General features: G+C 40.1%; 2 protein-coding genes across 2 annotated transcripts; both read left to right on the forward strand.

The window, feature by feature from the left end:
* The first annotated feature begins 18,782 nt into the window (after positions 1–18,782).
* On the forward strand, positions 18,783–23,034 carry MRPL53 (mitochondrial ribosomal protein L53). Its single transcript, XM_062502658.1, has 3 exons — positions 18,783–18,879; positions 19,814–19,926; positions 21,590–23,034. Exons 1-3 carry the CDS (start codon positions 18,791–18,793, stop codon positions 21,712–21,714), a joined length of 327 nt encoding a protein of 108 aa, XP_062358642.1. The 5' UTR covers positions 18,783–18,790; the 3' UTR covers positions 21,715–23,034.
* Positions 23,035–32,247: 9,213 nt separating this feature from the next.
* On the forward strand, positions 32,248–37,687 carry LOC134057702 (fatty acid-binding protein 5-like). The gene is given in 6 exon segments (XM_062514692.1): positions 32,248–32,369; positions 33,198–33,376; positions 33,379–33,525; positions 36,290–36,462; positions 37,397–37,501; positions 37,637–37,687. Coding segments are annotated over 6 exon segments (777 nt in total).
* Positions 37,688–71,169: the final 33,482 nt, after the last annotated feature.

A 71,169-nucleotide genomic window follows, 5' to 3' on the forward strand; every position in this document is an offset into this window, starting at 1 on the left:
ATATAAATATCAAAGCAGTGTGTACACTTGTCATGCAGTGAGGAGGTATATATATATATATATATATATAAATGACAAGCACTTTAAATCAAGACTTCAGTTACAGCGTTTACAACTGACACTTACTTTGAAAAGACTCAAAACTTGGTGTCTTTAATTCTGTCATTTAAAACAAACAAATCCAAAGCAATTTAAGTTATGGGGCATAAACTATCTATATTGTAATATGTAGTGTACTTTTCACTTTGGACTAATGTTATGTTTTACTTTTACAGCTATCTGTTCTTCTTATGCTGAATTTTCCATTAGGCTATCTGGATGTTTCCAAGGCAAATTCCTAGAGTGCCAGTTGAGCAATCATTCATTCTTTCGAAGACTACTCCAGAGGTGATGCATTAACATTTTTGAGTCTTTGTGTAGCATTTATGTGCATTTATGTGCTGGAAGGAAAAAAAAAATCTTAAATCCAATGAAGAGAAATGTGATAGTTTTATAATTTCAGTGAAAGCATTAAAAAGAAATCATATGTTAAGAGGATCTCCGTACTTCAACACTAATGCAGTCTTAAATGACAGGATCTGGTATTGGGAATACAGACTTTTCTCTGTGGGATTAAAGGTGCTGATTTATATTTATGCAAATAAATTAAGTGGCTTAATTTTAGACTGAGATTAACTATTTTTCATGCTAGTAGCTTGACAGTTCCAGTATTTAGATGAGACTGGGATGAAATCATGATGGAAAAAAATTCAATCTGTAATTTATTCTTTAAATCGATGCAAACAGTTAGCACTAGGGTTAGAAATTTAATAAAACATAATGATTATTAAAGTGGCTTAGAGGAAATTAAGTGCCCCAAAAAGGTGCTGCTTTTGCAATGATGACAGTATCTGTGTTTAAAATCTGAAAGAGCTTTTCCTAATCACTATTTCACTTTTATGGATTCAGACTATAAAAGTCTCCCCCTACAGCCACCTGGAGACAGGTGGGCAGGAAGCACCACCAGCAACTGTCCCCAGGCCAGTGAAATCACGTATCTCAAGGGGATTCAGCCTCAGAGAACCAGGCTGGTCCATTTTGTCAGTGGTTGGTGCTTGACTGGTGTTTGTAAGGTGTCTCCTGCCAAAAACTCTTCCCAGCAGATGGTGACAGCAGGGTTATGCCTGACTTTGGAAAACTACAGAAGGAGCCCTTGTGAAGGGCCTATTTGTGATCCCAATGGCTCTTCCTTGTAAGAGGGCTTTTGTTGTACAAGGCATAATTTACTCAGGGTGTTTGGGAGGACATGGGTTGAGTGACCTGCATTGGTACAGCAGAATATTGGTCTGGATCCTGTGATACAGGACACAGCCCAGTGATTCAAATGGAATGTGACTTTTGTGAATGTGAAATATATTCCTTCAAATAAATGAAGTCTCTTCTTACTGCTGATGTAAAAAATGTTTGTGACACTGGATATTTTTAATTGCTGTAAGAGAGGCTACACTGTAAAGATATATAAGGAAAAACAGAGGAGCTTCTGGACTCTCTGTAGTAGTCTTTTTATTAATGTGTGGACCTATGCCACACAATGCTCCATACAACAGATGACTATGTAAATTACTTATCTCACTCCATATGTAGATTGCAAATGATCAGTTTAAGCTAAAATCATACAAAATATGTTTTGGTTACGTGTATAAATAAATCACTTTTTTTTTTAACTTTTCTAGCAGAAATCTTATTTTACTCATATTATACTGTCAATTAATTTTTTAGGGTTCTCTGGAGTAACCAGGAGCCTAATTAGCAGGTCTGTAATGGCTCATCGAGCTGTATTTTCAAGTCCTTGTTGACATCAGTGCTTAAGAATCTAAATTTCATTCAAAGAGTGTTTTCCTGACTGCATCTCGAGCACCAATTAGAGCTGTAACACGTGCTAGTTTCTGCACACTTTAAAAATTTCTAGTTTAAAGGCGTTGACTTCAACTTTTCATCTTTATTCAGAGATAAATTACCACACACTAAATCACAGTTGTCTAAAGAAGATAAGGAAGGAAAATGTTCTGCAGGCACAAAGATTTGTACTCTCTCATGTTAACATCAAAATAGAGAGTCAGATCCTGATTTTTTGGGGCAGTTCTGATGCTTGCATACCACAGTCATAGCACAGTTCTTATGTGACATTTTAAACTCACTTTCATTTAGAAATGAGCTTCTGGTGTTCCTGTTGTTCTTCATGTGGGACCTGTAATCCCCCATCTTTTTATATTGAATGCAGTGCCCAGTTGGAAGCACATGGAGCAGATAAATATTTAAATCCATATGAGTTTAATGGAGATAAGCAGCAGGATGGGAGGTACAAGCTGCTCTTAGCCTTATTACAGGAATGACTTGACCATGAAGAGTGTAACAGTATTGCTAATTTAGAGAGTCCACACAAAGAAATGTTTTATCTGCCTCAAGTGCAAAAAAAACTTGGATAGATACTTTTATATCTTCTTAAACATGAGGAAGTTAATACCATTAGCTGTGCTGCTCAAACAACTATTTGCTTAGTTTTGCTTAATACCAAAGATCCACCAGTCTCACCTAGCAGTGCCTAAGGCAGACAGATGTAAAACACCAGGCAAAGATCTATCTCTAAACCCATGGCCTCCAGGTATCAACGTGAGACCTGATTTTCATGGTTCAGGCCAAGAACAATTCTGTCACATCTTGGAGAAGGACACAGCTTTTCTCCAGCGGTAAGCCTCTTGCTAAAAACCTCATATCAAAATGCACGTAGGTAACTAGAGGGAAAAAATGGATGCAGATTTTGCTGTAGCCTTTATGACTGTAAATCAGGAGAAATGTATTTTGAACACAGTGGGATTAAACTAGATCTACAGTAGTGCTACCAGAAGGATATGGGCTTGGGGTCTTCAGGTGCCCTGACACACTGATTTATTTAGCTGTGGGCATTTTTCTTCAGATAATTGCACAACAGACTAGTGGTGGCTGCACAGAGGAGTAACAAAATAATCTTCAATTTATTACTGCTTCACTCATATTAACAATTAATGCTTTGTTACTGTCCAGATCCCAAACGAGTTCTGCCCAGTACATCCCTGCTGTGATTCCAGCAAGTTCCAAATTCAGCTGTGACCAGGCAGCCACACCAGGCAAAAGACTGGGAAGTCTGTTCCTTATGAGGAAAAGCAGGGTTTGTTCAGCCTTGAGAAAAGACTACATATGGGACACCTTTTCACTATCATCCAGTAATTAAAAGGTGGCTACAAAAAAGATAAACTCCATTCTTTTACAATGAGTCACATGCAAAATATGACTGGTGATGGGTACTAGTTATTACCAGAGAGCTTTTGACTGGAAATAAATCTTTTTCACAATGAGAGCAATAAGTCATTGGCATAATCTCCATGGGGAAGTTATGGATTCCCCAACACTAGACACTTTAAAGATCCAGCTGGGCAGGGTGCTGGGCCATCTTGTCTAGACCATGCTTTTGCCAAGAAAGGCTGGATAAGATGATCCTTGAGGTCCAACATGGTATTCGATGAGTTTATGAAACACAAGAAAGCCACAAATATTGAGGGATCCCTCTTGTGCTCTTGTTCATTCTAGGAGTCAAGGGTTAAGGGAGAAGAATTGAAGTAAAGCTGCTGTACTACACAGCACCTGATAAACCTATTCTTATTTTTTCCTAATCCTGTTTTTAAGTAGTTTATAATTTTGAGGTCACTTTTACGGCTCCTTCCTGGGAAACTTGAACAGCCCCCCACATTTCTACCTGCCTGCAGAGAGATTTGGAGAGTGTATTTCAAAGCTGTTGTTTGACAAGCATCTATGTAATTGAAGTATTACATTCATACCTACATCACCCAGCTGGAAAATACCTTGGGAAAAATCTGATCAATTATAAAAAAATCTTATCACTCAAATTTCAACAGTCCAGCACTAAACAACTTGTCACATAAATTTAAGGAAATGTGAACTATCCATGAAAAGAAAATAGCCAATTACATTCAGCTAGTCACGTGGGTTTCTTTAGATGTGGCCCATCCAAATACAGATCAATCTGTTTAAGTTTTTCTTGCGGGAGCTGGAAAGATTTAAACCATATACTTTTACCTTTGTCTACAGAAACTTCCCCTTCAAGACACTACCGGTACACTGCCACTGTCATTTTGGTTTTAAATACTGACATGGAACAAATAAACACTACTGCTGTTTTGTATGTCCCTTGCAGCACAAATGTCTGTTTTGTATCATCTAAAGTCTTCCAGATTTGTTTCAGTGTTCCACCTTTACCTTTTTTCTGAACCTAGCAGTCTTGTAGTGTGCAGGAAATGATAAATTGCTTTAGTTCCATGTGGAGAACATCTGTGTTTGTTTCCTGGGGGATAGCAAAGCTGATATTATTTCCCTCTCTGTGTGAAGCTGCTATGTGCTTCTTCCAAATGGCTAAAGTAGCCACTGGAGTGATCCACATTTAAGAAGCCTGGGAGTCTAATTATCTAAGGAAAATTCATTTGAGCAAATTAAAGGAAGAAAGAAAAATTATCAGACATAATAATAATAATTTTAGTAATAATAATAATAATAATAACAATAACTATTAGTATTATAATTAAGCACTCTGCAGTGAGAAAAAACCCATACTGTTTCCACCTACAGTGCTTTATCAAATTATCTGATTGTTAAGCTAAATCCAAAGCATACAAAACCCCTTTGTTATAAAAACAACAAAAACCTGCTGGATAAGAGTTGAATGAAGAAGGCTGTGAACCATGAAGCTGTAAAATGTGGATACATAAGACAGGAGCTGCTCCACTCTGGTTAAGGATTGCTATCTCAGGGCAGGGCAGCACTGCCCAGGCACATCAGGACATTTCTGCACCTTTGCCCCAAGATAATTTCTCATTATGGAAATCAACAATACTGAGATCTTTTTGGGAGTAGGCCAGTGAGGAAAGATGTTTTTCTTCTCTCTGTGCCCTTAAAGCCTGTTCACTACTACCATAGCATTGAATCTGTTTTGTTGCTAGATCTGAAAAGGCCAAAGGAGTCTGAAGTGTGTTTCTTATGATGGGGTAGTTACATTCCATTATTCTTTCTTCTGAATCTGTATCATGATTTCTTCTTTCCTAACATCCATGCAACTGCTTCACTATGTTTTCTTGATGCCACATTATAATGAAATATCTTGCAGTTAAAGTTTGCCACTGAAATTTTTTTAAACTGGCTTGAAATGCAATATTCATAGCTTTTAGTCAGCAGAACAAACTCATACCTGACACAGTTAAGCCCTGTAGTGACTCTGGACATGTCACAAGAGAGCCTTTGGCTGGGAGTTGTCTTGCAGGTGAAGCCCACACTGCTCCAGAGCTTCACACAACTCTTACCTTAGTGAGTTATTTGTGCACAGCAGTAGCCACAATGGCCATTTGGACCAGCTCATGGAGAAAAAACACAAACAGGTTAAAGGATGGGGTCCTGTTGGAGCTGGAGAGATCTACATTTTCATAGCAGAGTATGAAATTCACCCAGACAGGCAAGAAAGAATCAATAGCTTTTATGTCTAACTGGGCAGGCATGGCAGGCAAGTGGTAAGCTGAGGTAATTTGACAACAAGTTCAGCCATTCTGCCATCACCTAGCAGCTAAACTCTAGCAATACTGCTAGGATGACTTGTCAGCCACTGACTTGACTAAAATCTGACTCATGGGCTGATGCCGTTTGTTTACTTTTGTTCTGCTCCTTAGGTTGGAGCAGAAGAAAGTAAACCGTACTGCCAGAAAATCCAAGTCTAGTTGCACTCCTCACTTAAAATTATTTATTGCTGATCTTTCTTTCTCCCATACAAGAAAGCAAACTATCAATTTTAAAAGCAAACTATAAATTATTTTCTGATTTTCACAGCAGTAATGGCATTAAAACATATTCTCCCTTTACTATTGAGTATGCTGATCTCAACTCATAAAAATAAAAAGCTACTCCAAAGAAAAGTTGAAAAATACACCAGAAAAAGATAAAATATTCTTTCATTTCCTCTTTTGCAGATCTTGGCAGATAGATGTTTATTTAGACCAAATTCTTTTTGGGTTACTAATACCAGAACCTTGAAAACCTTACTGAAGAGAGCCATGATTTTTGTGATATCAGTCCAAACTAATTTCCACATCCAGTGAATTAAAATATTTGCTATGTTTACAGAATGCAGGGATGTAAGTGCACTTCTCAAGAGGTCCTTTGGACGTGCTTTGGGATATCTAAGTTGTGGGCTGGCAGATATGACATTGGGCTTAGGAGAAAATCCCACAGGGTGGGCAGCTGGAGAACAGGTAGGATGCACCCATTCCCTTAAATAACAGTAAGCACACATGGAAAGACAGCTGAATCCTGTCCAGGAGTGCAGAAATCTATCAGTTTGGATCCTTCTGAAACCCTGGATGAGTTCAGCAGGAAGAAGAAAAATGAGCCCATTCATAAAAATGAAGGCAGACAGAGAGATGTCACTGTGATCAGTGAGTTTTCTCCGGCCATCATTCTTCATCTTTCAATAAAGAAATCCAAAGGCAGCAGCTAGTCAAGAATGATTCCAGGTTGCCTATGTCTGTAAGAAACAGGGAAGTTAGGAGGCAGCAGGAAAGTCCTGTATCCTTTTTACACACAGCACTGGCTGTAGTTTAAGTCATAGAAGACTTTCTGGAGTCCCGCAGGCCAGTGCTCCCCAAAGCAAAACAGCCAGCACACATTAGAAGAAGCAAGCAATATTGCAAAGGAACAGAATGTGGGGTCCTTTTACCTTTCATTTTCTCATCATTGTCACAAATGTTTAGGAGAGCAGGAAAATAAATCAGGGTAGCACAAGTCCTACAAATAGGATGATAATGTAGAAAAAAGCTTGGACAGACAGGACCAATTAAGCAATCTAGATGTGCCAGGAAAAAGATATCCTTACAACTGCAATGATTGCAATAAAAGCACACAAAAGACTGATTCTTTCTTCTTCAAATGCAAATAAGACTTGAAGCACACTGTGGCATGTGGCACACACGTCTGGGAAATGAAAGGCATCTGATATTTGCTTAGCTTCCAACAAGAGAGTAGCATTTTGGCACAGACAATGTGGCATAGAAAAGCAGGTGTGAGGTATGAATCTCACATTACCTGCTTCTATTGCCAACATTACTTGCTCAGTTACTTTAGCTGGAGTCTCACATTTAGAATACCAAAAAATGACATTGTGAAACATCCAAGAGAAGAATTACACAAGCTCTGGTTGTTAAGTTGCGTGCCAGTTTGAGAAAATGCTTTCTGGAAAATCCATTAAAACAAATCTGATATGACTTGCCTATCTGTAACATACAATTGAACTCCACATAATGTTGGCACAATTAGACACAGTCACCATTTCTTCATCACTCAGCTTTTTTGAAGGATTTTGTACTAAATTCACATGAGTTAGAAGGCTATTCTGGCATTAGAGACAGCTTATTTAGTCATAGTCAGAAATTTCAACAAGAATTTTGAACCAATGTCACCTGGATAAATTTAATGGCAACAAACCTCTGATTCTGAGCACAGTTTTTGTAGCTGCTCAGTACAACCCCAGAAACAAGCACAGAGGCAGGTTAATGCACCTAATTTTTTAATATGCAGGGAATATTTTGGGGAAAGTTTTGGATATATCCCTTCTCCCTTATTTACACAGAATTATCACTCTGAACTCTGGAAAGCAGAAGGAGAATGGACCCAATTGCTCTTGCTGAACAAAATGGTGACCCTATGAAGTCAGCTCCCATGGATTCAGAGGCTCATCCAGGGAGTCACTTCTCCATGGGCCTCCTCAAACAGGACTACATTTTGTCACAGAACACCAATGGTTTAAATGGATTCATGCTTGCATAAGCCTGGATCCCTGTTGCCATGAATATTAGCAGTGGAAAGCATCAGATCCTTCTGCACAAGCACTGGTGCAAAATACAGGTACGTGCTTGTAGCCATCTGATGCATTTCCAAAGCACCATCAGCCTCATGTATTTCCAAGCATGTTGTGGTCACTTATTTTTCTTTATCAAAAGGATGAAAATTATAGAACATTATATATTATAACGTTAGTATTATATGGGAGGGGGTGTGGATGGACAGAAGGACTTTTTTTTGTTTTCTACTTTATCATTACTGGTTATGTGACTTCAGTTGTTTCCAGATCACAAATCAATAATTAGGTTGGTATATCCCTTGCTTCTCTTTTCTGCACCAGTACCAACTTGTACAGTTAATCAGCAGTTTTCAAGCAACTTCTTGATTCTCTGACAGATACAACACATAAATGATTTAAAGTGCACTTGTTTAACTGAGACATCTCTTTATTGAACACCACGCAAGTGAGCTGAATTGAATACAATGTGAGTGAGCTGCATCCATTGTTTCTCTAGAGTGGTTACCAAAAAAACCAAAGCATGAGCCTTTTCAGCCAAGGTTTCAAGCACTGGCTGACCAGTGCTGCTCAGACCATACCAAGTTCCTAAAGGGGCAGAGCAACCCCTTTATGGATTGATAGCAACCAAAGGGTTTGATATCCCTTTTCTATTTCATCTAGATGTTATGTATTTTCATGCATACTCTTGTGCTGTGCAAATTCTATGGAAAAGCAGACTAAGACTGCTTCATGTTTGACTACTTTTCCTGATGGAAAATTTTCATAAACACATAGAACATTGTCATTCCCATGGCACTTTGCCTTATGGCGTTTCCTGATTTTTACTTCAAGGTCTTGATCATTCCCAAGTCATGTGGAGCCAGTTATGCATATATTCAAACTGGATGTCAATAGAAAGAGCATTTTTATGCAAGAACGTGCATGTTGGTCAAAGATCAGTATTTTAGTAAAGCTGTTGGTGGCTTCATCAAATTTCTGGTGAGGAACAGAATCCTAATCAGACACTTCTCTCTGTAAAATGAAATTTTAGCAACACAGCGAATGGAGAATGGTTTAGACTTACATTTCTTTGAGTACAGCTTCTTTCTGGCCCCACTTGTCTTTGTGAGGCTCCTTTTACTATAGTTCCCTCCTCTGACTTGCCCTTCCCATATTTCTAAGATGAGAAGGCAGCAGCCTAATTTCTTTAGATGGGGAAAAAGAGGAATGTTTGTAGTTGCTAGCTGCAAGGATTTACAACAAATTTGGAAACTGCTGGCTGCTGTTAGATGGTGGGTGGTTGTTTGGGGACTCTTTAGCCACCTGCAACTCTCAAGCTGTTCAAGTGTAATTTGTTATGCTGGGGCTGCATTCATGAGCAGTGGGAGGCTGTTCTACCATGGGGCCAACTTGAACATTTAGAAGCAGGGGTCCTTGGGAAACTTCTGAAGCCAACACTGCCGGCTTGCAAAGGAGCAATGGGATGCCCTGGGAAATTACTGTCATCACACACCCACAATCCCTGGACATTTTGAAGTATGTGGACTCTGTGTAGGGTTAGGAAAATGAGTAGCTGTTCGCTAACTTGCATTTTTTTTATTTTGTTACTCACTTTAAGCCTCTTGGAGGTGCTTTAACATGGAGAAAGAGACTGAGTCATAACCCAACTTCCAGAAACCTTAGCAACATGAAACACTCAGAACCTCAGGTATGATAAGCATAGAGGGAAAAAAACCCTGACATCTATGATATTCCTAAAGATAATTGGTTTTTACTGAGGAATTGTAGCATTAAGGAGTAAAAAATTGCATTATTGACATAAGTGCAGTGAAAAATCTGGTAGAGAAGCAATATCTGAAAGCAATATAAGTAATTTTCCCAGAACCTGGTCTTCTAGAAGACTGATTTTACCCATTAAGCTATTGCACGATCTATAAACAGATGAGAATACTCTGATAGGGGAGAAGGAAGGTGTATAACATAAAGCAAAACTCCACTAGTAAATCCTGTGACATACTTGAGTACATTCCCTAGGGGCACACATTGTATAAGTAAGACAACACAGATAGTAAAGGTCAGAAATTGTGGACACAAATCACAAAAAGGAATAAAGAAATCTCCTCTCATGGAACACTTTAATGAGTTGAAACCTCCCTTCACATCTTTAGAGTTTATAGGTATTGACTATGTCCTGAACACTGGCAGAGGGGGAGACAGGAGCAGCTTATTTAGACAGTGAGAAGCACAGAGGATTTAAAATTTAAATGTGTCACTACCAAATAGAACAAATCAATAACTGAAATAGATTATGCATATATTTGCCTAAGACTGGGAGAAGAAATCTGCTTGATTACAGCCATGTAGGTGGAAGCCCTACAAAAGGCAGAGCAGTGCTGTTGGCTACTGCGGGCAGCGCAGGGTGCAGCAGCAGAGACCTTTGGCTCATCACCACTGTTCCATGGGAGCTGTCTGCTGTCATAAATGTGTTCTGTGAGAAGCCACAGGCACTTGCCTCTTTGCTGTGTGCTGCTGCCTTTCTCAAATGGTGCACTCCTTTCGTGCAGTCATGGCAAAAGCAACACTCTTATTAACTTGGACAACAGAGCATCTGTGGAGACAAATCAGTCCTGTGCCTGTAGCATGGGAGTGGGCTAAGACATCACCTGAATTTTAGTACTGCTAATAAACTCAGCTGCTGCTATACAAGGCACACAAGGAAAGCCTGTGCCCCCCAAACCTCACATTGTTACTGTACCTGTACAGAGCTGATGTATTTTGCCAGAAAAAGCTGCCTTGGAAATGAATGTTTTATCCTTTCTTTGATGATATGGATTTTCTGGGAGGGACTACAGTAAATGAATATACTGTCTCATTGCAGTCATGATGGAAATTGAATAAAATAGCTAAATTCATAGCTTCTCTTCCTCCCTTTTGAAGTGGTTGTCTCTTAAATGTTTGTCTGTATGTCTACAGAGCTCTAGAGATTGGTATGGTCATACCAGTCACAAATGTTTTATTTCCACTAAGTTTCTCAATGGGGCATTGATAAGAGACAGTTTTTCTTACTGCTAGAAATTATTTTTGGAAAATAAATTATATTTTATATACTTTTCTATATTTCAGATCGTAAATATTATTTTTATCTTATATATTTATTATATTATAGTTATTTATCTCTAATCTCTATACACTGCCCATTCATCAAGAAAAAGGAAAAACAGCATAAATACAAATGTATTGGAAATAATTCTAGTTTAGTAGTTTTGATCCATCAGGATATTTTTTACCCATCAGTACTACAGAGAGAAATGCTACTGACCCTAGTGAAATTTGATCCAGCAATTTCAATAAGTGAACAGTATTATATGCACAAAACTAAACACAAGTGTGTTCTTGTTCAAATCTCTGACTTGCACATTTTCTGTTTAATATGTCACACAAGAAATTGGATAAAAGTAAGAACTGAATTGGTTATCCTAAGGGCCCTGAAATGTTTAAGTTAATTAATATAGTTCAAGAGGGATGAAATGTGGGTATACTGTCAATAATTCAAGACTGGGCAAAAATTGTTATGATTTCTTCTGGTTTGAGTAATACAAAGAAGAATCTTTGATATTTTTAAAACATTAGGAATCTCTGTCTGGAAAATCTGACCCTTTGGAACCAGCCTAGTAACAGATACTCTGCCATCTCTTATCATCAGTGCTGAAAGTGACTACTTACACCTTGGTGATCAACCTTTACTGAACTGTAAAGATTGGTAACACTGTGGATCCTCACAGTATTCAAGGAGAGATTGAGACTCCTTGACCCTGACTGGAACTGTGTCAAGAGTAAGAATTATTATTTTTTAATATAATACTTCATGAACTCATAGGCCATGGAAGACTAAGGGTCCACAGTTTGAAAATCACTGCTTTGAGAAATGACACTTGCTTCATTCCTGTATTAACTGGTAATATATGCCTGAATAAAACTCACCAGTTCTGCAATTTATATGGCATTTCATACTCCTAATTTCATCTGCATAACATAAATTTCCTGGGAATATCTATCTAAATTGTCATCTGCTGCCTACTGTTTCTATAATGTAGCTTCTGTACATATAACAAACAATTCATGCAGTATCTTATTTGTTCTCCTCTATCTTATGACATAATGTTTCAATTAGTACACAATAATGTAATTATTACAGTGCTATTGTAATCACATAAGGAGATATCTGACAAAAACCTCAAAGTGGCTCAGATCTTCATTCTAATAATTTCTGCTGGAAGTCAGTGCATATCACTGACCCCACTGCACCTGGAATTCTTGTGGGACACCACCTGAATCATCCTCTTCCTGTGCTATGCAGGCTTTTAACAAAACTTACCCTTTTATTCTTGTACAAGGTAAGACCAACAGATTTGTGATCCAGTTGCTAGGGGGTCTGGTGTGGTTTTTTTTGTAACTGAGCATAGGACTGCAAATGTAGAATGAGCTTCACATGAAGGATGTGGCTTTTTAAAATTTACAACTTTGAATATGTTTATCATGGCCTCTCAGTAGCTCAAAATGAACCAATTCCAACCTTTATATTGGAAGTACAATACTAAATTTAGTAGCATGTCACTGACATTGATACATGTTTGAGTTTAAAGAAATACAGTATTTTACTGGTATAGATGGCAAGAATTCTTTACAGTGACTCTCTTGAGGAGATACCTTTTACTTATGTTAATACATAGATTAAATTATATGCAACTTGTTACAGCAAATGGTTGCATAAAAACCCCTATTTTGATATCTAGCTCTTTTATGTCTTAATGTCTAGACTCTTTTATGTTTCAACTTTTTTCTGTGCTAAGTAGGTATTCCATGGCTTTCATGTAAGCCATGCCTAGATACATTCTTGAAATCTATAAAATAGAAGTTAAAACTGGTGGATAAATAAACTTGTAGAATATAAAGTGAAATTTCTTGACATGGAAAAAATGAAGGCATACAGAGACTATCTTGGCTGGTCACCACATTCAATTGAGCAGTGTTGTTATGCTTTGCTGACAATACTAATAACTTAAACCATCAATCTATAGGCACAGCTATTCTTAGCAGAACACAGTGAAAACAAACTGCTTTGCTTATGGTATTCACAGCACTGAAATATGCCCTTAGCAAAGTGGTACAAATGTCAATATGCTGCTGAGCTCCTCAAAACCTCTAACAAGTTATTTGAAGTACAGACAAACCTTCAGGAAGTCTTTGAAAGTATAGATCAAATTCTAATACTACTGCTTTCCCCAAATTCTGCACTTGTGAAAAATCTGTTCCCCCTCAAATTATGATAATGACTCTGAGTCAGATCTGTCAAATGGGACTGTGCCTGTGACCTGTGAGCCACTGTGTGCAAGGACCCTTAAAGTAAAAATACATACATTAAATCTACCTGGAGCTTCAAGAAAAGATTCCAGATCTCAAAGATTCAGGTGCTAACCTTAAGTTGTTGCCATTCATTTCAGCTCACCTTTGTGCTTGCTATTTATGAGAATGAGCTTTCTTTGCTGGAAGCAAGTGCATACTTTAAATCAACATAAAAATCCAAAGGATAACTGCAGATATTTAATGTAGTATTTATTAGAGGGGGAATAAAATGTACAAAATAAAGCTTTTGGTATTATCTTCAAATAAAGCTTTTGGTATTATCCTCTAGAAATTAAGTTACAAGTCAGGAAATGCCACAGTATGTTCTCAGCCAGTTAATGCTGCATATTATTTTAGCAAACATTTCTGCTGGCAGTTGTTAACCTCAGGCAATACAAATACATGTTTGCAGAGGAGTAAAGAGCAACTAGGGAATCTGTTTATTCACTCTCATAAGAGTTTTTCTGAACTGATATGCAGAGTGATTATTTCAGAATTAGTTATAAAGCAGGCTCATTGTAAGTGGCACCTTTGCTGGTTGATTTTAATTTTTGTTTTTATTTTTGAAAATCGCATTGACAGCGTGCAACTATTACTTGGTTTATAAATAAAATGCAAAATTTGTTGCACTATTAGTAGAGAACTATGCTTGACTTCCACAATTTTCAGTGAATAAAGGACCTTTACCAGCTCTTGTCTTTGGGAAAATATTTTTAAAATTCTGTAACTGACATATGGTGTAAAATATTCAGTTCAAAGGAAGAAACAAAGCCAGACAGAAAACACAGACTGGTTTATATTTTTATGACTATAAGCAGTGTTCTTCCAGTATGGTAGGGAATTCATTCCAATACGTCCTTCAGTGCAGCACTAGTATTCTATAACAGTCCTTTTATAAAGTCCTTTGTGATTCTGACTGTCTCTGTCCATTGCTCTTTCGAAGATATGCTCCATGATATTGCACCTGTCAGAGTGTTTTTCTGTTTCCAGAAATAATTTGCTTCTCCTGTCAGGCCCAGCACACACTCTTTCTCAAAGAGCCTCTTCTGGGTGGTCACCTGGAAGCATCACCTCAGTATAGAACAGGCAGGCTGCTGGCTTTGTGTTGGTTCACTTCTCCTCAGCACTGCCTACTGCCCTGAAGGCAGCATTAAATTTTATTCCTGGACTACACAGCATTATAACTAGATGTGCAGACATGACATTCTTGATTGCTAAATTCCAGGCCTATTGACGTTTCTGTCAAGGCTCAGAGAAAGACTCAGCAGGAAAAGGATAAAGATGCAGAGGAGGCAATCAGCTGAGGACAGTCAGAGAAAACGATCCAAGTCTCCAGAATTGAATAAACACACTGAAGTGTTACACCACACCTGAAATGTAGCACTGGAAGAACAATCAAAAGCCAGGGCCAAGGTGCTAAAAACAGGTATGCCCAAACCATGGGCATTAGATTTCAATGGTTCTGAACTGTGGACCTTTCTATAGTCAGAAAACAATACAGAAAATGAAAGCAGCTAAGTAAGAAAATTAAGGAAAAGCAGAAGAATCTTCCCAGGATCTATAAGATCTGGAATGATCAGTGAGAAAAGAGGAAAATTTACTTAACATAATTAATACTGCAGACCTTTTTCTGCATAATTTTCTTCTGCATAACTACAGTGTAAAAAGCATGACTGCAGTTTTTCCTTGCTGTATATGGTACTTAGATATAAATCATCTATAGGCTCGTGGCTACACTTCAGTGAAACTAATGACATGAAAGTCTGTAGACTTGGGATGAGGCAGTATTTATAATAAAAAAGATCCACCTAGTGAAAGGAATACTAAAATTGTTTCCATTATAATAATGTATCTTTTGATGCTTCTTCATGTTACTATGCTCTAGGAATGTGTATGATTATCACTAGGTATAAGAATCATGAATCATTCAGACTCTCAAGGATGTCCTTGAAGAACAGTCTTAAATGAAGACACTTGAGAGTTCCCAGATTACCTGCTGGAGCTGGAGAGACTGATTCAAGGTCTTTCATGGATAAATTAACAGTTTTCCTGAAAAGGCAGAGGTCGCTTGGAGTTACTCTGGTATAAACTGAGGGTAGTTCCATGTACTGTGGTTAACCACCACCTGGTTTTAAAGGCAGATGAGGAAATGCTTGGGTATGATTATTTTTTTTTAATAGCTGTGTCACTTTGCTGCTCATTTAACTAAATTTAGTAGCTGTAAAAGTTCACTTTCTCACCAGAATTATCATCACCTAAAACTATTGCATTTAGAGTAAGTGTTGAGAAAGACTTGGTTGTCCATAAGTAGGGGTACCATCCAAAGAAGATATATTCCTACTTGTAGGGATGAGTAGGAATTTCATATCACAGATACAAATTATTTTTAAAGGGAGAAATTGAACACAGAACATTTAACTTAACAGATACGTGTTGTATGGTGTAACTCTCAAATCTCTCAGACTTCAAAAAATTAAAAATTTGAAATATCAGAGTTAGTTTTCAATTTCTCTGACCAGATGGCTTAAGGGGAAAGATGCAAATCTTGCTGCTGACAATAAAAATAAAAAAATTTAACTGATCTGAGTGCAGAAAGGAGTAACAAAATTTTCTCTTCATTTAATTGTGCAATGTAAGGTAAACATTCTTCTTAAATTACCATCAAAATGTAATAAGAGCAAAGACAAAACTCTTTTGGCCATGCATATTTTTAAGTCAGTGAATGCCACAGTACCAGCAGTGTGAAGAATGGAGCCCTTAGAAAAATCAGTGATCATTCTTTCTTCCCCTGGCCTTTACTGGTGTTATTCCTTCCGTGTTACCATAGAAGCCAAGGGAAATTTTGCCACAGATTTTAAATGCAATACATTGAGCTCTTTATGTTATAATGAAGAAAGAGATGCTGAAATTTCATAAGTTACTTTTGCCTTCCAAATGCAAAATACTCTATTTACCCAGCCCTGTGTCTAAGCCCACTATACAGGAAAAAAATCCTATTTAAATCAGCTATTTTTTGGCTACAGAAAAGTCTTTTAAAAAGATATCTAACAATAATGTATTTTTTCCATTTTTTTCCAGAAGGGCAGACCATTATATATGATATATCTATATCTATATCTATATCTATATCTATATCTATATCTATATCATCTATAGCTAGCTAGCTATAGATTTTTTTTTATTCTCTTGAGAGTCAGAATAAAAACTTTAAACATTACAACCATGTTGACTGCATTGTGCATAGTTATGCTTTTAACTTCTTAAAATCTCACTGAGGACAATGGTTTTACCAAATGACTACGTGAGCTTTTTAAGGAAGAGGACTTGGAATAAACAAAGACAAGCTCCTAAAAATAGGTAGTCCATTCCAAGAGATGACAGATATTTAATGCAGTTCCCGTAAGTCGGGACTTTTGCACAGAAATTGTATGGAATTTTGCGCAGAAATTCCCAAGGTGTGCCTGAACGCCGTGCCCAGCCCTGCCCGAGGAAGGTCCCGGCTCTGCGGTGCCACCTGCCAGGGCGCTGTGTGCCATCTAGTGGCACCGGGACACGCGGCGACACCGGCACCCGGCAGGGCCCATCAGGATGGAGAACAACACCTCCTGGCCAAACGCTGCCTTGCCAGCTACAACATTGCCCCGAGAGGCACATCCCGTCTTTCCTTAAACAGGATGGGAACTCCACCACCTCTCTAGGCAACCCTTTCCAATTCAATTTCTTGAACAATTTCTTCCTAATGCCCAACCTGAACCTTCCCTGCTGCAGCTTACGACTGTGCCCTCCTGTCCTGTCGTCCTCCTGTCCTGTCGCTTATTGCCTGGGAGAAGAGGCCAATCCTCACCTGGCTACACTCTCCTTTCAGGGAGTTGGAGTGATCAGGTGTCAGAAGAGCCACCTCTTCTCCAGGCTTGAATTCAAGGGCTGGGAAGCAGCTCCTGGACAGAACCAGTCATGAAAAAAAAATCAAATGTGTTCACGTCCAGCAGCAGTCCCTCTTGCAAATCTCTCTCCACCCTGGTGTATTGCAAAATATTGCCTCTAATTTATGTTCAGCTGTACTGGCAGCTCCTCATTGATCCTTATCTTCCCCCTCTGCTCCACTCTTGTGAAAACTCACCTGGACTGCTGCATCCAGCTCTGGGGTCCTCAGCACACGAAGAACATCGACCTGTTGGAGCAGGTCCAGAGGAGGACCACAAATATGACCAGAGGGATGGAGCACCCCTCCTACAAGGAAAGGCTGAGAGAGTCATGGCTGTTCAGGCTGGAGGAGATAAGTCTCTGGAGGAGGCCTTGTTGTTGCCTTCCAGTAGCAAAGGGAGCCTACAAGAAGGCAGAAGAGGGACTTTTTACAGGAGCATGTAGTGACAGGACAAGGGGGAATGGCTTCAAACTCGCAGAGAGTCAGTTTAGATTAGATTATTACGTGAAATATTACATAGTGATTCATGTCATTGTAGAAATACACCCTGGGATCAATATAAACAAGAACACTGAACTCAAAGTAAAGCATGGACATGAGACACAGGAAAATATAATTATTTCATTGTATTTAAATCACTTTGCTGTGAATTCTTAGCTTTTGTTTTTATGTATTTTTATTATTTTGCCACTATAATTATAAATTGTATCCACCTTTTATGTATAAAGAAAACATGGGCTTGTGCGAACAGGAACAGACTTGTTACTGCTGTTACCTGCTTGCTAGGAGTGTAACCCGAAAACATGTTTGACCCTTGTCCAGACCTGGTGGGAGCTTGTAGCTACTGCTGCTTGAATGCTAGCCAACATGTTCGGGCTTGCTGGGACTCGAACCCCAGCACAGAAGACATGACATGGCCCAACAAGAAACTGCTTATAAAAGGGGCAGTGACCAAAGGTGAGATGGACGTGTTAGTGGAGCGCAGACTCCCCGCATCCCCAGAGCTGCTTGCCTGTTCCTTATCAACGAATTAATAAATTGCCTTAGTAATTGACCTACCCGATTGTGGTGAGTCAATTTGTGACAATTAGAAGAAACTATTTGCTGTGAGGGTGGTGAAGCACTGGAACAGGTTGTCCAGAGAAACTGTGGATGCTTCATCCTTGGAGCTGCTCAAGGGCAGGCTGGAGGGAGCTTTGAGCAACTGGTCTAGGGAAAGGTGCCCCTGTACAGGGAGGGCGGCTGGAACCACATGAAATTTAAACTCCCTTCCAACCCAGAGCAGTCTATGATTCTTTGACACAGGCAGGTCAGCTGTCCCCTCTCCCTCCACAGCCAGGAAGGAGCCTGGCCCCGAGCGCCTCGGGTGGTTAAACCAGGCCCGCGGGGCCGAGAGCCGTCCCAGCCGAGGGAGCGCACCCCCCACGCCTCCCGCCTCCACGGCCGCGCCACGGACTACAGTTCCCAGGTGCCTGCGGGGCGGGCCGGCGCGCCCGCCGCTGCCGAGCGCCCCTGCGCGGGGGCTGCTGGGAGCTGTAGTAGGGGGTGGGGAGAAGATGGCGTCCAAGGTGAGCCTGGTGCTGCGGCCGGTGAAGAGTATCGTGGTCCGGTTCTGCCCCTTCGAGCCTAACGTGGAGAGCACCAGGTGAGGGGGCTGCGGGGTCGGCCCTGGCCCCGGGCCGCTCTGTCCGGGCTCCCTGTCTGTAGCCGCCCCAGCGCCCTCCGTACGCCCTTCCCGCGGCCTCCCGGGCGGCCGGTTCTGCGCGGCTCCTGGCGGGCGCTCGGGCTGGGATTTTGGCACCCAGGGTCATTTCCGTGCTGTGGTCCGAGCGTGTGTGCCCAGCCAGACCCTTTCTGTAGCACTGAGCTTTACCCGAGTACTCCGTGGGTTGATGCCGTAGTGAAGGGATAACCACTGCAGGTGCTGGTAACGGGGGAGCGCGGCAGCAGCGGCTTCTTCATCCCGGTCATTGATTGTTGGAGAAATTTAAGGGATTGTGCTTCTCCGGCACAATGTGGTTCTGCATATGTAGGTTCTGCACCGAACAATTCCCAAACGCCGTTTTGCAATGACTTTACAGGCACATCTACTTTTAAAACGAATTTAGCTGAACTTAGAATATCTTTAAACTGCCAGAGTAGCAGCTTAAGGTGGCTGTCATGCATTTCAGAAATCTACAGGAGACCAAAGATGTCATATAAATAAATGCTGTCTCAAACCCAAACAAGAAAACATTGGCAAGCAAATGATGTATAAAGAAAAATGAAAGTGCCTTTGTTGTTTATTTTTTTAAATTATTGTTAGTAATCTAGCTAAGAGAAACACAGAAGTGTATACACTGAAGTTTTATAAAGTTCTTTCGTGTGCTTTTTAGGTGTTACTATATGAGGAATATCCGTTTGGATTTTTAAGAGTGATTCTCTCATAAGAAGTACCTGTCTGAACTTTAGTACAAATCATGTTTTGTTTATACATTGTTGCCCAGCAATATCGAGATATGCAAATTAGTTTTAGAAATATGCATACTTTAATTTCTGTCTACAACATACCTAATGTATATTTTTTAATACATTTTCAGAAAATTTCTCCAATGTCTTTACCATAAGAAAGTCCAAGCTACTAATACAAACTGTGAAGTGACTGCTGATGTGAGACATGATGGATCTGAACCAGTTGTAGATGTTATGTTTGGTAAGGAACTTGTTTCTAAACACACAAAAAAACCCTGGGTTTGTGTTGCTATGATGTTACTGTGTTCTGTATTTTTTTTTAAACTGTGATTTTTAATTTTTATTTTTTTTTGCTCTGGTCCGTAACTGGATGTTGTACAACTGGGAGGAAAAAAGAAAGAGGGTGTCAGTAACAGCCTGAGGTCTATATAAATGTGTATCTATGTCTCTAAGAGATCTTAGATCCAGCAACTGACAACGCTAGAGCTGACTGTAATTTTGTAGTGATGTACTTACATGACCTTGCAGTCAGGTACAACTCAAGGAAAATAAATGTAGCTCTCTTTTTATATAATAATCTGTTTACTTTCTGTAATTTTTTAATGTTACTTGTGGTGGAGGCATCTCAGTCTTGAGAACAGACGGTTGAATGCCTTCAGTTGCTTATGCAACTGAGTAACAGGATTTTGAAGGAATTGCTCAGATGGGTGAGGCTATACATGTGCAGATGGACATGCAGAATGAGGTCAACTATGTACAACAAATTTCTTGGTTTCCTTTGAGGGTATAGTGAGCGGGCTGGGAATTGGTGGTGGAAATTTCATCAGTTCTGGAAGCATCCCAGATTCTAGGCTGTGAACAGATGGCTCTAATCTGCTTTTGTCCTTTTCTCTGGCTGCATCTTCTTTCCTGCTGTGCTGTAATGGACCAATATGTCACATAGCCCATTAAAGTTTTCATTAATGTTGATTCCTGCTACCCTCTTATCTTTAAACTTCCATATTTTTAGTGAATTGGTGGAAATGTCAAAAGTGTTGAATGGTCTTTGTTTTGCTTAGGAAAGTCTACCTATTACAGTGTTAACATTGCTTGTCTTTCTATTCCCCCATGCCTCTGTCTTTCCCATCCTTGTGATGTATTAAGACTAAAGCAGTGAAGCTCTATGTTTTTTCACAATGCAAACCCAAACCAGTTTATCTCATTAATGCCAAGATACCTCTAAACTCTTCATTTTTTAGGGGCTGATTTTTGTCCAGTGAAGTGTTTGTAATCCTTCTGGTTGGCAAAGATGAGACTGGAATGTGGATGCTAGGCATGGTATTTCACTATATGCATTTGGGTATTGGTTTGGTATTTGCAAATCTTGCAAAACAATTAACTTGGGTAATACTCAGCTTCTACTGTTCCCTGCCTGTTTAAAATAAATTCTTTCAGAATTCTAGAAATCCTAGTGCTTCCTATTTTTTTTTTTTGCATTATAACCACAAGATTTTGTGAACCAATTCTTTGTTTTGTCTGAAGAAGTATATTAAATGAACCACAGACAACAGGCTACTAAAATGCTTAGCCATGTGTGGAAATTGTGCCTTCCAATGCCTTCTTTGCCTTTTGTGAGATTACTTTGGGGGCATAGTATAAGCCATTCTTATCAAATGTGTTCTTTCTATACACATACCTAGACAAATACTTCAGATTTTTCAATAACGCAATGCAGAATTGAAAATTAAATGCATATTGTGTGCAGTTTGGTATGTTTGGTGGTAGTGCATAGTCAGGTTCTTTGGTAGCTGAAGTAGTCTCTGATCAGAAAAGGTGAACTGCATATTTGGATTTATATGTTCAAAACAGCTGCACACCAGAGCAGCTGTCACTTTGTGACTTCTTAAGGTTTTCTTCATTTATAGCTGATGGAGATCGACTGATCATGAAGGGAGCCCACCTGACGACAGGGGAAATGTTATCAGCATTGGAGTCCAGATGTAATGCAAAAGACCTTAAGGAAGAACAGAAAAACAAGAAGAATCCCTGAAGAATGGAAAAACAACTGTGTTTGCATCTACATGTGTTAGAACAGCAGGCGGCACAGAAGGCTATTTCCTATGCAACAAAATCTGAGAGATGGCCAAAAGAGTAGATGTTCCCTGCCTTCCCTTGAAGGAGAACATGTTAGATCAACAGTTCTTCTAACATTAGTGGGTCAGAGTGGCATAAGATGCACACGTGCATCTTTCTAAGCAGCTGCATGTTGGACTAAATCACATGTATTTGCATATCAATATGCATAATGCACATTAGCAATTAAATTAATACTGCATTGAAGCCAGTTCTCTTTGGATATTATTTCCTGCAAAATTTCTATAAGTCAAAATATTTTTAGAGTGGTTATTACTATTATTTGAAAGCTATAGATGTTATTACAAATTTGAAGAAAACTTTAAAAAGTATTCATCATTGACTTAGCTGAGGGACAGCAGGCTGTGAATGTGGAGTGGTTTTTGTACTACTGTGTTTATAATACATCTGTTGCTAAGTCCCTACCACTTTCTTCCTCTTTTTTTGAAGGAAGTAGGAAATTTGCTAAACGTAAATTTAGCTCAGCTATTAAAGTAACTAGGTTATGGGACTTTCAACACACAGTAAAGTTACTCATCCTGCATAACAATAACTAAGTTTAGCTCAAGTTAGTTTTTTTGATAATTAGAGAAAAGGGCTATCTTTGAAGTTCAGTTTTGTAGTGGTTTTTGTCACTCACTTTTGGGTTATTTCATTAACTATTTTATAAACATCAGAGGGAATGCTTTGGTGTTTATAGTCCCATGTACAACCCTATTATTTATTAAAGTAACTGCTTAGATGTCTCATCTGTATTGCAAAGCTCTGTGGGTTTGGAAGGGTCGATCTCCTCGGGCTGTGCAGGTGAAGGTGTCAGCTGCACATGTGTTTCATGTGCATCAGTTTTGTTCATAACAAAAATGTAGTTCCAGTTTTGAGAATTGCAGGTGTGGTACTCTTGAGAGGCTTTACTTCTACCTTTTTATAAGCAGATGCCTGATTTCTCTAAAACTAGTACGTGTATTTCCGAAGTTGGCAGCAGATTTAGGACACAAATCTGAAAGTAGTTTTACCTTACTTTTGCCAAGCTTATTAAATGGACACTGTCCATTCTGAAAGCAATATGGTTTTATATAGCATTGTCAAGGTAATTCTTTGCAAGTTCTTCATTAGAATTTTGAAGTCAAGGTGATGTCTTATGTTGGAGAAGGAGAGCTGTGCTAAAGACATTGTGTGTTTCCCATGTGTTTGCAATAAATAGAAAAGCGTGAGATAAGATGATTCAATAAAATTTGGACATGGGAACAAGGGAAGTGACTACCTGTGTCTGGGGTAAATACCTTCTCTGCACTGGAACCTTTTTTTTTATTAGGGTGCCAGCTCTTCAGAGTGGTTTTGGAGTGCTGAGCTGCTAAACCTGCTACTGAGCTCCCTTATAGCAGAGGGATTATGAGAACTCCTGAAACAGAGAGGATTTTAAATCCTGCCAAGCTAGAGGAGTACTGTAGAAGAGGACCAAATTTAAATATGAATGTTCAAAGGACAGGTTGTTCTATTGTTTTGTTTTTTTCCCACAGTTTAGAGTAACATCATATACCGTGACTTTATCTGAAAAAGCTTTGCAGGAAGAGTGAGAATTGTTCAAGTGGAAAACCTACACAATTATTGTTGGCCTGGTTATCATATATTCATGATATGAATCAAGTACTCATATGTTCAAAAGCCCTCTTACTGTAACATCTCAGTGATTTTTGTGGGTTTTTTTTTCTTTCTTTGACAGTCTGTACATTAGTGTACAAAACTTGTATTTTAATTTGAAGTGCCTACACCCATCTTAATTGATTAGCCATCTATAAGTGCTTAAAGAATTAAACAGAAGTAATTAATAATTAATTATTCATAATAATTAAGTTTAAATAGTATTTATTTTGGCCTGAGATTGGGGCTTATATTTATGAGTAGAAAAGGGAGAAGAATGAAGATCCTAGCTAGTTTTTAATCACCAAAATTAATCCCTTCTGTTGTCAAAGAAAAGTAGTTTATTTTTTTTGCTTTACTAGCATGGATAGGCATCCTGCTCTGTAAAAATACACACTTTTGCTAAGTGCTTTAATTTTAATCCACACATGCCCAATCTTCCTGCTGAGGTTAGGCCAAAGGCCTGCAATGTCACCATTGAGAGATCACCAACAATTCAGGAGATGAGGCATAGGCTGGTCCTGCTTTTGCTGTGGAGCTGCAGTTTGCAGTGATAAAGCCCTGATACGTTTTGTGCATGAAAAAGAAGTAATGACTGTAAGTAATTAAAGCAAAACCTACAGGACACAAAAATCAAGCTAAAAATGTGCATCCTTGAGACCACAAGATACTGGAGTGATATAAACAAGCAAGATGGGCAAGAAGGCACTGATGATTATTATGCTAATATGTAGAAAATTGCTCTCCCTGTACCATGGAGATAAAGGTACAAATGTATTTTTCAAGTATGTTAAAGATAATCTGTAATGACTTTCTTCCCTGAGAATTTAGATAGCTTTGCTGCAAGCTGCTCCTACACTTCCAGCTCCTGCTAATGATTGCCTGAAACAAAGCTCTGACAGCTTCCTGACATGCACAGGCCAGTGCTGGGGATGTACAGGGTATTAAGGTCACTCATGCACAACAAAGCATGTCTGGGTGAGCATTGACTTTGCATGTTATTCTTTAGCCCACTAATCTTGATTATTGTATCCCACCAAAAATGTGGGTGCTTGCCCAACTATAAAAGGAACTGGAATATACCCTAAAAAACTAGGATTGCCTAAATGCAAATACCATGGCCATGTAGGATGTCTGATAGCAGGTGATGACATTAAAATGGCTAAATCTCTAATGCCTGGAGATTTAGCAATTATTAGAATCATCTTAGATCTTTTCATTGTACAAATACCTATTTATTTAGATATTCTTATCAGTGCATAGGGAAAATAGTCTTGAAATGGATGAATAAACCATTCAGATAACACAACCTGGCTGAGGTGCTCCCTTTTTAGGTGTCTGCAGCATTGTATTTAGAAAAAGATAATGGTATTTTTATTAAAGATTTCAACTAGGAGCAGCAGTGTTAGTGAATATTGCAAGTTCTTCACCTCTGCTCATTTGAATTTTAAATGACCAAGGAGTTTATATGGTATAAGGAAGCCAGAAAAACCCCTTGAAAGTGGAAAATCCTGGGACTGTATTTAGCAGTTCTCAAGATGCTTGCTTTCAAATGTATCTCCTACATGTGTATACACTCCTTGCAGTTTTAAGAATTTCTGCTCACTGCTCATCTCACCAACTCCATGTGCAACCAGTTTCCCTGGATGCAGGCCCTACCTTTCCATGGAGTGGCTTGGAGTCACATTGAAACTGATGTGTTGTCTATTTGTGATGCCTCTTCCAGATGCACTTCTCTGCCTTCTCCATCTCTTCGCCTAATAGTCTTTTTCCTTCCTTGTATTGTTTGATCTCATCCAGGCTCCTCTTTTTCCTTTGGAAGGCCTGAGTCACTCTTCCAAGCCCTTTTTAGTGTTTGCCAAGAGCATGCAGTAGCTTCAAGCGGCCAAGATACCTGCTGCTGGTAGACCACTCCATGTTCTTTGCTTCCTGCTCAGCCTTGCTCTGTAAGCTGATGAATGTTGGGATGGAGCATCATGAACAGGTAGAGGCGGTACTTCGCTTCTGATTAATTTAATGAAAAATGGTCTTTACATTGAGCCAGTCTCAGGATTTTACAAAACTAAGGATGTGCCCAGGGAGAAGATGTTAGGGGTGTGAAGGCAAAGGAGCTGCTGAGCTGTTTTGATCATGACTCCTGAAGTTCCAGAGTGGTACTTGAAAGCAGAGTTAAGGCAAGCCTAGAGATTCTGCTTCACTTAAAGAGGTTTCCTACATACCTCGTGCAGGCAGTGTTGATAGCAGAGGTTAATGGCACATCACAGGAGATCTTTGCATTGTGCTTCACTGGAAGAGGTGAATTTGACTTGTTTCCATATGAATGAATATTTCTTTTAAGGCAAAATGGCTGGAAAAGTGGACCAGCCGACATGTTTGTGAAGGGAATGCTCAGTCAATAGGAGCAAAGCTTGGGAAAGACATCCTTCATGGACAGATTTTCACAATTCAGACTGACAATCCCTGCACGAAGTTCAGAGGACAGGTAGGAGGCAAAGCAGCAGGTTCCTTCAGGCACTACTCCTGTTTCTTTTGAACCCTCCACCCTTTTTCAAGAAAGAGTCAAAGCCTAACCTTACTGTAAAAATAACATGGTTGGCATGCAAGGCCGGCAAGTTTGTCCTCTCTAACACAGTTCTTGCATGGATGCACAGAATTGTCTTTTCACTGTTGGGGAATCTCCGTGGTTCAAGTCACTTGCATGAATAAAAGAAATGAGAAATACTTTCATTGAGTTTTTAAAGTATCTTTTTATAGATGAAGATTTATAGAATTTCACTTCAAAATCCACTGCTCAAATGAATTTCAGAGTATTTACTGGAAATGAGAAATTTAAGAATCAGATAATTACTTCTTTCCTTCAAATAACTAGATTGGTATCAAGTTAAACTGCACGTAAAAGAAAAGATGGCAGAGTCAGTCCCAAAAACTTTCTGCAGAAGCATAGGAAAAGATCAGAGAACTGTGGTGTAATTTGTTACTTCCTTACAGATTTTCTCTGGTCTGGTTGTTAGATGTGTAATACCAAGTCTTGAGATTAAATCAAGGATGTGAACCCAAATACTGTGAGACTTTTCAAGTCTAGAAGACCAAGCTGGAAAATACCTGCTTGTCCTGCATGGTGGCTTGAGATGCCAGAGGCAAGAATTTTCTTAGAAGACTTTTGAATGTGAATCATGTAGTTAACCCTCCTGGCAAACAGCATGTTGGCAATGGGGAGGATAATAGCAAAAGCTAGCTTTAGTTTCCAAAGGATTTTTCCCCAGTTTTCATCTACAGTCCATGAAAAATGAGGTCTTGAAAGGTGAGTCAGAACTGGAAGCTAATACATTGAGCAGTAGCCTGGAAAGCCTCTCTCTTCCTGCTGTGTGCAGGTGTGAGAAGGCTTGTGCTGTTCGGTGAACAGAAACCCTCATCAACAGTGCCTCAGGCCTTTTACACCTAAGTCCTTGTCAGCTCAAGATGAAGTTCTTTGTGAGCCCTCCTCAGGTAGACAGCCTACACATATTCCTAGTACCCTACTATATGATTTTAGCCAACGGGAAGAGGAGCAATTGCAGCCTTTCTCCAGCTTTCCTGGGAAAGGCATGGGTATCAACATCACAATGAGAAGACCTTTCCTCTGTAGAGTGTTAGGCTCTGCCCTTCAAATTTCTGTACTATGATGCTCACCATTGTGAGATCCTGAGAATTAAAAGTATGGCTGTAACTATAAATGAAACCTTATTTTTCTCCTGACGTTCCCTTCGCAGTGGTTGGTTGATCAATGTCCTTCGTAATGGAACTGTACTTATGATAAGAAATCAAAGAAAAAAAGCTAAAGCTTTATATACTAAAGCTTTATATACACTTTTAAAATTCAGTGGGTACTTCTGCACTTTATTGATTCCAAATTTCATAATCCAATTATCCATTTTTGGTAGAAATATTTGTTTTATCATTACCTATTCCAAATGATTTTGACATTCCTTGTCCTTGCCCTTATGTCCTCATTGTTCCAGACTACACAGAAAGGACGCAGTTGAGGCTTTATTTGTATTTATTTACAGAGACATCATTTGGGATGATTTTTTGGTACATCTGATATTTCTAAAAGCCATGCCAGAATATTTACTTTTTTAAAGCCTCTTCTGAGAGCAGGTATTCTCTGCTAGAGTGCTTTTTTTCATGTTGACCAAAGGCTTTTTCAGTGCTAAAACTATAGCTATGGAAGATTTGTAATCAGCCCGATCTCTTTTTTAGCATTGTAATGACTATGCTGATTATAAAATTATGAAGATAAATAAAATATATTTTTATTCTAATGTGTGGATGTTTGCTATTCAGGGTAGATACTACTGCTAAATAAAAAAGGCTTTTCAAAGCTTCCAAAGTTAGGCACATAAGCTCACATATCTGCAGTCCCTGTGACCTGGGCTGGATTTGACATCAGATTATTTTTTTTGTCTGGAATGAGGAAAATGACGCCTGGAGTTCTCTTTCAAGTCACTGCAGGCTTCTGGAGCTTTCTCTCTCATCACTGAGGCAGGCTACAATCGGTGACACCATTGCCGCAGTCAACTTTGCCCTAGAAGCGCTTCCCTTTAACCTTGCTTTGAACGTGCTGCTGACAACGTACAGGAGCTGGGCTCAGGCTGCTGGCGTGCTAATTGCATTACAGTAATGCTCTGTGCCATGAGGAGCACCGGGGCGCCGGCACAGGGAGCCTGGCCACCGCGACAGCTGGCTACCAGGGCAGATGCAGCAGACTCCAGATCCACAGCAAGTGTAGAGGAGACGAATCCCTCTGCAGACAGACCTGCGAGGGCCCCCTGGAACCTCCTTTGAGATAAGAAAAACTACTTGCTTAGAGTGACTCATGTTAGAAAAAATGTAAGCTCTTCTTCTTATCTTTTTAGAATATTATTGGTTAGGTTTGATTCTTTATAATTGGTTGTCCCAAACAAAGAAAGATAATGTAGTTGGCCAAAATGTGTTAACCCTGTTTTCCAATTGTTTACTTGTGATTCCCCCTGAACCCTATAAAATTACATGTGTGATCCCCCATCTTTGGATTTGTAGCCTGACCCCTTCACGGATGATAATAAAGCCTGTGCTTTAAAAAAAAAAAAAGTCCGAGCTGCTCACCCGGTCTTTTTATGCCAGCTGGAAACTCCAGGTTTCTGTGCGAAACCATGAAGCCAAGTGCCTGAAAGGCCAGCGCCCACAAACCTTGTAACTTTCCCCTGCCCAACAGCAACTGGGCAGGGGACACAACAAAAAGTTACAAGCAAGGATTCTTTGGACCCATGCTCCGTGCTGGAGAGCAATATGGCTTCGTTTTGACTCAAAAACATTGCACAAAGCTCATGATAAAACACAAGCTATGCCCAGCTCTTCTAGCTCAGAGGTAATGAAATGCTGATAACGCCAGGAGATCTTGTGCATATTGATATATAAAGGAAAACTTGCAGGTTCGTGTGTTGTTGCATCATAATCCCTGGTCTAGTATTGCACAAGCAAACATCTCTTGAGTGGCAAAGCTTCCCTAGGCCAGCTAGGCAACTCTAGCACGTGTTTCATCATGCCTGCCCAGTGATGACATGGCTGGGAAGGGAAAACCACACTTGTACAACAAGGAAACAGAAACAAAACTCTGCTACCTATGCAATTTTTCCCCATCCATGCCTTGGGGGTGAGTAACTATTATTCATGGGCAGCTTTAACTTTTTTTTTACAGCTAGGGATAGGCTGAAGAGTTAAATTTGAGCAGTGAATCCAATTTTCCTGGCAGTTTTTTAAGGCTTTCTCAAGAGGTAATCTTATATAAAAGAAGCCTACCACTTAGAAAAGGTGGTCTATGTACACAATATGTCTGTACACTAGAAGGAAAGCAAGATCCTCCCTTACACAGTAGAGCATAGTGCTATCAGATTGGGTTCCCTCCAAGCTAAACATATGGGCAGTTTAATGAGTAAAGGTCTAGGGAAAGAGTTACACCTCCATGGAACCTGATTAGTGATATGTTGCAGACGGGGAGGTGGTGCTCTGCCCTGCCCAAGCAGCAGGTGTTGTGACTCCAAAAGACAAAATATGGCTTAGCTTGCATGCAGGAGGTGAATCTATGACTACGTGAAGAGAAACCTCGAACACTGCTGGCCACAGCCTCCCAGCTCCCACGTCAGATGAAGCATCACTGCACGACGCACACCTGCCCGAAGGAGTAGCATGAAGGTCTCTGTGCTTGGTAATGCAGAGCTGTAATATTGTCCACTCCTACATGGGTTTGACTACCTCAGGAAAACATTCGCCCTGGTTAGGCTCAAGCTGCCAAGGTGGTGGTTGCTCCTAAATGTGGCTACGTGCTTGCCGTGCAGCTCATTTCCTCAGAAAAATTTACACTTCTCATTGTAGATGTGATTCTCCTTTGCTTGGACAATATATAGTCCAATGTGGAAATGGACAAAACTTCAGAGAATTTATTCTGTCTGCACTGAAACAGTAATATGTGGCATAGTAAATCAATGCCATCCATAGGTATGCATGTATTTGCTGCTTCTCTTCATGTATCTAAAGAGGAGACTACACAAGCACAAAAGGTGTGATTGTGATGTCAGCCTCAAACCAGGCAGGAATTGAGATTTACAGGGATGAATCCCTGTGGCTCAAGCACCTCTGGATATCTGAACATTATAGTTTGCCTCCCAAAGTTGGAGCTGTATTTGGCAAATATATGCTGTACTGTCAAGATAAGAAACAATGTATATTTTTTATCCCAGGCCACCTGTACCTTACCCAGAAGGATACATCTCTGACCCCTACAATTACTTTATTTGCTAAATGGACAGTTTCAGCACTATTCTGTTTCAAAGAAGTTTTGAGATGTGGCATTGATGATATCACAGCCAGTAATATCAATGGAAACCTTAGAACTTTGTAAGAATTGAGTGGGATTTTTTCACTGTATACTAACAATCTGCATTTCAGAAAAGAGAGATAAGAGTCTATTCTTATGTCTTGCATGAATTTACATGCCTAGACCTGAAAATTTTGTAAGGAGAATAAATCAGACCAAATTACTTGTGGGAGGATTCAAAACTGTAGCAATGTTGAGCACAGGTAGGTAACTGGATCTTCAGGTACTTCAGATCCAGGAATATTGTCTCACCACTAGATGGAAATAGTGGATTTTACATCTTCTGCTGCATTATCAGCACTTATACCTGACTACCATTTGCATATCGTAAGCCATCTGCGGGCAGCACTGGAGAAATGTGGATCCAAAAATTTCTAGCGTATGTGGAGTAAAGCCAAGGTTTCTATTTCTAGAAATTGTCCCTGCTTTACAAGATGGACGGCTTCCTAATTCCTGAAGGATGATTCTGTTTGATCCCTAATCTAATGGCTTTTCATTTATCCTTTCTGTAAGCAACAAGAGATGGACAGCATGTTGATTCAACTATTTTAAGTTAGTCAGTAAGCATCACTCTAATTTAACATTTACTCTGAAATCTCTTCCACAAGACACATACAAACAAGATTAAATTTAAAAAAAAGTGGAAGAATGTTGAAAGTCTTGTGTTTCAATGTACCTACTTAATAACACAAAAAAGAAGCAATGTGACTTGCTGTCTTACGAGCAGATGCTATAATGTTGTTTGCATAGTAAAAGCAAGCATATAGTCACAGAAGCAGAAAGAAATTAAAGACGGCTATGTAGGGAAGGATAGTTAGAGGAATTAAAAAAATTGTATCAGTTCAAAAATTATCTGTTTATTCTGTGTGTGACAAATCTGACTTTCTGCAGAGTCTTGAAACTTCCAGCTGCTGTGTGAAGTTGTCTCACAGCAAAGTGTAAAGGAAGAAGTCCTCCTTGTTCCAAAACATTTGGCTTTATGGCACCTTGTCATATTGTGAAATGCTGAAACCAACACAGGACCTGCCTTGTTGTCTTTTCTGGTTTTGATACCTTCATCTCAAACTCCTTCATTAAAGTACTTGCAGAGAAATGTAGTAACTGTTATTCCACAAAAAAAACCCCCTTGAGATACCAGATGTGTCTTCACATTTCTCTTTTTCCAGACAGGAGAAAGTAGCTGTGGGTTTCATCCAGTGTGATACAAGGCCAAAAGAGGCAGAGATTGGCATAATCCTAATGCTGGAAACAAATTCTGAGGGTAGGTTGGAATCAGGATTTTTTTTGTGACTTAAAAATAGCAGCTTCCTCACAGAATATGACAGTAAATATCTCCACTCACCTGACAGAATTTGACCAAAGATTGATTAAAACCTCACAGGGCCTGTTGACAGAGTATATTTTTATGATGCCACTTCTGTGCCAGTGTACAGCAGTGGCAGCTGCAGTATTTTCCTTTAAGAAGTAGGAATTGCAGTTCAATATGTACTAAAACCAAGATACCATATCTCCATTTTTCCAATGCTAGGGCATGAGGTTGCATTCAGGCTTTGATTTTTCCTGAGTTCTGCAAGCATCCACATTAATTCTGTATTTTGATTGATTTTGTTTGCTAAACTGACCACTGTGTGTATGTAGAAGGTCTGTTCCTGGGTCACAGTAACAATGGATTACTGTAGTTCAATAATAGATGATGTACCAGTGGGAGTTAGGGAGCTGTTGGGAAGCCTGGCAATCAAACCTGATAAACTGCTTTGGGATGCTGATGTCTTATTGATCTGTCTCTGTGCCATATGATGATTTTTTTTTTAAATTAGCCTTCAGAAAAACCATGACATGTAATAAACAGTGTAATTTAGCATTCAGAGTTTAGCTAGGAGTGCATGGGTACCAGTACTCACTACGCTGGACTTTTTCACCATGCTGGATGGAGTTGGTGTTCAAAGGAGCGTTGAGGCCACAGCATCCCTGGGAGGGACAGCTCTGGCAGTGTCCCACCACTCCTGGGCGTTCCCGTGCTGGGGTGCAAAGAGGGGTCGCAGGTGTATGTGTATGAGTGTGTGACTGTGCGTTTTCTGTGTGTGTGTCTATGTGTGCATGTGAGTGTGCGTCTGTGTGTGTCTATGTGCATGATTGTGTGCGTCTGTGTGTCTGTCTGTGCGCATGAGTGTGCATGTCTATGTGAGTCTGTGTGAGTGTCTGTGTCTGTGTCTATGTGAGTGTCTGTCTGTGTGCGTCTGCCTGTGTGTGAATGTGTGTCTATATGTCTCTGCGTGAGTGTGTCTGTGTGAGTGTGTCTGTCTGTGTGTGTGATTGTGCGTGTCTATATGTCTGTCTGTGTGTCTGTGAACGTCTGTGTGTGTCCGTGTGAGTGTGTCTGAATCTGTGTGTGTGTCTGTCTGTGTGAGTGTGTCTGAGTCTGTGTCTGTGTGTGTGTGTCTGTGTGAGTGTGTCTGTCTGTGTGTGTCTGTCTGTGTGAGTGTGTCTGTGTGAGTGTGTCTGAGTCTGTGTCTGTCTGTGTGAGTGTGTCTGTGTGAGTGTGTCTGAGTCTGTGTCTGTGTGTGTGAGTGTGTCTGTCTGTGTGAGTGTGTCTGAGTGTGTCTGTGTGAGTGTGTCTGAGTCTGTGTCTGTGTGTGTGAGTGTGTCTGTCTGTGTGAGTGTGTCTGTCTGTGTCTGTCTGTGTGAGTCTGTCTGTGTGAGTGTGTCTGAGTCTGTGTCTGTGTGTGTGTGTGTGTGTGTGTGAGTGTGTCTGTCTGTGTGTGTCTGTCTGTGTGAGTGTGTCTGTGTGAGTGTGTCTGAGTCTGTGTCTGTGTGTGTGAGTGTGTCTGTGTGAGTGTGTCTGTGTGAGTGTGTCTGTCTGTGTGTGTGAGTGTGTCTGTGTGTGTGTGCGGGCGGAGGGCGGGCAGTGCCGCGGCGTGCCCGCTCTTGCCGCGGCCGCCGCGGGCGGGACTCGCCGGGCGGGGGCTCGGCGGGGAAGGGGCCGGGGCGCGGCGGGAGCCCCATTGGCTCTTCCCGGCAGCACATGTTGCCGGCCCGGCTATAAAGGCGGCCCGGCCTCGCCGCAGCCCGTCCTTCTGTCTTCACGTTTATACAGGGACACCGTCAGCTCCGGTGCCGCCGCCATGGCCATCGACGCGCTCTTGGGTAAATGGTGCCTCGTCTCCAGCGAGGGCTTCGAGGAGTACATGAAGGAGCTGGGTAAGAAGCCGGCGGCTCCCGCCCCCGGGAGGGAGGGATGGATGCCGGGATGCCGCCCCGGGGATGTGCTGTCGCCGCCGGCCGGCGAGGCTCTGTCCAAGGTCTGCGGGGAACGCGGTTCCGGAGCCGAGCCCGAGGGCGGGATGCAGCCCGGCCGTGAGCCACGGGTGGGCGGCGGCTGCGGGGCTGACGCCGGGATTCTCCGGGATGCAGCGCCGGGGGCTCCGGGAAGGGAGCGCTGGCCGGCAGCGGACCTTCTCTCGGGGGAGACTCTGGCTCCGCGTCCTGAAGCTGTCAGCGACCCTTTTTTCATCGTAATTGCTGGGAGGCAGGTGCCGGCATCTTCCCGCCGCCGCCTCCCTCCGCAGCGCCCGGGATTAGCCCGGCTGGTGCCGGTGCCGGCTGGGATTAGGCCGGTTCGCCCCTCCCTCCCCGGTGGTGCCCGGGAGGGGGCTCGGAGGGCGGCGGGTGCCGCACGGCAGCGCTGGGCCGGGCCGGGCTGGGTCACCCCGCCTGGGGCGGCCGCACAGACCTGCTGAGCCGGGGCTGCCTCCCCGTGGAGTCACCTTGGGTGTCTCCTACCGACAAACCCAAACTGGATCTGCTGCCTGTGGGTCACCGGCAGCCGGCTGCCCTGCCGGAGGCTATTTGCCTGCTTTCTTCTGCGGTCGTAGCACCCTTATCTCAGGGGGATGGTCCTGGCTTGTTATCCCTGCGTCTAGGTTGCCCTACATTTTGTAACGCGAAGTTACCGGATGAAGAACGCACCTAACAGATCAGGAGCCTCATCTGCATGCTCCAATTTACCCCTTTCCTTGTGAGCATCCTGGCTGACAGGTGATAGATACCAGGCAGTGTCTGTGTGGCCCAGGAGCTATTATTTTCTGCAATTTATTCACAGATGAAAGCCATGATATTTTCTCAAGAGGCAGAAGATGTAGCCTTATCCTTAGAGGGAGGAGAAGAAAGAATTTAGGTCTTGCATTCCTCATGCAAAATGCAAAAAGCATCCCTGCATTTATGCTCTGCAAACAGTGGTGGCTGCAATTATATTTTGGGAGGCCTGTCAGTATGTGATAGGTATGATATAGGAAAGCCTTTTTTGACTGAAGTCTTTGAGAGAGGAGGAAATTTTGGGAAGGAAATTCAAGAATCTTAAGATCAGTTTGGTTGAGCCATGGATTAGGATGCCTTGGTGCTTATGTCCAATGGCCAGACCTAGGCGTGTGCCAAGTTGCAACTTCAAAGCAGAAATTAGGTGCTGCAACTGCAGAGCACCTCCCATGTGTAGGCAGCAACAGGCTGTTGTTTGGTTTTAGAAAGAAATCATAAACCAGTCACTTTTCCATTTTACATTTACAATTTGGACAATTAAATTTATACCAAGTCACATTTCAGGAGCCAGTCATTTACTGGATTTAACACTTGCTGGCTACTTGTGCAGCTCTCTGCCTTTGTTCCTATTGATGCACCATAAATGAGACCATGCAGATTCTGCTCATACTGTGCAAAAGAACATTTGAGGACAAAGAAGCTGGAATTTCACTTCTTGCCATATGGAAGACACGTAGCTCATTTCTGTTTAGCTGGATTCCAAGCTGTAGCTGATCAAATAATTCCCTGATTACTCTGGCCTGGACTACAGCAACAGAATGTGTGTGAAGGTCACTGTGGCAATAATTTCCAGTTCCGATCAGAAAAGCTGGACTGAGCAGAACTGTTTTTTCTCTGTGAACTCAAGCTTTTAAAGCTCAATCCTGGAATTCCATTTGAGTCTGGAAAAGCAGTTGTCTGGAAAGTACTTTATTTCCCTCTCGAGGACTCAACACTTACCTCCACATACCAGGGGAGTGCTGTGCTGATACCTGACAACATTTTTTAACTACACCAGTTGCAGAACCCAGACACTCACTGACTTGGTGGTACTTTGTGCCCCATTTGGTTTCATATCAATTCGTGGTTCAGATAGGCACTTTCCAGTTTGATGGATTCGTGTTTGTTGCTTGCTGCCCTCTTATTTGCATTTTCAGTCTCCAGATCAAAAAGATTCAAGCAAACCCCGCAAAGAGTTCATACAGGGGCTGAAGCAGGGTCAATCTGAAGAGTTTTGAGGGCTGATGTCTCCACATCATGAATTTTCAGCCATTTGCAAATTACTCATTTTGCTCATTTTGCCATTTCTTTCTTTTTCATCAGTATGTAAGCACTATTTTTTATGATAATGATTTTCCTAAACACGATGCTTTTATGATATGGTAATCTTAAACACAGAATGCAAAATATGAAATTTAACTTAAAATCGCATGTTTGCAATGGTGTACAAATTAATGGAAGAGTATTTATTGAGTAAGTTTCAATAAAGTGGATTAATCTGTCAATAAAAATAATTTGTAGAATTTTAAAAAAGTGTTCAGGATTTGACGAGAATATTTTTATTTTAGTTTAAACGTCTGTATTTGTTTTCCTGTTTGCTATTTATTTCTGCTTAAAAAAATCAGCACTGAGTTTTGGGATATCTACAAATCCTCTAGAGGGCAAAAGAAATTTAACTTTAGCTCTCTGAGGAAACAAAAGAGTAACTCTGCAAATAAGCTTTTTTCCTTCCTCATCTGTGGAAAATTTAAAACATCCTCTTTCTTTGTGGCTCTCGAGCTTTGATTCTCAAGTGTATTTAAGTGCCTAATTAAATGGGAATTACGTATTTGAATTCTTGTGTGGCCCTAAGCCTCAGGGTTTAACTTACTTTGTGCCTCTCCTCTTGCAGGTGTGGGTATGGCTATGAGAAAAATGGGAAGCATGGCCAAACCAGACGTTTACATTATTAAGGATGGAGACACAATCACCATAAAAACAGAAAGCACCTTCAAAACTTCACAGTTCAGCTTCAAGCTTGGTGAGAAATTTGAGGAAAATACATTAGATGGCAGGAAAACACAGGTCAGTATACTGGACTTTCTGTTGGAAAAAGGCAATTCTTTGGGTGTTTTACGAGGGAGATGCATTTTAAATCTGTTTTGGCATCCACACTAACAATGCTTTATTTGATGAGCAGTTGTCTCTGTAAGTCTTATTGAAATATTTTTAAACATGGATTAAGCAAATTCCAAAGAGGGAGAATGCTGAAATCAATAGTCTTGTGTATTTTGCTGTTTTCATTTTGTAGCAGAAGCATTTTTTCAGTAAAACTAACAGACCTCTAAATCCCTGTTAAAGCCAAATGCCACTTCATTTGAAGCCTGTGGAAAAAAATGCCATTGATGTTTAATCAGAGGCAATTCAGCCCTAGGGTTAACCTTTCTGCTCTGTCTCATATTTGCATAACAAGAGAGCCTGGTTCAGTGTGGGGTGGGATCACAGACAGCAAGGCAACCATGTGAATTACAGACACTAAACTCCAGTTTTAGAAGGCAGTTTCTCCTTGCACCTAGTGGGGAGAATATTTATCCTAAAGGAGGCAAAACACAAAGGATACATCTCATTTGCTCGTGTGAGTGGTCTCTGTTTATCACCCCCCCCCCTCCAGCCACACACTTTCCGTTCATCTATTACTGCAAGATCAGATAAGTGCTACACAAAAGCTCAAAGCCCATGTAACAAAGATGAACAGAGAACATCTTCTGCTCCTGTCAATTAGAATTGTGGATGCTGTCAAAGGTCTGTCTGATGCAGAAATGTGTCAGAGCAGTCAGTTAATTGCTGTATGAAGAGGATTGATAAAATGCTGAAGATTATCTCTGGCTTTGTAGTTGTCAATGATAAAATTATTGAGTGAGCTGGGGTGGGAATCTTTCATTTGGAATAAAGTGTTGAAAAGCCTCGGTGCTGCCCAAATGTCATGGGGAAAATACTAATGCTCAGGTTATTCTTTCAGACCCTTGTCAGCTTAAAAGATGATGGGTCATTGATTCAAGAGCAGGAATGGGATGGCAAGAAGACCACAATAACGAGGAAGCTCGTGGATGGACAGTTGGTGGTGGTGAGTTCAGTCCCACTTGCTGATCCCCAAGTGCTGCTGGTTGGTAGCCTGAAATGTAACTCTTAATGTGTCTTTTTCCCTCCTGTTGGTCTGCACTGAGTGCTAAATTGATAAATCCATCTCTTTATCTTCTAGGAATGTGACATGAATGGTGTCAAGTGTGTTAGAGTCTACCAGAAAGCATGAGGACGTCTTCAGGTTCATTAAGAACTTACTGCAAACAACTCAGTTCAGTGGACAGAGCTCCTTTTCACTCCGTTTTCCTTTTCCCTGTTTTCTAGTATTTCAATGGACTGAGTAGCTGAGTGCAATTCTTTTTAAAGGTGGTGATGTAACTATTATGTAACTATTCTCAACTTAGGCTATTAAATAAAATTATTGAATATATGAAGTGAAATGTTGTTCCTATAGTGAAATTTTAAGTGAGGTTTCAAAAAAAAAACCCAACAAAACTGATTTGGTTTTAGGCTCTACTACAATCTGCCCTAAGCTCAAAACAAGCCCCAATATATTGCAAACATCCCTAGTTTCTAAGAGTAAAATTTGAAATTGGAACAACTCCATAGCCCAAACTTTGAATGTTTTTTCTTAACTTTCATGTTACAAAGTAAATAGAATTGGGTGGGTATCAATATGAAATAAGCTAAATTGGTGTTTAATTAGAGGTCAGTTTGGTTTTTTTGTTTCAAACCAACAGTTTTCTTAATCTCCATATATATATATATATACACACACACACACACCAGTAAGCCAATGAACATGATAAATCTAAGCAAGCACATACACACTTTCTTGAAAGGAAGCCTTATTTTAAGAAGACTTTTCCTAGCAGAACTCTTATTCCATGTCTAGTAACATTCTAAAAATTCTTAACCAAAATCTGCTGAAATACTGCCTGAAACCTAAAGCCTCATTTTTTTTAAACTTGTTAGAAACACCTAGCAATGGAGTTTATATGCTTTGAAGTGCCATAATAAATAATCAGAAATATCACTGTCTTGAGTATTACTTTTATACCGGTTGAGAAACAGAGCCTATAATGCTACTATTCTGCCAAAGAGATGTCAATGAAACAAAAATGAAAAAGGTTGAGGTGAATTTCTGTGATACCAGACAAGCCTATCCTAAAAGTGAAGCCATTTGGTGACAAGAAGTTTTCCATGACTTCAGGAGCCTGGGGGATCATGCAATTGCACAGGTCCCGTTTGCTGCATCTGTCATTGCAGAATTGATTTTTTACTTCTGAGACTTCAGCTGCTCAGTGTATGTATCATACTATTGAGCTTATTCAAACAAAAAAATATATTTTATGTTAATTCTAACCATGGAAACTGGCTTTTCCCGTTATTTTGGACCATTTATCTTTTTCAGAATTTTGACTATGATGTCATCTCCTTTGCCTCTGTCATCTGAAAGCATTTCTTGCTGGAGAATATTTCTTGCAATTGCTTTCTGTGGCATCTCTTTGAGTTGTCATTTTTCCACACTATTTTCTACTGGTATTTTTCCTCATTTTAATATGAACCCTTCTTACACAGACATTAGAAATAGAAGGAATCTACCCATAGAAGTAATATGGAAAACATGCTGATCTGGTAAGGGACCTACTGACTTTCAGATCAGAAATACACTAAACAGCATCAGGCATGATATGAAACTCCTGCCTCCCTTCCTAAAGAGACAGTGTTACTGCTTTTGGCTGGGCATTAAGCCTTCTATGGGGTCACTGGTCTGTCATTTACCTCTGCTTGTTTACTCCTGATCCTGGGTAGTGTTAATTGTTTATCTTTCATTAGAATGGAAAAATAGTCCAAAACCTTTTATAGGGACATCCGTTTTGATTACAATGAGATCACTTCTTGTAAAACAAAAGGCAGAGGAGTTTATTTTTTAGAGTGATTTCCTTTGGAAACCAGGCTTATAAAGTCTGCATATCTGTGCTCTCCAAATTCAGCCACACGTGAAGTAGAGGCTAGAGGTGCCAAAGATAACTATTCTTCCACAAATGTCATGAAAATAGGTGGCCTGATGAGGCGATGGACCATTAAAGTATGCTGATGATGGAAAGACTGTACATGGAAGTGACACTTTGACATTAAATGGAAGAAAAACATAACAAGCTCTCTTGGCAAACCTAAGATGTTATCTTAAGTACGGAAGCTGACCAATGATAGGAGGTAGATCAAGAGGAAAGTGGAATTCTTTGGAGCTAATTCCCCAGAACTACTTAGTCTCACATGTTTATTTGCTTTATTTTGATGTTAGCTCCAGCTTCAGTTGCCAGTAACTTCAATGTAAGTGTACTGTGACCCAGAGCTACCATATATACAACCTGTTTGTGTTAAATTAGACCATACACTTAAAATGACAAGTGTTTTATAGTTCTGCAAGCCAAGATTTATAATGTTCAAGACTTGAAAATTTATTTAGTTTCCAATTATTTATTATATTAGAAAAGAGCTTCACTCTTCATGAGTTTATATGCACAATATTCTCATCAGTGCAAAATAACCAGTTGTCCTGACATTTGAATAACCGTAGTTCACTCTATCACATAAGAAAGCAGAAAATAAGACTTCTGAGTAGATCTAAAAAAAAGTAGTTGTGCATTATCCAGCCAGGACTGCTTTACAATGCTAAAGAAATAAATAACAAAACATGTTTTGTTGTGATATTTTAGTGCATGTTTTATGAAATATTTTGGAGGCATGGAGGAATCATGTTTAGCAAACGAAGCTGCAAGTAGAACTTGCTCAAAGAGAACCAGTTTCCATGTCCAAAACACATTCATTTAAAGTCACGAGCAGTGTCCAATTTATATCATTAAATCTCACTGCTCCAACTGGTGTAGTTCTGCTGTTTACAAGGAAGAGGCTGCTGTTCATGTGTTTGTTTGTCACAAACATTAAGTGGGTGGGTAAGTGGAGTTTTTTTGGTAGTGAAGTGGAATAAAAGAGTAGAAAATGTTTAGTAATTTAGATCTGATATTCCACCACATTAGGGAAGTATCTTGTTTGAGCTTTCCAGGAATACTAATGAGATGGTACTGTGCTTTGTCAAGAGCGTACTGGCTCTGTATAATGCTCAGACTACTAAGGATTTTCCTGTTATGGTTTGGTTTAATGATTTATTTCAAAATTGTTGTCCTACTCTGTCTGCAATCTCTGCAATTAATACCGGCTTTTCCTCTTCCTCTCCCCTTCCTACCTCACACATGCCCTCCAGATCAAAGTTTTTTAAAAAACAAAGTCAGTGGTAGGAAACATCTCGGTTTTCTGAGGATATGGTTCCACTGATAGCTGTCAGCTGTCCAGAAAAGAAAGAGTGCTTATTTCTTTAGGTGTGAAGATCAAGTGTAGGGAAGACAGTTTTGTTCTGCCATTGGCCACTTGGACTATATTAACTGAGACTCAAACATCTGAAAAGCAAACTAATCACTGAATAGGCACCCTTATTATTATTTTTTAACGTTAAGATTTAAAAATCTAGTATTGTATAAACCACCTCACCTACTTCTGCCTAATATTATATCCTATGAATTCTTCATAAAGCAATCCATTCAAAGTAACTCTTATTAAGATTAGATGCTGAAAGTAAGTCCCCTGTAAATACTTTTTGGGGTCCTAAGAGAGTCCTGGGTCTCTGCCCAGAAGCCCCCTTTTAGCTCAGCCTGGGGTGTCTGTCCGTGCCTGAGCTGGTTATCAGAGCCTCAGTCTCCAGCTCAGATATCTTCAGACTTCATTCATACAAAAATTCATACTTAAAATTAATTTCTATGAAGGAACTACCATATTGTTTGTATTCTACATAAAATGGTTTAACAGAAATAAAAGCAACGATTGCAGACCAGTTCTGCTCAGACCTTTGTTGGTGATTCCTTCCCTGCCTGTGTGCTGACATAATGAATGGATTAGAAACCTTTGCACTATGTTGATTATTTGTGATTGTAGGGAAAAAAAGCCCCAGTGTGAGAGTGGGTGGGAGCAAGTTAACATATATTAATTATTCTTTGATGCCTAATTCAGTTCCATTGTTCAGCCCTGAGAGGATTTAGCACTATTTTCTTAGGTTTTGGAGAAAATCCAGCATCTGTGTAAACACATTTTTGTCCCATGGTTCTTCTAGCTTTGGCTTTACAGCCCTTGTACATCAAATTAAGTTTTTGTTGACATTTCCCAGAATGGTTTTACTTCATACTATTATTTCAGAGGAAAAGGAAACACTATGAGAGACCCTGCTCCCAAGAGTGAATTTGGTTTCCTTTCCAGGAAAAATGTTTTCAAAATCAATTCCCTCTACCGGGTGGTCTTAATTATATTCTGAAGATATTTACATGTGAAGTTCATTATAGTTTCAGAAGAAATGTAAAGTTTCTGCAACACATGCAACCCAGAAACAGTTTCAGATCATGTCCTACAAAATCTGCTGAATCCTAAATAATATTGTTGACACTTTAAAATAAATAACGTTTGCCATTAATCACAGATGTGCACTCTGAAATTAAACACCAGAAGACAAATATCCCAGACTGAGGACCATGCATACTATTTATCTAGGACTGGATCTGTTGCTCCCCTAGGCAGAGCATCTGGTTCCCTGGAGGATTCCTGTTTGAAATCATTGAGTCTACCTGCAGAAAAGGTGTTAGCTAAGGGTGAGCTCATTGTGCAGTGCAAGTGTCCAACAGAAAACTGAGGGACTGAGTGCAATTTTAAAGCTGGGAAGGCAGTGAGTTGCTGATGAATACCCCAGGGGCATTCTTGTTCAGTGGCTTGAATGTCTGTGGCATGGTCTTCTGGGATCCTGTGATGAAATCCTGTATGGTGATCAGCAAATTCAAAAGCATACAGAATAGCATAGCCCTGAATGGCTTGACCTCAAGGGAAACCTTGAACTGAGGTCAGAGAGTCCATGACAGGGAGTTTCTGGAAACTCCTAGAGTTCAAAGACTCCTTGAATACATGGTAAGTTGAGCTGAAGGCAACTTGGACTGACTCTTCACTATACAAATTATGGCCAGGCCTTGTAATGGCAATTTAATTCTATAAGTAGCAGTAGAGTATACCAGTAGGAATTATTCCTTTTTTTTGTGTAATGTAATTAAGGCAAATATTAATACTGTCTCTTAAACTGTGTAAAGCAGTATTTGATACTGGGATTTGCTCTGAGTGCTTTCTATTATCTCATCTCATTCTCCTAAACCACCTTGTGTGGAGGGAGCAGAGCCCCTCACAGGGCCTCCCTGGAGAGATATTGCCCAGATAAGAATTGCTCAGTCATGATGACTAGGCTAAGAGACCCTTCTCCCCACTTTGGAAACCCACTTCATCTCCTGGTAAAACTATTGGTCATATTTCCTCAGCCCCAAATCATTGGTCCTTCTGCCAAGCCATGCTTTCCTTCTAAAAACCCCTGCTTTTACCCATTCAGTGGAATGCTGCTGTCACTGGACTCCCCTTTGCAGAAGACAATAAAGAACTCTGTGGAACCTCTACACAGCACTTCCCAGCTCTTCTCCCTGCCTTGGCTGAGGTACCTTGCAAGCCAAGCTGAAATCACTCAGAGCTGAAATCACTAAAAGAGCTGATTGCCTGAAATCCAGGCAGTGCTTGTGTTCGGTACCTTGTGGCTGAGACTGCCTAGGACTCCAGGACAGGCTGTTCCTTGTTCCTCTCCATCCTGTGACAGACAGAAGTCCTGGGACTTCTGTGGCAACCAGGGTCAGACCAACCCCAGGCACCAGCCACAAAAACCTTGCTTTGTCCAGATTGCACATAAATAAAGTTCAGAAAATGAGATGTTTCTATTCTTTGATGTTTATATTTTTCTGTTGGTGAGAGGCAGAATGAAAATGAGAGGTGCATTTCTCTGCTGGGGGATTGCTTGAATAATTGTATTCTTACTGCCCACTTCATGGAACACAGTCCTTCTGTAAAGGTCTAGCTTAGTCCTTTAAGTTGGCTGCTTGTCTGAAACTGTGACAGAGGAAAGGAAGCCAATTGAATAGAACAGAAATCACAGATGCCTCAGTGCCTTAACTCCTCACTTCTCTTTCCTCTTGTTGTTAGCACAACACAGTCCATGCTTATCTGAGCCTGACTATTATCCTAATGTGTGCTCACTTTCTTCATAAAGATTATTCTTTTTTTCCCTATTTTTAAGATTAACAGGTCACTCAGATTCTGAACATCCAGCTGTTGTAAACTGAAACATGGATTAAGAAACATAAGAATTAATATGTGTATCTTGTCCAGTCTCCCCCTTTTTATGTTTTTTAAAGATTGTTTTCCTCACTCTGTTTTTCAGCACCAAGAGAATGATGAAAAAAACTAAGTTCAGAACTTTCCACTCCAACTACATGCAATGTTATCCATGGCAGCCATCTTAAAAATCTGATTTTTAAGCAGTAAATGTCTAAGTAATATTAGCCAGAGATAGAATTGTTTCCACATGCTCTTTGTTCTTATGCTTGTGCTGAAGTGGTTTTAAGCAGAATTCTCTACAGTACTTAATCAGTATAGTCCTGACCTAAGAAAGTAGATATGTGTTTACCCAAAAAGCCAACCTCTGCTGAATTACTTTTTTAAAATAGTGACAGTCCTACTAATTTCTGAGTGTAATTTTTGATAATCAAATCAAATAAACAACTTCATCTGAAAAAATCTGCTTCCTTTATTAATCTGTCAGCTAAAATTTCACAGATCTGGACAAATTTAACCATATCCAGATGGAACTGGAACTCAAGTTTCAAACAGGAATGTAAAAATTTATAGCTTAATTTTTGATTTCTGCCTTGTAGCTATCTTAATTTGCAGTGTTCTGAGATGTCCCCTCATGTTGTAGGTCTGCTCCCAGTTAGTCATATCTGTCAAATATACATATTACTTTGGGAAGTTACTCAATTATATCCTTACCCTGTGATCAATGTTTAAGACACAGCCATAGGTCTGAAGAGGAAAATGAAGGAACGATTCAAATTAAATATACCTTGATACAATATGACCAAAAGAAGTCTGTGAAGAAAGGCCTCTCCTGAGATTTTTCTGTTACAGAAAACACAAATCTGAAAAACTACCTATTCTTGGAAAAATAGAGTGATACCAAACCTTTAGGAATGTTTAAAACATCTTAGATAAGGCTGTGAAAACGCAGGCAATCATCCATAGCTCTAATTCCTGTAGATAGTGACTTATTTGGATATGGCTAGATACTCCTTGTGATTAAAAGCACTGTCTGTGAGAGACTGTCCAGACATCTACTGGAATTTCCCTTTCCCCCAGCTAATAATCCTTTTGGTCAGCTGTATTTTTGTTCCATTGCAATTGACTATTTTCTTAGAGATAAAATCAGGTTTTTTCTCTATTTAGTGAGATTTCTCTGGTCGTGTTGTACTTGTGTCTTTAAATTTCAGTAGATGCATTGCACTCTTCCATAATTTCTTCTATAGATTTTACTAGAGAGTTAACTTCTGCATTGAGGCTGAGTCATACTGACTTGGATTTCTGGGCTGGATTCCTGCTAAAATCAAGAGCTAAGTGCATTTATTATAGAGGCACTGAGAGCATCTTGTGAAGCAGTAACCTTTGATATCAATGGAAAGCCCTGCATTACTACAGTATCATTGGATTAGGCCTTAGTAACCGAAAACTAATATCAGAAATCAAGAATGAATAATTAATTTAAAGAGACATTACTGACTCTTTAAATTATAAAAAAAATCCTTCTTGATGTTTATAATACTTATGATGGGAATAGAGTTCACTAGGAACACAATTTGAGTGTCACATAGTTTGATAAATTCATATATTCACATATTTATTTTGATGAACCTAATATTTACAGCAGAAAGGAGAGATCACTGCTGCTGGTATGGTTTTGTTATACTCTGTCTTATCCTTGAAATAAAGAGTAGCATGCGGAGAATGAAATGTATTTTATTCTCTTTGTGTTATACTTATTTAATTACCTTATTATAGAGAAAGTATTTCCTTTACTTGCCTTCAATAGTATAAACATATTTTGGTAGGAAGACTATGCAATTGCATCAGAATATTCAGTTAGCATTTAATTGTTAACTTTGATCTATTTTTTTAATTCTTTAATGTAATGCTTGTTGGGACATCTTTTGAAGAAATCACTAATAAAACATGTTGTAGAATATCATGCCTGTACAGTTACTTCACATCACAGAAAAGAAGGCTGTAATTAATTTTTGACTATGTTATACAATGGGCTGTTATCCTTGCAAGTCTTGAAATTAACTTGACATAATAAAGCGTCATTTATTTAAGAAGCAGAGCAACTTTCTTTGCAGGGTAAGTTGCATGTAGATGCATCAAGGAGAAAAAGGAAAACATTATGCTATGTTATTACTGTGAATTCAATGGATTTAGAAAAGCCAGATTTATTTAGCGTATAGGTCTCATTACCAGCAAAATTTTGCTATACGAGATATCTATTATGACTCCAGTTGTTCTTTGAAACATACACCTGGATGTAATTTGATGTGATTTCAGATTTTATTTGAGAATAATAGGTTGCATGAATAAAAGCATGATTTTATTAACACAATTACTCTTAATACTGAAGCCAAGAAGTACCAGTGCAAGTTTTCTCATGTGATGTAACTTCAGAGGTTCATTTTACAGGTACAATTCTTGTAGGGCAGAGCAGCATAACCTCTATTTTTTTAACTTTGCCTTTCTATCAAATAAAACTGTGTTTCTTGAGAAATTTGGTGTGCCTAAGAAGTTACTGGCTTTTCCAATAACCAGTGTCTGATTTGGTCAGCAATACAGCTCTTCAGATGCAGAGTCCAAAGTACTCACTGACCCCTGGAAGTAAAATAACATGTCCTGTTCAGAGGTGTTATTTATGCAAAAGAAAAAGATTGTGAAGAACAGATGTGCAACCACAGCATATCTGCTGTTCCCCTTTTTATCCTTCATTAAGGCTAGGTCTAGCATTTTACATAGTTAAAGGACTCTTCAAAAGGTAAGTTTGAATATTTTACTGATTTTGCTTGTATTTATATTGGGAGCTTTAAAAGGCTTTTGCTTATTTTTATTCTGTAACAAGATGGATTTAGTGAAATTAATTCAACTTTCCTTTTTTACAATTCTTTAGTAGTTAATATTCCTACTTTGGTAAAAGAAGATTTTCCAAAAGATTCTTTATGACTCTTTAAAGTTCTAATGCCATAGACTAGATTTATTTTAAATACTGAAAGAAGTTGAAAGCTGAAAGGACTTAGATGCTAATCTCAAGTATAACTGTACAAATGAAGTTTTATTCTACTTAAGCCAAATACATAATTTAATTTTTTATGGAATGACTCTGAAGTTAACAGTCTCCTAGTTTCTTGTATGCTTTGCAATACTTTGCCTCTTTTTCTTTTTCTTTCTTTTCTTTCTTTCTTTCTTTCTTTCTTTCTTTCTTTCTTTCTTTCTTTCTTTCTTTCTTTCTTTCTTTCTTTTCTTCTTTCCTTCTTCCCTTAGCACCATTCTTAATTAGTATTCCACTTATATCTAAAATAAGTGTATTATAGAAAAAATAATAAAAAGCAGAAGGAAGGATCTTTCACAAAATATTGAACTCATTCTTCTACCACAAAGCTGAATCAATGATGTCTATGTTGAGAGTAGACTGTGTTGAGTTGTGACTGTTACTAAGAAGTAACAGTTGAGCTATTCTTAAAATATTTCACAAATGGAGATCCCACATTCTTCCGTAGTAATATTATTTAAATATTACTAAGGAAAAAGATAGGTCCCCCTTGTTGCAAAGTTCGACCCTACTCTATTTCATAAGTTAATGTGGGTGCCAACATACTGATTAAGGTCTTTTCCTTCTTATCATTCTTCACAATTAGACAAATGCTTTCTTGGCAACTCCCCCTCAAGATTTTTCGCTCCATGATTTTGCTTCTGTCCTTCTTACAGGCTCTGCCTGTGCACGCAGGACAACTCTGTCTGGTGTTCTCCTATTTGCACTGTTGACAACAAGTAGGGACTGAAAAGGTCCTACTATTAAACTGATTGTTTCTCCAGGTTCTGTTTACTCTGGGATTACGTATTGCAGAGTCCATTCAGACTTGGGAGGTACCACAACAGCATGTTGAGGCTGTCCCTGTCACTGGTGGTGCTGTGCTCTGCACAGTGACTCTGCTTCTCTGCTGACCCAGGGGATCAACATTTCTTGGCTCCCCTTCAAGCCTCAGGATTCATGTGGGAAAATGGGAGTGTGGTGCTGAGTGGAATGAATCAATCCAGTTTCCATTTTTAACTGCAGTTATGCTGTTTAGGTTGGGATGAAGAAACAGATGGTCCTTTAGAAAATCCTGAAAAGCTTCACTTTTACCATCTGATGTATTAATTTTATGGTAACAATTTGCTTCTATCTCTGATGGCATACAGCTTACACCTTGATTACTAGGTGAGATTGGTTCTCTTCCTGCCTTTATACCAGTACCCTAGGAAAATACATTTATTTCTCTTAGTGCAATCTACAAAGGGACATGACCTGGAAATGCCAGGTGGCAGTCTGAGGAGTAAACACACTTTGTTGTCTTCTAGAGACACACATGGTACGCTCTAGCACTAGAAGCCACCATACAGTAGGGGGTACAGAGCCTCCCCCTCACCCCACAAACCTCACAGCAGTCCTGTGAATCACACAACATGCTCCAGTTCATGAGTCACACCAAGTATACACAAACTCTATATGGCTGGAACTGCATGCTTACAAGCTGTGTTTTAGTGGATCTGTTGATTAGCTGTGCAAAAGTGGTTTAGTTGTGAAGTCAATTGTTTTTGTTTTTTGTCATCCCTGTTAAAGGTCTTTAGATGGGTATTTTGTGTTAACAGACAGCAGCACAGAAATAGGCACTGTCATTAATTAACTGTGAATACCTGGCTCTGAGTTTTGTGTTATGTTGGAATTGGACTCCATTGTTTTGATTTCTTTTAGAGACTTCTAAAAGCCATTGGGTGTTGTTGTCTCTACTATCAAAAGCAGTTTTCTTCTAGGAATCTCCAGCACAGGAGGTTCTTGAGATTATGTCCACTTGGGTCAGTATCTTGGGTAGCTGATGAAGAGTTTTTCCTTGCAACAGCAAGCAGGTTATGCCTCTCTAGGTGCCAGCCCCCAGTCAGCCAGCACAGTTAATGTGTTCTGTCCCTGCATCTGACCAGGGCACCCAGTTGACGTCCGTGCATCAGGTGGGTGTGTGCTCCTGACCCAGTCTTTCTGCAAAGTTCATAAATTCAAGGGGTCTTGTTAAGGTATTGACACAGACTTCTTCACAGTCCATCTGAGCCCATGCCTTCGCAACCCACATTTTCCTGTTGAATATACTGAAACATCTTAGATGATGGAACATTGCTAAATGTTACATTTAAAGGATGACTTTGTGAAGAGACAGAAAGGAACTGTCTACAACACTTTTCTTGTTTTTCTTCATGGTGTTGAAGAATCAATAGTTTTGCTCTACCCCAGGTGTTCTTTTGATTCCAGGTTAATGCCATAACCCACAGCTCATGTGCTCACCTCCTGTTTCAGGAAAAGGACTTGGGTAATTGCCTGACCCCCTTATCCAAACATCTATAATCACCTAGCGCCTCCCCACCTCAAAAGGGTTTCATGCAGCTGAATTTTTCTATTGTTCGCATGATGGGTTGCAAAGTATGGTTGCCTCAGACAGGTGTGTCTCATCCGGAGGGAGGGAATATGTTCAGCAGGGTGTTTTCTTATATTACTGTAGTAACTATCTTCCAGTAGGGATATGTAATCCCTTCCTCCTTTCACTGACCCACCCCCTACTTCCTCTTCCTTTAGAATATTTGCATTTTTCTGCCGGGACCACTAGGTGTCACAAGTACTCACAACTAAACTATAAAATCCTCTAAAATATTAGTCCAGACATCTTGATATTTCCCTAATCAAGGGGCCCAGGAATTGTGATATAGACCTGATGTGTATGTGGAAGCTGCTGGATGTAATAAAAAGTCAGATACTTCAAGCTGGTGCTTACAGAGAAGATCCATATTTTTTTGTGGCAAACAATTTAGCATCCGAGGGACCTGTACCTGTTGAGGAAGGGCCTTAATTCAGCCAACCAGAGAAAACTTAAAAATTGGATGTGATCTGAAAGATCAGCAGACTGTGTCTAATACCAGGAAATATGCTGGTGAAATAGGGTGTGTAGAAGTAGAATAGAGAAAGAGCTCCACCCTGAAAAAAGCTTATGGCTAAGAAACAGAACAATCCTTTGGTTATATTTAGATGATTTTCAAAATAAAACTGAGCTTTACATGCCAATAATGAGACATATCTTTCTTTTCTTCCCCCTCTACTCCCAGCCTGTCTGTTTATGAACTAGCCAATCATTCTTGCCTAGCAGTTTGAATTTTACACTATCTGGGAGGATACATTCTCAAGTTTCCCAGTGGGAACCACAGTACACCACAGAATCAGAGTAGCTGGCTCTGTGGGACCCCAAGACACTGATATGTTCTGAAGAGGATATTTCAGTGTTTCAAATGTCACAAAGCCTTAACCCTTTAAACCTTTTTTTTTTGTTTTGTTTTGTTTTGTTTGTTTGTTTAAATGACAGGTGTTGCCATTTCCAAGTGCACTTTTCTACATGAAAACAAGCCTCCAGCACTCCCCCAGCATGGAGGCATGCACATACACATGCACTACCTGTCCTTTTGTTGCTTTTGGAGGCATGGCTCAGGGCATCATTATACTGTTCACTGAACAAGCAGCACAAGAGAATACTTTCTACGTAAATGGAGGAAAACCCAAATCTTTCCATCTAGTGCCTTAATTCAGCTGAGTCCTGTGGAAGCCACAGGCCTTTGCAGCTTCCCAGAGACACCTACCTACATCAGTTAGGTCTGAAGCTGCAGCAAGGCGCAGGAAGGAAGGAGATGAGCACAGATGATAACTACTTGGCAAAAGGAGTATGTATGAATATTAATCTAATAACAATCCTGCTTCTGGTATTATAATCTTAAGATCACCTTATATCTTGCAGCAGGATTCTCAAGGCGCTGCAGTAGGGACTGGATTCCCTGTGTTTCTTGCCACTTCAATTCCTGCAACACCCTTTCAATGAATTTCAAAAATTCTCTACAAACTGCATGCCAATGGTTGTGTATCCTGTTATATCTGCCACATCACCAGACTAATTTATTCTAGCATTTTTAACTGTTTACATAGCATAAAGGAAGATGTCTGGGAAACAGGCTTGATGAAAGGTTTTAATGCTTCCATGGATCTGTTTTGAGCAGATTCAGAAATACATCTTTCCTCCCTGTTCCATATTTTAAAAAAATTCCAAAAAATTAGAACAGTTTTATACACTGTAATTTAAAATATTAAATGCAGTTAGGGGGTTGATCAAATGTGGTATTACTGCATGACATCCAAACAGACAGACAGTACTATAAATCTGGAGTGGCCTATTATACTGCCATTTTAAGATGGCAAGATGAGAGCATAATGGCTTTGGGCTATACCAGATGGTGAATTTAGCCACTAAAAACTACTCCACAGCACCTAGAATAGAATGCATCACCCTGAAAGAAACAAAGACCATTCACTCCTTTCCTAAAATAGTATTTCAAAGATAAAGATTGGCATCATTGTGTAGCTGTGACTTATTTCTTATTAAAGCTGCCTAATGCTTACTAGTAATGCCATACAGTTCACTATCAGTCAAATGAATCATTCATTCAAGACAGCTAATTTGGTTCTAAATGGACTATTTAGAATGAATGCTGAATATTATGAACTGTAATTCAGCAGCCACCTGCTGCACCTTTATGACATTATGCTTGGTGTATTGCTGCAATAATCTAAACTGTGCTTAAAGGTAAGAGTTCAGTTCCAGATAATATTTTGTTAATAACCTACCATGTAAACAAATAGAATCAATTATGGCAAGAGGTAATTGCAGTGTTGAATCATTTTCTTACAACACTTAAATAAGTAATCAGATTGATTCAGAAAGATTTTGAACTTTACTTGTATTTAAATGAAGGTGTGTCCAGAGCCGTAATAAGTGCAATGACAAAGATAAGATTAGGGAGGTGCCAGCCTTCTGCTGGTTTTGTATAGGTTTTAAGGTACCTTTGTAACAAGGAAAGACTTTTGTAGCCCAGTGCTCTGGAAAGAACAAGCACTTCCCAGGCAGAAATCTATGTCTATCTCCACTTTTTTAGGAATGTTTTCTCTATTTGCCAATCAGAAACAATAATTGAATAAAAGAAGAATGTTACATTTTGCTACCACTGGGGTGTGCCACTTAAAAGGATTATGATTTCTGCCCAGTAATTCATCCTCCTGTGGCTTCATCCTGGACCAGCGCCCTTTCCATTCACATGGAAAACTTTTTGTATGTGAAAATCAAACCGCGTGGCAAAATGCTGAAATCAGTCATCACTCTCTTCTAAGAGAGAGGAAACAAAGAACAAAGAGGTGCTGTTTCTTGGCCAGTGCCACACAAACATAGCAATCAAAGACCAGAGGAGAGTCTGTGTGCCCACTGGTTCATCACTCCTGAAGTTTGCCATTTGGACAGTCCTCTGCTTTTAGCTAAGTAATTAATCTCTTTGTCTTATCAGCAGAAAATCTCCTGCATTTGCAGAAAAGTTCATCCTATCTCCCTTGCACACCTATTTTGTAAGAGGATATTCCTCCAACAACATATCTCTTTCTTCCTTCACTGGTGAGGTGAAGACAAGACAAGACCCTATCTGAGATATCCAAGTTTTAGAGGATGAGTTTTAAAAATGAGTTGAATCCCACAACTTCATAACCCACTGAAGCATGTTTAGACTGGAGAAGATAAGGTTTAGGGAGCACCTAATGTGCCCTTAAAATTTTTTTGAGGACATTACCTAGAAAAAGGAGTCATTCTCAGTACTAACTTGCACAGTGGGCTGATGAAATGCAATTATCATAATCTGAAATAGGGCAGTGTCTGACTGGCTAAAAAGAAAAATGTTTCCCCTCTGAGAACAGCCACGCAAGTGTAAGAAATTGCTCAGAGAAATCTAAGATGTCTCAAAAAAAAAGTCAAAAAAAAAGAGATTTTGATGTCAAGATGGATCAAGGGCCTCAGCTGCCTGGTCTGAAGACAGAGCTGCCCCTGTTTTGAGTTGGGGATTGATGGTGACCCCCCCCAGAGTCTCTTCAGGCCTAAGTGAGCAATGAGGCTGTGTTGTCTTTCATGCTGAAACATCACATGAGAGATATTATACCCATATGTAAGAGGGAGACTGTGAAGGCAATGCAGGATCTAGACAAGATAGAATGCAAAGGGTTGCATCAGATGTTGATAAAACACCAGGGTCAAATTTAGGTTCAGCTGGCACCTCCAGGAGCAGAGTTTTTGGAAGTATGTCTGCTCTTATGAGAGCTTGACACGGCACAGGTGTGGTGTCTCTTGCCTTGGTGTGTGGGGAAAATGTAAGAAGTAAAATCTGTTTTGGAATATGAATGAGGATGAAATGAAAAAAAAATAGCACAGAGAAAAGATAGTATGCACAGGTACATTGAAACATAAAGAGTCTCAAAGAATGGTTGATTGATGAGCGTATAAATTAAGTAAATTAACTACACTTCATTAGCTTTAAAATGAAATATTTCCTCTGAAGACAGTTGTTAAGTAAGATTTTTTTTAAGACTTGATTTGAAAAAAAGTAAATCAGTATTTGAAATCAAGAATGAAAATTACATTATACTGTAGGTGGAAAATGAAAAGATGTTTTAGTAACAGAGGCCAGTCAGGGAAATGTTGCACAGGCAAATGCTTGAGCCTGCTGGAAATAGGTGGTATAAACTGGTATAAAGAGAATATAAATTATAGGTCACTCAAATTCTGCGCAATTTGAGAAATATTTAGTCTGTGCCCTAAATTCTGTGGAGTTACAATCTGGAGCACTCTTGGCCTTTGCCTTGGGGAATGACACAATGCAAAGCTTGTGCAGAGATTTCCCACTGGCTTTTAGAGCAGACTGACACAATGAAAAAGAGCCATGTCAAGGTTAGATTTTCATTTCTCAATGCATTGCTAGCATATTTGCTGTTGCAAGTAAATTGCACAAAATTGGCTATAAATAGAACAACTCAGTATACAGACAAATGAGCAAGTGCTTTTAACTATTGAGGGTCATGTAATTATGTCCTTTTGCTGAGCAATAAATGAGGAGAATGCTATAAAGTGATTAGTGAGCAAGACTAGAAGACACCGACACTAATCTTCTGCATTGCTTTCAGGAAATAGAATTAGTTACACATAGACATCCAAAGCCATGTGCTTATGTGTCTTTTAACAAGTGCTTTTATCCTCTGTGCATTTCTTTCTCATCTGAGAGATATAATGACCATACTTCTCTACCTCATAGGCATTTACTGGAATGCTCAACATTAAAAACATGAGGTCACAGAAGTAGTTGAAGGAAAAGACTGTAAGAAGGAGAGCAACTTAGTAATTTGTTAAAAAACCTGTGTTTATCACTTCCTCACAGTGATTTTATTTAAGAATATGAAACCCCCCCACCTTCATTAACCCCACCTCAAATGATACTCTTTGCCCCTATACTAACTGAAATATTATTGTGGCATGCACAGATACAGACATAGTCTGCTTTTTTGTCCTCAGATTTAGATATGAAGAATAAAGAAGTTTTTATATTACAATTTTTCCCTTCAGCTTTCCTGAAAGTTTCCCTTGCTCAGTACTGCTTCCAGGTACTGCTGACACAACAGCCTCTAAGAACAATGTCCAAACCAAAACTACCCTGAAAGTGCCGTGCCCAGTGTGAAAGGATCTTGACTTTACTATTCTTCCCTTTCAGTCAGGATCAGGCTGATGCCATTGTTAGCACTTCAAATGACACCTCAATAATCAAAACATAATGGGGACTTACAGACTTCAAAGCATTTTCATCCAATGGAGTAAAGGAGGCTACTTAACCTCTATTTAGAACTTATTTTGCTCTCTTCTGTGCGGTTTGCAGGGTATTGGAAGTTCCTCCTCCAGTCTCTACCACTGTCAGAAGCTCCTGTGATGCCACGGCCCACTGTTTTCAGGTCAGGCCAATGACTGAAGTTAATTACATCCTTGCATGGGAGGAATCATATTAAGCTGTTGATGTTTCATTTTTTATTTTGAAATCAAGAGACCTCTGCAATCCATAGGCATGCATAGGAATGGATAGGAATGCATAAGCAAGCAACAAAAGTATGATGTGCAATAGTGTATATGATCAGAAGTTCTGAGCACACTGTTGTACTAGCACCAATTTTATTAAATCCAAGGTTCTTGGTTCAGTTGCAAAACAATTGCAATTCAAGTGCAAAACTATCATGTTCTAAATATCTAGGGCTTTTAAATACATCTCATGGCTTCATATCAGCAGTGGACCTTTCTAGAGGTCATTTAGTCCAACCTGCTGTTTGAAGTAGCACTATCACTGTCAAGTGGTAACATATTACTGGTGTCAGGTTAGCCAGAGATTAGTTTTAGCTGGGTCTTGAACACTCCAATATGGTGACTCCATTTTAATACACCCAGACTGATTTGCTTTTATTCTGGGCAGCAGGTAGAATGCTGTGTAAGAAACATCTTCTGTTTCATTGTCTAGGCAAGGGCCAAACCCAGAAGCAAAAGCTTCTCACTATTTCCTGCAGAGAACATTTTACCCAAAGAGGAGTGGAGGTTTGGTAGTTAGTGATAATTCTTGTGAAAGTGATATGCCACTAGGGATTGTCAAGCATAGTCTGCTCAATGTTCTTCTAGGCAAAATAAAACTCAGTGACATTTTGTAGTCAGGGTCTGTGCAAGAGGTGCATCTGTTCCTGGGTAACCTGCTTATCGCAGCTATTGCACTCTGGTAAATACTGTTAAAAGCTCTTTTTCCACTGGGGAGCAGTATAAATAAATTATTATCACCATCCCCAAAGCTGTACTGATAGCCATTAAGTGGGCTCAGAAGGAAACAGCTTACTATTATCATTCAGACAGCCCACTAGAAACTATGCAGTTCCCAGTTTCTGAGAATGTGCACTTTTGGATGAATGGACAAGAAGTGCTGGCTTCTAATGCCTTGTGGTGGAGGGGGCTGAATTACTGAATTGTGTGCTCCTCTGTGAAGGAAAAATGTCATTTATAATGTAGGTGTGTCACATGTAAAAGTTTCAGTAGGTTTCTTCAGGCTCCAACTTTTGCCTTGCTGAATGCTTCTCTTGTTCCTAATGACTTTCATCTTCCTTCACAAATTCCACTAAAATTGGGCAGGAGAGATTTCTTCCAGTCACAAAGTACATATTCCTTAACACATTGCCTTCCATAACAAAGATAAAATTTATCTTAAAGGTGATATGGAAAAATGATACAGCCCCAGCAGTGGTTCTTTTATGTACAGAGAGTGAGTAAATCTGTCCGTGTTGCCTTCCCAGCCACTGCCATATGGCTGTGAGCTGTGAAGGAAACTTCTCAAATTTGCTCTCCATACTTAAAGCCTTCAGGTTATTGCCAATTTTCTGAATCGATACCAAACAAATGATGTTCTTTTTTTGGTCTCATTCCTAATGTAAAAAGGAGTCAAAACTAGGAATGCTGTTTTAAGGACAAAAGAAGAGCTGCTATCATATACCTATAACCTTTCCCCACAGCTGGTGTGTGCCTGATTTGTACTACTAAACTGAGGCTGTAAGAAATAATAGAAATAATTGAGGCTGTAGAAATAATTTCACAGAATCACAGAACTGTTAGGATTTGAAGGGGACCTCTGTAGATGCAGTCCAAATCCCGTGACACTGGAATGTGTCCAGGTGGGTTTCTGGGTTTTAAATGTTTCCAGAAAGGGAGACATCACGACCTCCCAGGGCAGCCTGTTCCAGTGCTTTGCCACCCTTAAGGTAAAGTGAAGGGAGGTGAAATTTATTTTGTTTTAATTTAGAGCCATTGCTCCTCATCCTTTTGCTGGATATCACTGAAAACAGTCTGGCACCATCCTCTTGACACCCACCTTTAAGGTATTTATATGTACTGATGAGATCCCTCCCAGTCTTCTCCAAACTAAACAGGCCCAGTTCCCACGGTCGCTCTTCACCAGAGAGAAGCTCCAGACCCCTCATGACCCTTGTGGCCTCTGCCAGACCCTCTCCAGTAGATCCTTGTCTTCCTTGTACCGAGGAGCCCAGAAGTGGCCACAGCGCTCCAGAGGTGGCCTCGCTAGGGCTGAGCAGGTCACCTGCCATGTCCTGCTGGCCACTCCCTTCCTGAGGCACCCCAGGATACCACTGGCCCTCCTGGCCACAAGGATACGCTGCCAGCTGATGGTTAGCCTGTCATCCCGGGCTGTCAGGCCCCTCTCCCCAGAGCTGCTCCAGCCTGGCCAGCCCCCAGCCTGTGCTGGTACTTGGGGTTATTCCTCTTCTGGTGCAGTACCAAACACTGCCCTTGTTGAACCTCACTGAGTTTCTCTCTGCCCAATTCTCCATCTTGTCAAGGTCCTGCTGAATGTCAGCACAGCCTTCAGGTGTATCAGCCACTCCCCCAGCTTGATATCATCAGCAAACCTGCTGAGGGTACATTCTACACCTTCATCCAGGTCATTGATCAACAGGTTGAATAAGGCTGGACCTGGTATTGATCCCTGAGGAACACCACTGACTGCAGACCTCCAAGTGGATCCTGCTTTGCTGATCATGGCACTCTGAGCTCTGCCACTCGACCAGTTCTTGATCCACCTCGCTGTCCATTCACCCAACCCACATTTCTTGAGCTTTCCTGGAAGGATGTTATGGGAGACAGTGCCAAAACTTTGCTGAAGTTGAAATAGAGAACATCCACTGCTCTCCTCTTGTCCATCCATTGTGCCATGGCCTCGTAGAAGTTAATCAGATTGGTCAAGCACAATTTCCCCTTGGTGAAGCAATGCTAACTTTTCATCTCTATGCTTGTTGATGACCTCCAGAATATCCTGTTACATGTCCTTTCCAGGGATGGTGGTAAGGCTGACTGGTCAGTGTTTTCTCAGGTCCTCCGCCTCGACCTCTTTGAAGATGGGAATAACATTGCTCAGCTATCTATTAAATATTCTTTGTTGCTTTTTTACTTTTTGAAATGGCTATATCCAGAAGTAGGTATTTCTCATTTCTCAGAAAAAATTGTAATGCTCACTCTGTTTTCCCATGACACTGATTCCTCTATGTAAAATCAATTTGATATTTTAAATTCAAACAACACTTCCTTTTTAATTTGCCTGTGAGAGTTAGAAAATGAGGAATTTCAGGGTACGAAAATGAGGTTTACCTTCTTCACAAAAATACTTCTAAGCCTCAGAAATCAGTCCTTCCGATTTTTTCATTAACATTGCATTTTATGGCACAGGCAGGTAAAACTTGAATGAGGCTGCAATTTCAACCGGATCTCTGAGAAATATAATTAATTTTCCACTTGCTTTCTACAAAAAAGTCTGTGAAGTATATCTTGTGACTACAACAAAAGTAAAGCCACCTGAGGTTACTCAATTGTTTTGTTCGGGGTTTCTTTTGGTCATAATTTATGCTACTGCCCAAATCTCAGTCTTTATTTTTTTAAAAGAGGCAATTACTATCTAGAAAGGAACATTTTGTATCTCTGGAGATGCACTTTTTTTGAATTCATTCAAACTGAGAGTTGTCCTGGAAAAAGGCTGTTTGAGATTAGCTCCTTTTTTCTCCTGCCCATACAGTGGAAAAACATTTTCTTTTCTTTTACTCTGATGTTTTAACCTTGTTGTCCTGTTGTTGAAAGTAAATTCTACTTAAATATCCATAAATGAAGCAATGAGTACCCAGTTATATGTGTGTAGCCATGACATCCAAGGAATTAAGAGGAGAGCAGGTTCTGTATTGCCAATGTACCACATTTAGGAGATACTATAGAGACCCTTTGTGGGAACAAGCTCTTTCTTGAGACATTGCTGCGAAGCAGTTCGACCTGTGGGACACATACTGGTGCTCAAGTCCATGCATGTCAGAAATATGTAGTTTTCTGTGGAAACCTCCTGTGGAAAAGCTGCTAAACAGGAGGCACAATTTCTACCAAGCCCCTCCTTGCTCCAATGCCATGCAGGCATTTCCTATCTGAGAAGGGAAAGGTTTGATTCCTACGTGGGTGCAGAATAGGGAACTGGCTGTTCCTGCAAGCTGGCACTTGGGGAATGGCTGTGCCTGGGCACAGGGAATCACCAGCCCTGTGGATGGAGATGGCTGCACCCAGAGCAGAGTCCAGCAGGGATTAATGTAGCTGCTGAATGCTGGATGTGGATACTGGACCTCTGCCCTCGAGGACCCATGGGAAGGCAGCTGTGCCTGGGCCAGTGCCAGCACAGAGGGGCTGCATGGAGACAGACCATCCTCAATTCCTGCTTAGGTGCTTTCAGGCTCCTGTTTTCTCTTGATGGCATGCTGGCCTGGAAATAAGCAACAGCAGGAGGGTCAAGAGCCCCTCACCCACTGCTGGGTGTTCTCCAGAGCCTGGAGCAATAGCTGCCATTGCACAAGCTCCACTGAATAGCCATGGGAACTCTGGGAGCCTCCCTCCTGGTCCAGCAGCCCCAGCAAACACTCTTTACATTTTAGCTGATTTCCAGACAGTAGTGGCTTCTCTGTTCCCCCTGGGTGCCCGAGGTGTCTCTGGCCACAGCTGAGCAGTGGTCCATAGCAGGAGTGCTCTGTGGTGCTGGCACTGCCTGGGGATCCTGGCTGACCACAGGCACTGTGTGTCATGGGCTGGCACACGTGGGGTGGGAGAGGGACAAGCCTTGGGTCATGGCTTGGGACAAGTGTCCTGCTGGATGGAGGTGGCTGGAGGCCTGGGGGCACCCACTGCTCTGGCTCCAGGCAGCTACACTGGATTGTGCACTCACTCCTGTGCCCAAAAAGATGAGCCCCTGCCTCCAGGGGTCCAGGACATCCACTCTGCCTCCTGTGTCCTGAGTACCAGAGAAACCAGCATTGCCTTCTCCCTCCAGCAAGGCCACACATACTTCTAGGAGTAGTATTCTGAATAATCTACATGTTTATTTGACAAAACTTCCTTTTCCTAAAGAAACCAAAACAAAGAGAAAAACCACCTGCAATTACATAACTTATTCCCAAAAGTATTTATTCTGTATTATTATTTGTTCTCCAGCCAAAACATGGAAATGTCTTTCTAATCCGCTGTTGTCTTCCAGTTCAGCACCTGACCTATTCAGACATATCTTTTAGCAAAATATTTTAACTTATCTTTTGATTAACTCATATATAAGAAGAAACTGCCTTGATAAGGAGCATATTTCTGTGCAGTTAGCCATCTGCAACCGCTGTAAACTCTGATGGTGAAAGTGAGGATGACTGATCAGACACATCTCAAGACTACAAAACAGGCTGAAAGCTGTTTGGTGCCTATTAAAATCAATGGCAGGTTTAAATGGATGTGATTGTAAACTGAACTGCATGGCTTTTGCAATGTTTCAAAAGCATCCCTTGCTATAATACTGGATATAAATGTAGAAGACAGAAATGGTGTTCATATTATGGCAGGGGAATGGATGATATCATAGACAGTAGCTTAAAAAGTTAAGTACTTACTTTGTAATAGTTTTGAGGAAAAGCTTGGCAATTTTCAGCAAATGAAAATGGATCATTGAAATGTATTTAAAATGCATTCCAAATTTATGGTGAAGTTCTGGAAAGATTATTGGATTGAGGCTTTATACTGCTTTGTATGGTTGGAGCATTTAGGTACTCTTGAGGAAAATTTTCCCTAGGACACTGAGTAGATACTTTTGCTTTTTTGCTAACTCATTTCTTACAAGAATTAATAAAAATTTTGGAAAATTTCAGAGAAATTGCTGAAGTTCTGTGGACAGCTGGAGGCAGCTGGAGGCAGCTGGAGGCCAGGTAGGTGCCCAAGGCACCTGTGGTAGCATTGGATGCCTGTTTTAGGCAGCTGAAATGAGCCTCAAGTCAACTCAGCCAGTGGAGCCTGGTGTTCCATGTCACCATGGCCAGCTAAACAGCAGCACAGGCTCTACAAACAGTAGCAGGCAGAGATCTGCTGGGGTTTATACATGCAGACCACAGCTAGACACCCATTACACAATTATCTCAATCTTATGTCAAGGTATCATTTCCAAATGAAAAATTGCAATGATATAACTAGATAATATGAAGAATAAGTATTTTTTAACTTTAAAAAATCTTTAATTTATTCCTGAATCAAATTGGTTAAATACAATACAAGTAAGTGGATTGCTGATGGCAACTCAGATGTTAATTTTAGGTGATAAAATAGTAGATTTTTACCTCCACTGATAGAAATGCTTTCTTTCTTTCAATCTTTTATTTCAGTAGTTTAATGCTAATCAAGCATTTTGTTTCTCACCCCTTTCATCCATATCCAAATGGGCTGGAGATATAGCTCTAGGCATTGGCATACTACCAAACATAGGTTATTTCTAAAACAGCCTTGCTGATGAGTAGTCTGCACATGTATTATACATGTACTTGGAAGGAAATTTAGAACTGAAGCATGAACTGACAGCTTGGAGAATTGTGTGTTTTTCAGCAGGAAGGTCAATAAACATCTGCATGCTACATGAATGTTCTTGTGGATAAAGCAACACTTTTTTTTTTTCTCAAGAATGTTGATTTTGTTTCTTTGAAAGAGGAAAACAGTATGTGTATGTAGTGTGCTCACTGTGGATCAGAGAGAAATCTACCAGTAATATATATTTATTTCTTCCATAATCAGTTTTCTTCAGTAATAGTGCATGTTACTGGAAGGTGACTAATTTATCTAAAAGGAAGATGCATACTCACTTAAAGTTTCATTTTACATGTGTGCACACAAACAAATCTTCCTAGCTTTTACTGGAATGTAACTGGAGCACCAGTTACTCCTGCAGTTGCTTACACATTTCCATTCCATGCTTCTGTTTTCATGAGGGGAACAATTATTACTTCTCAAAAATATTCATCTTTCTATTTTCAAATGCCTTGAATTTGGACTTTCAAACAAGCAAACAAAAGAATTACTCATGTAAGTATTTCTTTTGTGTTGGATGAGTTTTATGGGAAGAATGAGAAAATAACTTCCCAAAGTTTGTACATGGGTGTTTGTTTTTAGCAAATCTGGACCAAAAAACCAAAAAACTTGGACTGAGTCAAACATAAGCTCCACTGAAGTGGAATGTTTTATACTATGCCGGTGAAAACTGGACTTAGTTATAAGTCTCAGAAAATCTGCTGCTTCGCAGGTCCATGGATGGGGCTTTGGCAATGCAGCACTGAGTGCACAGAGAGCTGGGCAGCTGGCAGGACAGGTGACTGTCCCTCAACACATGGGTCACCAGGTCATTGCTGACACTGTTCCTGCTGTAGGGGCATTTAGTATCAGAATGTGATGCCAAAATTTTCCTTTTTATATAGGTATTTTTAGACTGACTAATTGAACTCTGGCACTTACAAAGGCCCCACAAACATGGGCCAAAAGCCAAATCCCTTACCAGAATGAGGAACTGATTCCTGCTGGGGCCAGACTAGCACTCTAAGGTTTCCTCTCTTCTTTTTTCCTCTCCCATCAGTAAGCTTTCTCCTATCCTCTGGCAAATCCATTGTCCCACCTTTTTGCCCATTGGGATGGGGTTAAATTTACTGTCTTCAGGATGGACTCACCATACAACACCTGAACAGTTCTTTGACCTGCAGATCTAGAGAACATCATTTGTAAGCATTTTAGATACTGTAATTGTGGAAGGACAACTATGTGTAGCTGGAAAATAGTAAGTTTGAAATAATAATATGGTTTTCTATAGTCTGTTTTAGACTGAGTCTATGTAACAAGTGTTTGAACAGTAGCATGTACTGAGGCACAGTGGTGGCTATAATTCTGGCAACCTCATTCATTAAGGTGTCCATTTCCGTGATCCCTGTAGAGGAGTACTGAGATGGCAGTCTCTATTTTGGCTTGAAGTGTCCACTGTTTTTTTCCTTGAGACCCACTCTATGCCTTCTATCTTTGGGCCCTCAAAATTAATGTCTAGGGCAAATCCCACTGCTTTCATTTACTGCTACTTTGGTGAAGCTGAACAGATAGCATTTTGAACTGTGAAAAATCCATGATTTAAAGGGGAATGTATATGACACACTGAAATGACACTTTAAAGAAGTACAGTCCTGCAAGAGTGATATTAGAGCAAGTTGTCTAGAGTCAAGCACAGAATGAAGTCCTCAGAAGGAAGGGACCCAAAGAGCTGTACCACAGAATAGCTGAATTCAGCAACTAGGAATCCAGCAGGTACCGTGAATGGGAAATATTTGACATCAGAACAGGATGCAACCCTGAAGTTAAGAACAGTGATGCTTCACTTGGCATCTGATACTTCAGCTCTTTGCCAGGAAGGTGTTGCAGTAAATTTGCTTTCATCTTCCTAGTGAAACATTGCAACTTTTAATGTTTTAAAGTGTTCTTTTAAAAAACTCCAAACCCTCAAGGTCTTCTCTGACTCATATTCTCCATAAGCAGCAAAAACAAGCAGGGAGATCTAGAAGAGGTAACAGAAGAGATCAGGGAGCCCAAAAGGAAGAAGGAATGCCAAATCTCAAGGTACTTTGATGACATTGAAAAGTTTGTATGTCACTGTTGTTTCCCTACTAAGTCTATTTCTTGATCTTGATCTATTTGTTACTTGATCTTTTGAGAACATGGTAACTCAAGACTTCACCTTGCATTGTGACCATATTTATGTGACAATATTATGATGAGGTTACTGCTTTCAAAGCCTCTTTAAAATTTTCTTTGTGTAAATGGAGATTGTTAGGCCTATGAAATGAGGCTATAACCACATTTAAAAACAGGTCAGCAGACAATGTACTTGTGTGTGTGTGTGTGTGTATGTGTGATTTTCCAGGGATATAAGTTAGCTCTATTCAAAACAGTCTTCATTTTGGAAGTGTGATTCAGATATGCTTGCAGACACACTTTCACTTCTTAAATAAGTGAGATAATTAGGGGTTAAAGTGGATTTATCATTGCACAATAGCCAGCATTTCACAATCTGAAATAAAATTACCCAAGGCCCTCATAGTGCACGCTGTATGTTGCATGCATCTCCCAGGTGAAAGGCAGGTGGTTGAAGTGATTTGAAAGCAGTGTGATTGCATCAGCCAGGTGAGAGGCTGCTGGAGAGGAGCCCCAGCCCTGAGTCAGCAGAGCGTGGTGTGATACTGGCTGTGCTGGAAGTGGTGCAGGACCTCCCTGCCTCAGCAGGAGCCTTGGGAAAGGTTTTGGCTGAGAAAGCTCTCCTGACACCTACTCCCTCTGCTGCTGTTTTCACATCTTCAGAAAGGATGCAACTGTCTCCCTTTGGGAGAACATTCTCTAGGATGCTCTGAGAATGTTAGGCATGTGGTTTTTGCTCAGCATTTACAGGGATTATACAATATGAACATGGGAAGACAGGGAAAATTGAGATGAGTATGTCCTTGTTCCAAACATATGCATTAAGGCACCTAATGTGACAAATGAATGTTCAGGAAAGAGTAAAGACCTTATAAATTAAAGTGTTGGAGACTGTACCTATACCAGTCAAGGAGCAATGTAGCATGACACAGCTTTTGTATCATGCAAAGCAGTTTCCTCTGAATTGATTTGCACATCTGCTTAGTGGATTATAGGATAAATAGGCAAGGGAGAAGTAGCTGTAGTTTTTACTCATGAGACCACAAGGGACTGAAACCAACTCCTCTTAAAGTAGTGTGAGCAAAGCTGTAATCCTCAGTTCTGTGCCCTTTACTGCTCTGAATGGGAGTATCCACATCAGCATGGTTGATCCTTTCACAGCAGTGAAAGGGTATCCTGCATGAGAGCGCAAAATTCTCCATCTAGCAAGTCTGGTACAGTGTATGCTCATGGAAAGAAGACAGCTGCTGTATGCTCATTGCTCCAAGGGGAATGTACTCTATGAAGGAAGAATGTGCATCTGGGGATCTCAACACTTCAAAAGGCATAACGGTCCAGAACTCTGAATGGTACCCTCTAAGAAAAAACACAATACCTCCTCACTGACTCATCATTCTTTTCATCCTCTCCTGTCTCACAGGACAGGGACATGCCTCGTTAGTATGACTTACATAAATGAATGTGTGTGAAAATTCGACCCTCTTAGAAATTTCATTTCTTCAGAACCCCAAGAAGCTGTTCAGACTAATGATGAGTTTTTGAACACTTCTTTCTTTTGTTCAGCCTTTTACTGATTTTACTAGATGTGCTGCAATAGCTTTGACCTCTGACTATGTGAGGTAGCAAAAGAGGTGATGATAGGGCTGGATTGTGAATAGAGAAGTTCAGTCACAATGTCACCAATGTACAGAGTGCAGTCTTCAACAGAGGCCTGAAAGATGCTTTGTGAACCCATAGAAAAGCTGAGAAGGAGCTGGATGTGTAAAAAAGCTGACCCTAGCTATATATTATAGTGCTGCCTACATGGGAGATGTCATCATCCAGCATTACAATCTTAGATAATTCCTTAAAACCACAGAGACTTCAAATGCTCATTTTTGGCATATTTCTCCCACATCAGTGGAAAATTTATATCAAGGTGAACAAATGCCATTTAAACAAAATATGTTAATACAAATATATATACATATATGTATATTAAGCTGCTTGAATGATTAGAACATGCTTTACATCCACCCTACTTTTATATGCTTAAACTCCTTTGTCTCTGCATTCAGAGACCTGCAAATTTTCCATTGATGGTTTGCATATGTTAGTGGTATAATTTGTACCATTTCTGCACTAAGTGCTGAAATTGGGTCTTATTACTCCTAATGGGTATGCTGCTTTTAATTAAAAATAAATGCAATGAAAACCACAATAATAAAATAGCTTATGGACTAAGTTCCTAGCACCTGATCATACAGTCAGACAGTCATTCACCTCATCTCCTCCTCTTGTTGCAATGTTCTGAAGACTTGAATTTATGCAATATAACTCTTAAGACATGTGAATCCATTGGTATGTCTGACTTCATGGCCTCCTCTGGGAAATCCTAGGAAAAGATCTGGGAGAAAGCTGCCATTTTCTGAGCAATGAATTTAGCCAATTCCCTGATGTCACCCTACAATGGGAAGGACTGTGGGTCCTCATAGTGGAAGGCTGGTGGCCAAGGCTGTCTGGTTTGGACAGAACAATTGGTTTGGCACTATGGAGCAGTCCTCTCCTATCACTGTGGGAGCTTTGGGAAAGAGAGCAGGAAGAGCTGATCCAGATTAACCAGCTTGTCAAGACAGAAGTAATTGATTGGTTTGAGGTTTGACAACTCTGTACTAAGTAAATTAGTATTATACCCATTTTAGGACCTGAATGCTCTAAGGAAGAATATAGGTGGAGATATTTCACTATACCCTAGTGCTTAAGTGGTGCATATTTTTCACTTTATGGTAAATTTTTAGTACCAACAAATTTATCCCAGTCCTTATACTGTCTTTGTGATTGCTATCACAATGAATCTCACTAAAACTGTCCTCCTTTTTTTCAACTCTTGGTCTGAAAGAAAAAAATTCTCGCCATGCTACATAGTTGGAGGTCCAGATATCTTTCTGCAAGTTATCTATGTAATTCTTTGGCAATACTTTGCTATTATTTTGAGTAGTTCTTTTGCTATTCAGTGACATATCACATTTTTATCACTGTTACTATTTTTTTGGTGGGGAAGTGGTATAGGGAATATTAGGGAACATTCCCAGGAAGCTGGTTGAAATGCTATAAATAGAGGGTAAGTTTTTATAAAGTTCTTAATTCACTGGTGCCACCACTTCAATTACTTCTGAAATCATGGGCTTGATGTTGAATCACAGAATCATAGAATATCCCAAGCTGGAAGGTACCCATAAGGATCACTGAGCCCAGCTCCTGGCCCCGCACAGCACCATCCCCAAGAGTCACACCTTGTGCCTGAGAGCATTGTCCCAGTGCTTATTGAACTCTGCCAGGCTGCTGCTGTGACCACTTCTCTGGGGAGCCTGTTCAGGGCCCAAACACCCTCTGCATGAAGAACCTTTTTCTAATACCCAGTCTAAACCTCTCCTGACACAACTTCAGGCCATTCCCTTGGGTACTGTCACTGGTCACCAGATAGACGAAATCAGTGCCCCTCTTTTCCTACCACAAGGAAATTGCAGATGGCAGTGAGATCTCTCCTCATAACTTTACCAGGCACCAAAGGGCAGCTGAGAGGCCTGTAGGTTTCAGGGTCGTCCTTTTTGCCCTTTTTTGAAATCTGCCTTCTGAAAGATTCCAGTCAACTACGAACTCTCTGGATTCCCAAGACAGCACAAAAAAAATTCATAAATTTTTTGATGACATCATCCAGCTCTTCAAGGATTCTTGGATGAATTCAATCAGGTGCCATAGATTTTTAGGGAACCAGCTGGAGCAGCAGATCTCGCACAGTTTCAGGGTCAGTTGGGAGCTGATCAATTTTGCAGTCATGGTCCTCCAGGTCAGGGCTCTGAGACCCCTTTGGACTCATTGAAGACAGAGACAAGGTTACAGCAGGAGTGATAGATATTATATGTTGTGCAAGTTAGATCAGAAATTAGCTGCTTTTTGGCTTGAGAAAATTAGGAATTTAAGAAAACTGCTATTGCAAACCTGGTAAAAAGCCTCTTTGTGCAGAACTTGCAAAAGGTGTGTTTGACTCTGGTGATGAAACTGATGGGGCTCAAGAAGATGAAACTCTGTCTAAGCTCCTTTATCTAAACACCAGTTGTAGCTGTCGGCTTACAAGGTGGACAGCCCTGATGCAAAAAAACGGTTCTGTCAGCCCAGGTCGCAGAGTATAAAGAAAAGAATAAAGTCTTGTCTTGGAAACGTTTGGTGAACCATTTTGTTTTGCAGCTGTTTGATCAACAGTGTTTCTGAGATTACTTAAGATTTCAAAACCTTAACAGTAGGTCTCCAGAGATGGTTTTAGGGATTGAATTGGAATATGGCATTATGCAGATGCCACCTTCTATTTTTAGAGAAGAAAAAATTTCTTTTCTCTTCAATATATTCAGAAGTCACTTGAATGTGGCTTTTCCTCTAGATCAGGACAAATCTGCAAGCACGCTTGTCTGCAGTATAGTGGAAATAAAATGTAGGCTAAGCAAAATTTAAAAAAATGAACATAATACTAGTGAACTAGAGAGGAGAGGAAAAGAATCAGCAGATGAACTTGGGAGTGATTTGTCCCTAGAGGTTTGTGAAATCTCATTTTAATCCTGGAATCTTAGGCTGAGAAACACTGAGAACAGTTTTGTTTGGGTGAACTGATGTTTCCAGAGGTTTTGGTAATGGGTTTCACAGGTTTCATTTAATTGCTCTCTGTCTGGGAAAACAGCCATGAGTTTGTGACTAATTGGAATTCCAGATGTAAAGTTGAGCCATTTTTTGCAGCTGGACTCCAGTGGACGTAGTGAACAGTTTAGGGAAAGTACAAAGCGTTCCTGAGGGAACATTTGGGGAGGGAGGAATGTGGACTGTCTCCCTTTTGGCAAAAAAGACTACCACTAGCAGTTAAAAAAAAATTACTTATAAGGGAATGTAGAATTATTTCTGAAGGAGATGTGTCATGTTCCTTTTTATAAAAAAAGGAGCAAAATGTAGTGTTTGTTTCAGGAAAGGACATCAATAATTGCACATTTATTATAATGTTATTAGTTGCCTTGCTTGATCTCAAAAAGCTATAACACCTCCAGAAAGAGATGTCCTTTTGGACATCCTGCATGAAGAACTACTTTGACAACTTCATCTGAACAGACCGCTGAATTGGCACTGAAGCAAAGAAAGAGCAAAAGGTGGCAGCCTGCTTTCCTGTTAACAAGTCAGATACCTCTCCTCGATCCTCTTCTATAGCTTCTATGCTTTTAATGTATAAGGACAAGGGACTCTCAAGTAACAGAATGGAGCCTAGAATATGAGGTTATTATAATGATAGCCTTCTTAAACATAAAAGCCATTTTACTGCTTGTATTGTGTAATATCACTTTAGATTGATATATTTTTTTCTTGTCAATTTGTATCTTTTACTTCTAGAGGTTCTTCTTCAGTGACCAATTTCTTTGACCTCAACCGAAAACTGAGCCCCACCATGTGCTGATCATTTAATCAATTGGCAAAGACACTAGGAGCTTCATGTGTGTTCATATGGACTAGTTTAAAGATTATGGGCTGCTGTAATCTTACAGGAGAAACAGTCCAAAACATTCTTTACCAGGACCACAAACCTAATTTGTCACTCTGTGCTGGGAGCAATGCTGAGCTTTGACTCTGGCTGTGTGGTTAATGAGCCTCAGGCAGACTGGGGCAGTGCCCCACCACTCCTGATGGCAAAGCAGAAAGCAATCATCTCTCTCAGCACTTCTGTTGCTTCTAGAAGTACGTGAAGCTGTTCCAGCTATGGAACAGGTATGTGGCTACTGTCTGTAGCCACACTTGTGCAATAATTTGGAGCCACTGAACCATCAGTTGTGAAACAAAAAAATTAAGTTCTGTGGAGATACACTTATGAATGGTATGATCTCCTTATCAAACTATCATGCAAGAAAATAGCCTGTTTGTGGTAAAAATATTAAATGAGTTAATTTGCTTAAATTTTGCCTGTCATATAGATCAACTACCATCTACTTGGATGTTCCCTGTGGAGTACAGAGATTGTTGTCAAATACTGACCAGGCAAAACTTTCTCTTTTACAAGACAACAAATAAGATATAACTCAGAAGTTATTTTTGCGTATGTAAAATAGTTCCAGATGTGTTATGTTCCTCCTGCTTTTGCCTTGGCCCATTAGCTGGGAAATCTTCACAGGCTTGCACCAAAGACAAATTTCTTCCCTGAGTACCTCATCATGAGCCAAATTGTGGATGGATGCACCTCTGAAAGGCTGACATCAAGGAGGAAGTCCCCACTAAACACAATAATAACTATGACATTTTGCTACTTTGCAAAATGCTGTTACAGTTTGGGAACGTTTTATTGCAGGTAAAGGGATGGAGTCACAAGTATTTGCTGCATTTTGGTAACAAAAATGGGTCTTAATTTCTGAGTTTAGCATTGCTATAGTTGATAAGAAATCTGAAAATAGATTTCAGTAGTAATAGGGTTTAATTTACAATTACGTATTATTACTGTAACAGCAGAGAAAATATTATGAATTGAGATCCACTACCAACAAGCGTTATAGGCGTTAACCTTTGTAATTGATTTTAGTAATCTGTCACTTGATTATGAAAATGCTAGACTTTTGCAATGCACTTGGAAATAGTAGGCTGGGCATGTGAATCTTGCTGTAAGTCGATAATTGTATTTTATCCTATCTCTTGTGATCCTTGGCCTATTTAAAGCGAATATCAGATGACCTTTTGTGTTTTGTTTCATCCGCAAAGAAGACTGGATGTTTTAAAAGGTCTTTAATAAGCAGCTTTATGCAGCAACTGTGATGTAGGACGGTGGATCAAAATTATATTCAAGGTGGAAATGTATTTCATTTGACTACAGATGCAGAAGAATACAACACAGCCACTGAGGATTCCTCTATGGGCAATGGACAAGGATCCCAGCAGCCCTGAGAAAGCATTTACAAGTGTGGTCAGTTGTCTCCTAGTGATTTTTGGTTTTCTCTGTCTGGTATAGTGAGTGCACAAGTGACTAGATTATACCTAGATGATTTCCACCAAGAATAACAAAGTTAGGGCAAAATAATTCCACTGGGAAAAGAGCAGAGGTAATCTGAGCTCTAACAGGATGTGACCTCTGTATGGGGTACTGAGCAGTGGTACTTAAATGGCCTGTCAAAATGCCTCACTGATAAAAAGTAGTCCAAATCCAATCTGAGAATCAAATCAAAGTGGAACTAAGCTGAAGCCAAGAACTTGAAGCAGACAGCTCAGTCTTGGACAACCCTTTGACAGGACACACATGTCCCAAAAGATGGTAACTAAATTATGCTACTCCTAAGTAAACAGGCTTTGATGATCCTTAAATGAAACTGGTAAAAGGGTATGAGACTTATTATTTTTTCAACATATATATTTCTGTTTTTTGATTTGTTTTGGGTGGTTTTTTGGGTGTATTTTGTTGTTTTGTTTTTTATTGTGAATGTTCATCACTGTTTGCTTGTCTGATAAAGGATGGGCTGGCTTTTGTTTAGTCTTGTTTGTTTTTGTTTTTGTTTTAAGAGATCTTGTATTTAATATATTCACATTGGTGCCAAAAAGTGATCAGTTCCTGATATATTTCCCAGGCATGTCCACACAGTCCTGGTCCCTTGGCAGGCCAGGATGCCTACCAAGATTCTTACCACTCTCTTGCTGCAAGAGAGGAGTATTTAATCCTTGGTATATTCTCATTTTGAGGAGCACTGCATCTTTCCACGTTTCATAGCACCACACCCACCAGGCTTTCACTAAAGTCTTCTCAAGGTGATTATCAATGCAGCACAATACTCCTGAGCAGTGGAATGGCCTAATGGAGAATAAGGGGAAATCATTAAGATTATGTCACATTTCCAAACCATCAGAATCGTGCAGATCTGGAAAGCAAATGTTGAACTCAGGAAAACCTTCATGC

The sequence above is a fragment of the Cinclus cinclus genome, chromosome 1, assembly GCF_963662255.1.
Source record: "Cinclus cinclus chromosome 1, bCinCin1.1, whole genome shotgun sequence".
Lineage (NCBI taxonomy): Eukaryota > Metazoa > Chordata > Aves > Passeriformes > Cinclidae > Cinclus > Cinclus cinclus.

Coding starts and splice junctions, on each gene's coding strand:
- MRPL53 (XM_062502658.1), top strand. CDS start 18,791: ATGGCGTCCAAGGTGAGCCTGGTGCTGCGGCCGGTGAAGAGTATCGTG. Junction 18,880..19,813: donor CCTAACGTGGAGAGCACCAG/GTGAGGGGGCTG, acceptor ATACATTTTCAG/AAAATTTCTCCAATGTCTTT. Junction 19,927..21,589: donor AGTTGTAGATGTTATGTTTG/GTAAGGAACTTG, acceptor CTTCATTTATAG/CTGATGGAGATCGACTGATC.